The sequence below is a fragment of the Cynocephalus volans genome, chromosome X, assembly GCF_027409185.1.
Source record: "Cynocephalus volans isolate mCynVol1 chromosome X, mCynVol1.pri, whole genome shotgun sequence".
Lineage (NCBI taxonomy): Eukaryota > Metazoa > Chordata > Mammalia > Dermoptera > Cynocephalidae > Cynocephalus > Cynocephalus volans.
The window spans coordinates 132,762,014-132,834,102 of NC_084478.1; the positions used below are offsets into that span (position 1 = coordinate 132,762,014).

The following is a 72,089-nucleotide window of genomic DNA, read 5'->3' on the forward strand; positions in this document are numbered from 1 at the left end:
CTCTCTCTGTACATGGGTATTTCAAAAAGATCATGGAAAAATAGAATTAAAAGATAATATGAATCTTTCCATGAACTTTTGAAGTACCCTTATACAAATTTTTCCATAAACTTTTTGAGGATTCTGTGTGTGTGTGTGTGTAAATATTATATATATATACTTTTTTTCTGCTATAACAATACCAGAGTATGGATAATTTATAAAAAATAGAAATTTATTGCTCATAGTTCTGGAGGTTGGGAAGTCCAAGAGCAAGGTATTGGCATTTGGTCTGATGAGGGCCTTCTTACTGCATTTTCACACAGCACCAGGCAGAAGGGAAGCTGACCAAATGCTGCATGAAGCCTCTTTTATGAGCACCTTAATGCATTAAAAAGGGAGCAGCTTTCACAGTCTAATCACCTCTTAAAGGCCCAACTCTCTCTCTCTATATATAACCTCATCTCCACTGTTCATTACCCCTCTCTCCAACTCCTGGTCTACTTTATGTCTTTGTACATTTGCCTCTTCTGGACGCATCATAAGAATGATACCATACAACATGTGGCATTTTGTGTTTGGCTTATTTCATTTAGCATAATGTTTTGAAGTTCATCCATACTGTAGCCTAAAATCAGTATTTTATTCCTTTTATGGCTGAATAATATACCACACTTTGTTTATCCATTCATCAGTTGACAGACATTTTGGTTATTTCTGCTCTTGGTTATTATGAATATTGCTGCTATGAACATTTGTATACATGTTTTTGTGTAGAAATATATTTTTAATTATCTTTGATGTATATCTAGTAGTGAAATTGCTGAATCCTGCAATAAATCTATGTTTAACCTTTTGAAGAACTGCCAAACTGTTATTTTAAAGTGGCTTCACCATTTTACATTCCCTCTGGCAGTATATGAGAGTTCTACATCCTCAACAACACTTGTTGTTATTCCTTTCTAAAAAATTATAGCCATCATAGTAGGTGTGAAATGGTTTCTTTTTTCCAGGTTTATTGAGGTGCGATTGACAAATAAAAATTATATATATTTAGGGTGTACAATGTGATGTTTTGATATATGTATACATTGTGAAATGATTAGCACAATCAAGGTAATCAACATATCCATTACTTCACGTAATTACCTGTCTGAGTGTGTGTGTGTGTGGTGAGAACATCTGAGATCTAATCTCTTAGCAAATTTCAAGTATGCAATACATTATTATTAACTATAGTCACCATGCTGTACATTAGACCTCCAATACTAATAATCTTGCATAACTCAATAGTTTTGTATAACTGAAGTATGGTATCTCCCATTCTCCTCCATGCCCCAGCCCCTGATAACTACCATTTTACTCTCTGTTACTATAAGTGCACCTTTTTTTAGATTCCACATATAACTGAGATCATGCAGTATTAGTCTTTCTGTGTCTGACTTATTTTGCTTAGCTTAATGTCCTCAAGGTTCATCCATGTTGTTGCAAATGGCAGGATTTCCTTCTTTGAAAGGCTGGATAATATTCCATTGTATGTATATACCACATTTTCTTAATCCATTCATCTGTTGATGGACACTTGGGTTGTTTCTATATCTTGGCTATTGTGAATATTGCTGCAAAGAACATGAAAGTGCACATACCTCTTAGAGATAGTAATTTTATTTTCTTTGAAAATATATACTCAGAAGTAGAATTGTTGGATCATATGGTGGTTTTATTTTTAATTTTTTGAGGAACTTCTATGCTCTTCCATAATGGTTGTACCAATTTACATTCCCACCAACCATTTACAAGGATTCTCCTTTCTCCACATCATCACCAACATTTATCTTTCTATTTTTTCAGTAGAAAAAAAATCAAATTGTGTATGTAATCACAAAAGACCCCCAATAGCTAAAGCAGTCTTTAGCAAAAAGAATAAAGCTGGAGGCATCATACTTCCTGATTTCAAACTATATTATACAATGCTATAGTAATCAAAACAGTATGGTTACTGGCATAAAAACAGACACATAGACCAATGGAACAGAATAGAAAGCCCAGAAATAAACCCATGCATGCATGGTCAACTAATTTTTGACAAAGTAACCAAGAATACACAATGGGGGAAGGATAGACTCTTCAATAAATGGTGTTAGGTAAACTTGATATCCTCATGCAAAAAAAAAAATGAAATTGGACCATTCTCTTACATTATACACAAAAATCATTTTAAAATAAAACTCTAAAATGTAAGACCTTATTGTGATTTTAAGTGGTACTTCCATAATGAATAATAATGCTGAGCATCATTTCACATGCTTACCGTCCATTTGTATATATCTTCTTTGGAAAAATACCTATTTAAATTCTTCATGGGAGTTCTGGTCAAGAGGGCAGAGCAGTTGGTTCCTGGTGTTGCTTGCTCCCACAGAATGACCAACTTGCAACTATTAAGAAGTAACGACAGAAGGCCCAAATCCGTGCCAGAACAGGCAGGAACTACTCGCCACAGGACTTCAGTCCAGCTTGCTCCCCACCACTTAGAGAGAGTTTGGAGCTTCTGGGCCCCCACGCCCTGAGCCATCCATGCCATAAAAGGCAGGTGGTGCAGGACTGCCAGCTCAGGCTGGTCCCTGCCACTGGGAGAGACTTAAGAGCCTCAGGGCCCCCATGCCCTGAGCCAGCCATACTGGAGAAGGCAGATGGGGTGGAACCTCCAGCCTAGGCCTGTCCCCACCCCCAGGAGAGACTTAAAAGCCTCTGGGCCCCCATGCCCTGAGCCAGCTGTCCCAGAAGAGGCAGGCGCTGTGGGAACCCCAGCCCAGGCTAGTTCCTGTTGCCCAGAATCAGCAGTCCCTTCAGGATCCAAGCCAGAAAAAAGGGTGAAACGAGTGGACTATGATACCCACTGCTACAATGACAAACACCAAAGGAAAGATACCAGAAATATGAAAAAGCAAGAAAGTACATCACCGCCAAAGGAAAATAATAACTCTCAAGTGCTAGTCCTATAGATCAGAAAGTCTTTGAAATGACTGACAAGGAATTTAGATTAACAATTCTAAGGAAACTAAATGATATACAAGAAAACTCAGACAAAACAATGAAATGAGAAAAAATATACAGGATCTGAAAGAAGAAAAGTACAAAGAAATCAATGCCCGGAAAATGAATGTAGCAGAGCTTGTGGACCTGAAGGATTCATTCAACGAAATAAAAACACAAAAGAGAGTTTAACCAGCAGAGTAGAACAAGCAGAAGAGAGAATTTCTGACCTCGAATACAGGCTGTTTGAATTAACACAGGCAGACCGGAAAAAAGAAAAAAATTTAAAAAGTTGAAGAAAATCTAAGAGAGATAACAGACAACCTTAAGCACTTGAATATCCGAATCATGGGTATTCCAGAAGGGGGGGAAAAAGGAAATTCTTCTCATTCTTCTCATCAGCACAGGAACATTCTTCAGGATAGACCACATGTTAGGATGCAAAGCAAGTCTCAACAAATTCAAAAAACTTGGAATTATTCCATGTATTTTTTTCAGATCACAATGGATTTAAATTAGAAATCAACAACAAATGAAACTCTGGAAACTATACAAACACATGGAAATTAAACAACATTCTACTTAATAACGTACGGGTCCAAGAAGAAATTAAACAGGAAATCAAAAAATTTCTTGAAACTAATGAAAATAACGACACATCATACCAAAACCTGTGGGATACTGCAAAAGCAGTATTATGGGGGAAATTTATCACATTAAATGCTTACTTCAGAAGAAAGGAAAGATGGCAAATAAGCAACCTAACACTTCACCTTAAAGATCTAGGAAAACAAGAACAATCCAAACCCAAAGTTAGTAGATGGAAAGAAATATTTAAGATCAGAGCAGAACTAAATGAAATAGAAACCTGAAAAACAATACAAAAGATTGATGAAACAAAAAGTTTGTTTTTTGGAAAGTTAAATAAAATCAATAAGCTTTTAGCAAGGTTAACTAAGAAAAGAAGAGAGAAGACCCAAATAAGAAAAGTTAGACATGAAAAAAGTGATATTACAATTGACACCTCAGAAGTACAAGGAATCATTAGTGACTACTATAAACAACTATACGCCAACAAATTTGAAAATTTGGAGGAAATGGATAAATTTCTGGACACATACTAACTACCAAAACTGAGGCAAGAAGATATAGAAAACCTGAACAGACTAATAACAATAAAAGAGATTGAAGCTGTTATCAGAAGGCTCCCAACAAAGAAAAGCCCAGGACTGGATGGGTTCACTGCAGAGTACTACCAAACCTTCAAAGAGGAACTGATACCAATTCTTTACAAATTGTTCTGTAAGATTGAAATAGAGGCCATTCTCCCAAACGCATTCTATGAGACAAGCATCACCCTGATACCAAAACCAGACAAAGATGCATCAGAAACAAAAAACAACAGGCCAATATCCTTGATGAATATAGATGCAAAAATCCTCAATAAAATACGAGCTAACAAAATACAGCAACACATACACAAAATTATACATCACGATGAAGTGGGATTCATCGCAGGGATGCAAGGTTGGTTCATCATAAGCAAATCAATAAATGTGATACACCACATCAATAAAAGCAAACACAAAGACCATATGATCATCTCTATAGATGCTGAAAAAGCATTTGACAAAATTCAACATTCTTTCTTGATGAAGATTATCTACAAGTTAGGCATAGACAGAAAGTATCTCAACATAATTAAAGGCATATATGATAAGCCCATTGCCAGTATCATCCTGAATGGGGAATAGCTATGCTTTCCCTCAAGAACAGGAACTAGACAAAGATGCGCACTCACAGGACTCCTACTCAACATAGTGTTGGAAGTACTAGCCAGAGCAATCAGAGAAGAGAAGGAAATAAAGAGCATTCAGATTGGAAAGGGTGAAGTCAAACTGTCCCTGTTTGCAGATGATATGATCCTATATATTGAACAGCCTAAAGCCTCTATAAAAAAACTCCTAGAGTTGATAAATGATTTCAGCAAAGTTGCAGGATACAAAATCAATACACAAAAATCAGTAGCATTTCTTTCCTCCAACAGTGAACATGCAGAAAAACAAATCAAGAAAGCTAGCCCATTTACAGTAGTCACCAAAAAAATAAAATTCTTGGGAATAAAGCTAACCAAGGATGTGAAAAATCTCTATGAAGAGAACTACAAACCACTGTTGAGAGAAATTAAAGAGGACACAAGAAGATGGAAAGATATCCCATGATCTGGGATTGGAAGAATTAAAATTGTGAAAATGTCCATATTACCCAAAGTGATCTACAGATTCAATGCAATCCCCATCAAAATTCCAATGACATTTTTCTCAGAAGTGGAAAAAGCTATCCAGATATTTATATGGAATAACAAAAGACCATGCATAGCCAAAGCAATCCTGAGCCAAAAAAATAAAGCTGGCATAAAACTTCCTGACTTTAAACTATATTGCAAAGCTATAATAACCAAAACAGCATGGTACTGGCATAAGAACAGACACATGGATCAATGGAATAGAATAGAGAATGCAGAAATTAACCCATATGCCGACGGCCATCTGAGCTTTGACAAAGGCAGCAAGTCTACATATTGGGGAAGAGACTGCCTTTTCAACAGATGGTGCTGGGAAAACTGTATAGTCATATGTAGGAGGATGAAACTAGACCTGTACCTTTCACCATATACCAAAATCAACTCAGAATGGATTAAAGAATTAAATATACATCCTGAAACAATAGAACTCCTTAAAGAAAATATAGGGGAAACACTCCAGGAAGTAGGAGTGGGTACAGACTTTATGAATAGGACCACAAAGGCATAGGCAACTAAGGGAAAAATAAACAAACGGGATTATATCAAACTAAAAAGCTTCTGCAGAGCAAAAGAAACAATCAACAGAGTAAATACACAACCAACAGATTGGGAGAAAATATTTGCAAAATATACATCTGACAAAGGATTAATATCCAGAATATACAAAGAACTCAAAAACTTTACAGCAAAAAAACAAATAACCGAATTAAAAAATGGGCAAAGGAGCTGAATAGGCATTTCTCAAAGGAAGATATATGAATGGCCAACAGACACATGAAACAATGCTCAACCTCACTCATCTTCCAAGAAATGCAAATCAAGACCACTTTGCGATACTATCTCACTCCAGTTAGGATGGCTAATATCCAAAAGGCTGGAAATGATAAGTGCTGGAGAGGTTGTGGAGAAAAAGGAACTCTCATACACTGTTGGTAGGGCTGCAAAATGGTGCAGCCTTTATGGAAAATGGTATGGAGGTTCCTCAAACAATTACATATAGATCTACCATATGACCCAGCTATTCCACTGTTGGGAATATACCCAGAGGAATGGAAATCATCATGCCGAAGGGATATCTGTACTCCAATGTTTATTGCAGCACTATTTACAATAGCCAAGAGCTGGAACCAGCCCAAATGTCCATCATCAGATGAGTGGATGTGGGAAATGTGGTATATCTACACAATGGAGTACTACTCTGCTATAAAAAAGAATGAAATACTACCATTCAGATGGACTTACAGAAAATTATATTAAGTGAAACAAGTCAGGCACAGAAAGAGAAATACCACATGTTCTCATTTATTTGTGGGAGCTAGAAATAAATAAATAAATACAGAAACAAATAAGGTGGGTGGGAGAAGACACAACAGTAGCAAAAATTCCTTGAACTTTTTAAGTCAAGTGAACAGATATGATGGGGACGGGGAGGGGAGGTGGTGGAGAGGAACAGGTAAAGGGGCATGAAAATCAACTACAATGTATATTGAGAAGTAAAATAAAATTTAAAAATAAATAAATAAATAAAAATTCTTTGCATATCTTTTATTGGGTTCTTTGCCTTCTTATTGTTGAGCTGTAAGGATTATATATATGTGTGTGTGTGTGTGTGTGTGTGTGTGTGTGTGTGTGTGAGTATAATACATATATATTCTGGGTACTAGTCCCTTATCAGATATATAATTTGCAAATATTTTCTCCCATTTTGTGGTTTGTATTTTCGCTTTCTTGATAGAGTCCTTTGAAGCACAAGAGTTTAATTTTGATGAAGTTTGATTTATCTACTTTTCTTCTGTCATTTGTGCTTTTGGTGTCATATTTAAGAAAGCATTGTTTAATCCAAGGTCACAAAAATTTATGTCTTTTTTTCCCTAAGAGTTTTATAGTTTTATAAACACTTACATTTAGATCTTTTATACATTGTGGATTAATTTTTGTATATGATATGAGGTAGGGGTCCAAATTCATTCTTTTGCACAGTCATTGTCCCAGAACCATTTGTTGAAGAGACTATTCTTTGACCATTGAATGGCCTTAGCACTTTTTCAAAAATCAATTTGCCAGAGATGTATGAGTTTATTTCTTGACTCTCACATTTCATTGATCTATATGTCTATCCCTATGACAGGAACACAGCGGGTTAATTACTCTATCTTTATAGTAAGTTTTTAAACTGGAAATTATGAGTCTTCTGGCTTTGTTCTCTTTTTTTCAAGATTGTTTTGGCTATTCTGAGTCCCTTCCATTTCCATTTGAATTTTATGTTCACCTTTTCAATTCCTGGGGTGCGGAAAGGCAGTTGGAATTTTGAAAGGATTGTGGTGAATCTGTAGAGCAATTTGGTGAGTAATGCCATTTTAACAATATTAATATTGTAATCCATGAATACAGTGTCTTGCCATTTATTTAGTTCTTTAACCTATATCAACAATAGTATGTAGTTTTCGGTGGATAAGTCTTGCATTTCTTTTGTTAATCTTTTCCTAAGTATTTTATTCTTTTTATGCTATTTAAAATGGAATTGTTTTGTTAATTTCACTTTTTAATTGTGCATTGCTAGTGTATGGAAAGACAACTGATTTTTGTGTACTGATATTTTATCTTGCAACCTTGGTGAACTTGTTCTTTAGCTCCAATAGTCTTTTAGTATATTCCTTAGGATTTACTGTATAGAAGTTGGTGTCTTCAGTTGCAGGACTGGAAAGGAGGGTAAGAATGTCATCCTCATCCTGCTTCTCATTTATGAACATGTTTGTTCCTGATGGAAGTCAGGAACTCTTCTGGTTCAAGTTAACTGTTTTTATGAAGGTCATACCATTTTCTTCTGAAAAGAGCATGTTTTATGCAAGCTAGACTTCTAATGCGGAATTGAGTTGTAGAATTTTCTTTGATAAAGACAAAGCAGAATAAATCAAGGAGACTTTCTCTCTCTCTCTCTCTCTCTCTCTCTCTCTCTCGTTCTCGCTCTTGCTCTTTTTCTCCACTGCCTCCTTCTTCTGAGGAAAAAGTGTTGACAAGACACTGGGGGAGCGGGTAAAAGGACTATTTCTTGGAGGTCTTAATGTTAACAGTATGGAAATGTTTTAAGGTTCAGATGTAACCATAAGTAGGTATAGAATTTGACAGGACACTATTTGACAAAATGTAGTGAGCATCTGTTCTATCTGCCACTTGATATGCATTCACCCTCTTCGGTAGTATCACCCACCAGTGTTCCTCAGGGGGACCATCTCTCCCTGACTTTCAGTCCAGGCAGTCTGAGTGGTGTTGGTATCTCTCTAAGTTTCAAGGATGGGCATGTGACTGAACCCTGTCCAATAAGAGAAGTTTTTCCAGTGGTCACAGAGATTGATTCAAGGGTTGGCACAGGATCCAATTCAAGCCAATGGGAGACCCAGAATTTTTATTTTTTATTTGAACTTTCAGGGAAGAGCAGCTATGTTTTCAAGTGGACATTAGCTCTTAAGGATGTAGGCCTGAGGGGCTGGCCTGTGGCTCACTTGGGAGAGCGTGGTGCTGACAACACCAAGTCAAGAGTTAAGATCCCCTTACTAGTCATCTTTTATTTTTTTTAAAAAAGGATATAGCCCTGGCAATATTGACAGCCATCTTGCCGATCTTGATTTGTGAAGCCTGAGAATAAAGGCAGCGTGATGGAGAGAAGAATAGAGAGTTGGAGAGGGACTGGTTTCTAATGACATCTTTGAGCTCCTGGATCTGATTATACTTGAAGCGAAACTATACCTGGACTTTAGGCTAATTGCAAGTTAGAAGGGAGGAAGGGTTCAATTATGTGATTCAGTAAGTTCTATTTTGTCCTTCAGTCAATTTGAATTTTTTGTTCATTTGTTTGTTTTGTCACATGCAAGCAAAACTATTCCTCCAGCAAGATCAATCTAGAATTTAGTGGGTGAGAAAACATTTATGAGAAATTATCAACTTGTTCTGAGGTACATTGTTTAACATTTAAATTAATTATAATTAGTTTTAACAGTTTTAATTGTAAAATCTATAAGCATACAGAACACACACACACACGAGTTCTAAATGATGTACCAAAGGATACCAGATTAGGAAAGTATGAAGGAGAAAATCTGAAAAAGAAATGAATGCTAAACAATAGAGAAAAAAGTTTCTATAATGGGAAAGCCTAACGCCTTTGACCCCACAGCCACAGAGCAGAGTATGTGTGAAGATCAAATTGATCCAGTCACTGGAGTTGGTTCAGTAGATGGCTCCAGCACTGTAGCAGGTTCCAAGGGGTCTGCTCACAGAACCTCCACTTGCCAGTGATGCTAGATATCTTCTGTTTGCCCCTCCAGATGTCCTCTCCACCCTTCTCTACCCTGCTTTCTTCCTTGGGAGGCTGACCTGTATGGACCACATCAATAGGCTTTTTTTCCCCTATGGCTTTTGGTTGGGTTCGACCAATGAGAATTACCAGCAGATCAGAGAGATGGAAGAAAATTAAGTCGCAGTATTTATTCTCCTGTTCTTCTCCCTGAAAGGTCATCTTGGTCTAGCTTACTGTTTCAACAAGGTCACCACTCTTCTCAAGGCAGTCAGCTGTACATGACTCACTCCTGGGTTCTGGTAACCACTTCCTGCTCCTGTATCCTAGGGTCTGGGGATGGTAAGAGTTCAGTTTCTACTAGGCTGGGTTACTGTGCTATTTGTGGTTCCCTACATCTATGTCCTTATAAGTAATCTCTCTGTAAATAAACCCTCTTCCAATTATCCTATTTTGTCAAGTGTGCTATTTCTTGTTGGGACCCTGACTGATGTTATGGCCATCTAGGAACCTGCAAGGAAGTACATTCTGGACAGTAAGCTGCCGGACTGAGCGCCTATCATATCCTTCTTAAACCTTTTGGATCCACCTATCAGCCTGCAACTAAAGAACTTAGTGAAGTACTCTTTCAACTCCTCTTTCCTTGCTCTTTGCCTCTATCTATCCTATTCACCCTGTTTCCCCCCAACACACACACACACACACACACACACACACACACACACACACACACACACACACACACACACACACACACACACCCAAGCCTCCATTTTCTGAATGGATAAAAGCAGAGTGTAATTCTGTATGATTTGGTTAAATTAATTTATTTTGTACGAACATTTTCAGAGGAAGTCGGTAAAAAAAAATGACTCTAATGAAAAACTTAGATGGGGGAAATATATTGGAATCATGAACTCCACCCCACCCCCCAACCCCACCAATTCAAACCATGTCAGCATAGGAGACCTTAGGTCAGGGCAGCTTCCTGCTACAGCTTAGCTTCTAAGTTGAATAAGGCACTGTGAATATTTCTCTTTAATTGCAATTGCCACTAGAGATTTGCTTTGGGAGAAATTTTGTGGTTAGATGTGTACTGAAGTCACTTAGCCAGGCTTTCATCAAGCATTTACAAAGTTTTTGTTTGGATTTCATTCTGTCCCCCCACCTCAAAGTTTCTCTTAGTGTTCCTCTCCTACACAAACAGAACAATTTATACCAGAACTCAACCTTGATGAAGAATGGAAAGCTGCTGTGACAAAGCAGGCTTCTGAGAAACCGGCACATGGAGACTGCAAAAGGATACATGACCAGAAATGAAAAACCTTTTAATTTCACCCTCCTGTGGCTAAACCTCAAGAGTCAAAAAAAAAAAAAAAAAAAAAAAAAGTGGGGGTGGGGGGCGGGAGAGAAGAAGGAAAACAGTCTTCAACTAATAGGTTGTCAATTGTCAAGTTTTCCACCCACACGGCTGCCCAATATTCTTGTGGGAAAATCAGTGATATGATCTAGAAAGAGGAAATCATACATTTCTTTTTTATTTCGATTTATTGTTGTCAACAACTCCCCAAGACAATATAAACGTTTTCTACATGAAGATGCCCAGCAAATAGATGCCTAAGAAAGGTTAACGTAGGATAATGATTTCAGAGGGTGGAGGGTGCAAAATTATAACCGAAGGTCTTAGCAAGGACAAAACCATGAAGGCATTTGGAAGTAGTATTTCTCATGGAAAATCAAGTAAAACCAAGTGCATTGCCACAGATGGTATACAAATCAAATCCTGGTACAGCACAGTATGAGGGACTTTTAAAATTAATCCACCAGAAGTTTACTGAACAGTTAGAATCTAACTTTAATGAATATATGATCATATCTAGTTCTGTATAATAAAGCTATTTTTTCATGTCCCAGCTGACAACCCGAACTGTCTCAGCACTCTTCAGTAATTCTTTGTAATTGTGGACACAATGGGTCCCACTGAATGAGAAATAGTGCAAGACAAAAGATTCGTAACTCCTTGTCTGTTTAACAGTCAACGTATTTAACAGGATAATGTATTATGTATAAAATATAGCACCAGTAGTTGAATTCCTGTGAAATGTTAACTATTTTAACTGAACTTTGACATATGTTTCAAAATGTTTGGGATATCATATGTTGATTTTTAAAAAGATGGTACTTCCCGACAAGCAGCAGCTCAGAGTAGAAAGAGCACTGGACCTGGAGTCAGATGCAATGTGGGTTGTTTTCTCTAAACGTTCTATAATATCCTTTCCAGATCTAATGTTCGATTATTTTTCACTACTAAATCTTGAGAGTATGACTGAGGTAATTTTAAATGGTTTTAAAGTTGTTGTCTTTTTTATTTTGTTCTTTTTTTAAAGGTTAGTTTTGAAAATTGAGTTTGTTAAGGAAATGGGTTGGGAGGAGATGGTTTTATTGGTTTTTGTATATTCCTGATATTTTCTATCACTTGGTAATTGCGGCCAGCCCCCCCTACTCTGTCGGTAAGACTTGGAAGATGTCTGGGAAGGAGGTTCCAAAGAGCAACAGCAGTTTTTCTGCCACAAAGCCAAGAGAAAAACACTATGTTAGAGACTAGATTGGTGTAGTGTGTTTACATAACTGGGTTAAATTTCCAAGATTACATAGTTTACAATTTCTTAAGCGAGTTCACTTAGCCAAATGTTGCTTTTGTTCTCAACTTTCCTTCTCCCCAAACCTACATGTGTTTACATCTCCACATCAATGTCCGGCCAGTAGAAATCACAAGCCTAAAATGTCCAAAATTGATCTCAATATCTTTCCCTTCAAGCTTGCTTCTCTCTTGTATTCCCAGTCTTGATCGACAATGTCACCTCTCACCGGTTCTAGCCAAGCTCAAAACCTTGGAGTTATTTTTGACTCCTTTTTCTCCCTCTTTCCCAATTCCCCAGTCTTGTCCCTTTCCAATCTACCCTTCACTTTGTGGTAGCCAAAGTGCTCTTTCTTTTCTTTTCTTTTCTTTTCTTTTCTTTTCTTTTCTTTTTTTTTTTTTTGTCTTTTTTGTGACTGGTAAGGGGATCGCAAACCTTGGGTTGGTGTCGTCCACACTGAGCTCAGCCAGTGAGCGCACCGGCCATCCCTATGTAGGATCCAAACCTGCATGGCGGGAGCGCCGCTGCACTCGCAGTCCCGCACTCTCCCGAGTGTGCCACGCGGTCGGCCCCAAAGTGCTCTTTCTAAAATGCAGATTTGACCACAGAGATTCCCTGAATAAAATGCTTTAACTTCTTTTCACCTACTGGATAAAACCCAGAGTCTTCTTTTGCTCCCTGAATACCTTTCTAGCCCAGTCTCCAGTCACTCCCTGCCATGCCTTTGAGCCCATTACACTCCAGTTAAATGAACTGATGATAGTTAATCAAATACATCATGGTCTTTTCATGATCATGGCTTTGCATGTGAAATTTCTTCTGCTACTTTCTCAGGTTGAGATAGTTATTTTTCTTGATGTTCCCATAGCATTTCCACATTCTAGTTTTATAATTCTTGTCACACTATATTGTAGTTAGTTCTCCACTTGTTTGTCTTCACTACCAAACTGCCAGTTTCCTATTTGGGGAGAAAGTAAACATTGTAGAGGAGATTCAGACTCTGGATGCTTCTAGGTGGCATATAAGCTTGCTTTGGACCCTGAGACACTATGATAATCTTCGATGCCTGCCTTCTGTTTTTGTCCCAGCCCTCCCCCTGGTGGAGGTGTAAAGAAGCAGTAGAATGGTCACATGGCCAAAGATAAGGCAAAGTGACCTGGCTGATCCACAACCTGGTTAAACATCTGCCTCATGTCATTTTCAAAGTAAATACAAAACTGACTAATGAGCCTTGGCTTTAGGATGACCTGGGAGGAGCTTTCTGTCTTGCCATGTATTAGTTGGCAGACCCTGATTTCAATCCCCAAAGCTGTAGCTGGGGATCAACACACCCATTCCTGATGGTGTCAAACAGCATCACATGACTGTCAAATAGCCCAGGAAGAATTAGCTGGTGGAGATCCTCTTCTACGTATTCTCCTCTGCCTGAAGCTAACACAAACCTATTTGCAGGAATGTTTTCCTTTGGATGATTACACCATAGGGCAAGGAATCAAACACCAGTCACATTCACATGCTAAGTGTTCTCCCTAATTGCAGTGGACCCCACCTCCCAAAAAAGTCACAGGGAAGGTCTTCATCTCTATCTCAGAACAATATCCAGTTAGCACTGCTTTCTGTCCCAGTTGAAGATAACCTAGACTTTGAATTAGTATTTAGTTGCCTGTGGGAGGCAGCCAGTGTCTGAAGCACCCCTGGATATGGAGTTCCATAGGTATAGTGGCCTCAGGTGTAGTCTGGGTTGGTTTGAGAGATGTTTCCCAAGGAAGGACCTTGCCAGATGGGTTTTAAAAAAAAGGGGATAGATTATCAGCCTGGTTGGGAGGAATCTCAATTCTAAAACCAACAAAATTTTAGAAAATGTTATGAAGTTATAATCATCATAGAAATTCTCCATCATGGCTATGGTGAATTTTATCAAATACTATGTTTACAATACAGGGAGACTTCTAGCAGCAAGAATGGGTTTTAGTTTTAAGTGTAGGGAAAGGAAATTAATAGAATCTATTTGTCTTCAGGAGAGACTACCTTTAAAAAATCAGCTCCCACAATGTCATTTTATACACATGTCAAAGGCAAGGAAAGATGATCTGCTGTCTTAGGCATCCATCTGGCTGTGTCCTCATTAAAGAAGAAGAATTCAGGTGCTACCAAGGATAACATGAAATAAAACAGAAACAGAACTGGTGGGCGTGGCCCCCTTAAGTTCTTAGGTTTCTTTGTTCAGGGTAACGATTACCCTACCCACAAAACGATCACTGATGACATCATTTGTGATGCCTTTGCCCTTCAGTTGGCACTGCACAGGCACTGCCTGGTTCTTCACCACATCTGTAAAGTGCATTGCAACCAGTGGGGAAGTGTAGTTAACCTGTAGGTGGAAGAACAATGGATTCTAAGTGGAGGGAGGTAGTAGGAGGGAAGTGATGATCAGATATTCAGTGCAGGATGGGATGAGCTCCACAGAAGGAACTGAGTAAATCCCGTGATGCCAAGTCACAAATGGCCAAAGCAACTGACATGCTCTCCCTGCCTTGGGAAAGTGTGGGGAAATTACACATTTTTCTCATAAGTCATTGTCAGATAACAGATTGTCCTCTGGGGGGAACCAATTCTGACCTGGTGTAAAAAGATTTTCTGGATATCAGACCATGAATCAAACCACAACTCATATCCATCAAGTTCCCATACTAGAGATGAAGCCTTCACTGTCCCAAGGCTTCAAATGAGAGAAACAGGGAAGTGTGATTATTAGGGCATGATTGAGAGCAGTGGCAGTAATGTGTTCGCTCCTGGCTCTGCCACTAATTAGCTATGTGACCTCGGGCAAGTCACTTTCTCTCTCTAGACCCCAATTTCATCATCTGTAAACCGAAAGGGTTATACCAGACCAGGTATGAAATTCTTTCAGATATGGAAAGGAGTGTAGTTGTGATAAGAATTGGTAAAGGGAGCCCCTGGCTATGGCCAGCAGCTGTTCACTGCTCTGTTACTACCTGCTACTCCCTGATTCTCATAGATCCTGGCCAGTCCTTGCTTTGTCTCTGAGCCCTTTCTGCCAGCAAAGACTGAAGGGGATACAGCTTACGTGAGTCAGTTTGCCGTAGTAAGGGTAGTAGCGAAGGTCAAAAGAAGCCGACTCTGGGTAGTAATTGATGGATCGGATGTCGTTTTCATCACCTGTCTGTAAGCAAAAGCAAGTATATGTGGGGTGCTGGGTTATACAGTGGGTTGGGGTCTGAGCTGAAGGGATTTGTGCCCCAGGTGAAGTCACTGTGTGACTTACAACCATCCATCCCAGGAAGACCACGAAAGTGGAATGGGGCAGAGCTCAGCTCTAACCTATCCCCAGAGGAGCATTTCCAGGGAGTGCTGTGCCTTGGCTTTTCAGTTCAAAGAATACTGAGTAGGAGGTCTGGGCTGAGGAGGTCAAAAGTGCTCAGTATGACTCTGTGCTGGTTTCTATGGGACCAGACAGAAGGGTTCTAAAGGGCTTGCAGTACCTCGTGCTGCTGTGGAAATAGGGCTTACTACTCCAGTCCCTCTCCAAAGAATCATATTGGACCTGGCACCCAATCCTGGACTTTGGAGCTGAGGCAGGTATAAGTTAGAAAACATTTAGTAAATCCACTCCACAACTTGCACACTGTAGGCTTGGTTCTATCGGAAGTCAGAGCAGGTGCCCAGGGACCTGATGCATTGGCATACTGCCTACAGTTGGCTCACCTAAACTCATGTCTCTGACTACATTCTCTGTGGTACTTAATTACAATAGGTGGAGTCAGCAGGACAAGCAAGAAGGAGCCAGGTAATGGAAATGATTAAAGTAAACAGGTCTATTCTCATCACATCAGGTCAGGTAGGGGGCTGCCTATTCTGCCTATGCAATGGGCTTGCCCTAAATAGCAGGGTCTGGGGGCTAATAAGGACAAATAACTCAGCACTACTTCCAAATTACTGGGGTCATGTGAAACTATGAAAAGCTTCCATTAGGAAACTACAAGCAGAATTCAGCCCACTTAATATGCTAGTTTCAGTCTGAGTTGATGTTTATGATTTATTTATATATTCTTTTAAAGAGCAGTGAAATTTATTTTTTGTGAATAGTCTGTGGAATCAATTCTGCTAGTTTGTAATCTCACCTCACATTTGTGAATATTTACACATACACATGTACATGTGAGCAGAATGAATGTCCTTCCTACCTTGTTCACCTGGCAAATACCGCCTGACCTTTCAAAGCTCATCTTCAGTGTCACCACCTCCCACGTGGAACTGACCTTTCTTTCTTTAATGTTCCCATTGCACCTTACATAGCACCTGTAATACTTGATTGACCTGATTTCAGAGATAGAGTCATACTTATCTCAGCAATCTCAACACCTAGCAAAATACCTGGTGTATAACAAATGATCCATAAATGTTTGCTGAATGTGGAATATTGGCTGAATAAATGCTGCCTTTTGCTGTTTTCTGATCTTCCACCATGAAGATTGGACTTCGGAGCTGCAATTCTAGTACTGAGAATAGGATTACCTGGCCTCACACATTTGCAGGACAACTGTCCAGGGCTGGGGTGCAGTTAATGTCATTGAATAGAAGGGAGCTACTGCCTGTTTATGAAGCAAACCCAAAAGATATAGGGCTTTTTCCTACAAAGGAGCTAATTGGTGCAGATGAGATAAGAGTTAATGGTCCCTCAAAGGACAGTTAATTAGCATATTAATGGAGTTCTGTTTATACTTCCCTTGTAGTCATTTGTTATTGCAACACCCAGTGCCACTGGTCATTGCTGCAAAACGTGAAATTCAGTTTTAAAATCTGGGATTAATGACTCTAACGAAAGCTGTTTGTTTAGTTCAAAGAAAAGAAGTAATTAGAGCTAAAAGCAAAAGTGTAAACAGAATCTCAGTTAATGACTTGGCACATTGTTGTTCCCTGCTGTGGCCCCTAGCTGAGGTTCAGTCTTTGGCTTTCAGGAGTATGAATCATGACACACACACACACACACACACACACACACACACACACACACACACACACACACACACACACACACACACACACACACACACACACACACACACACACACACACACACACACACACACACGGATAAAATGCTTTCTGGAAATAGGAAGGCCTGAAGGCACTAAAGTTCGGAAGTGTAGTTATGGAAAGATTAACCCTTTCCCTAACCTATCCATGTGTAGGTCCTTGGAAAGGATAAACTACCTTTCTGTATGAAACAGATGTGCTAACAATGCTTATTCAAAAGGGCACTTTACCTGAACTTTGCAGGAAACCTTCACAGGATCTCCAAGCTCAGGACGAAAGCCTACAATCTATCAAAAGAAAACCAGTGTTTTTTCTTTTCTTTTTTTTTTTTTTCTGAAAAGATTTGAGAGTAGGAATGGGACTTTTGTAAACCCCTTTTAAGTCATCATTCCTCAGGCATAAGCTAAATCTATTTTGCCCTCTCAGAAGTGTTATAAACAGCAGAAAATGCAAAACACCTTTAGAGTCGTGCAGCTCAGCTTACTCCTTATTGTATTTGTGTCTGACACTCATACGCAGGAAAAACCACAGCAAGATAATCCTAAAGATGTAAAGAACTTTCTAAGTTCAAGGGGAATACGCCAGGTAAGGCTCTGTCACACCTAAGGCATGGCAGGAGAGAAGAAAAATGCATATTTTATGATATAAGAACTGTCCCCCATCGCACCCCCATGTGTTCCAAACAGCTCAGGAGCCTATTCTTGACAGAGCCATCAAAGGGTGGGGGAGAAGAATGGCAACACAAAGTGGCCAGGAAGAAAAATAAGTTGATAGGTTTGTCTGGTTGTTTGTGTTTCTGATGCAGTTGGTAAAAATGGCCAAGCCTGCAATGCGTGAAGACAGAGCCCAAGAGAAACAGAGTGGCCAGAGCCCTTGTACCCAGCTTATCCACTCATCACCACAAGATACAAGAGCCAGTATACCCGGTTCATCTTGAGAAGGATGCAGGGCTGTCCGGTGGAGTATCCAAAAGGGTCCTCCAGACCAGAACAGTTCTTCAGGGAGGAGCGCTTGAACTGGCAGGCCTTCTTGTCCACATCCTCATCGCCGTCTTGGATGAAGTACTGACCCGGTGGACAATCTACATTCATTTCCTCTTGAAGACTGTCATTGTAACCTGAAGCATGTGTGGGTGGCAAAGGGTCATGTTAGACAGGTGCCACGCGGGAAGGCCTTGTTTTCCGTAGTGCTCGCTCCCTCGCTTCCTTTCTCCAGCTTTCTTGTACTCCTCTGGAAGCTGACTCAGTCTACCCTAAGCCCTGTGACCTGGCATCAGGTGCCCGAGGGCCTTCATCGACAACATCCTTCTAGGAAGTCTTCCTGGCTAGTCACCTCAGCCCACTTTGAATGTCCACCCCCTGCTTCTCATTTCCTTAGAACTTCTGGATATCCATCTCTGGGTCATACATTGGTCACGTTAAAACTTTCTTCTATTTTCCATGATCTCTTTTCAGATATGGTAAATGGTAAACTTAGAGGACTGCCCCTTCTACTTCTGGGAGAGGAATAGGCGCATGGTTGGTAGACTTTGGAAGAGGGACTGAATCATGTCAGGGCATGGTGTATGTAAGGAGGCTAATTTTCTGGGTTAAATCTCCTTAGGGTCAGCTTAGGAGACATCTCCCCTTGAGGCCCATGAAGGAGAGGCACCTGATGGAAGACAGTGAGAAGTATGTGCTGTGGGACAGAAGGAAAGCGGAAGGAGAGGAAGAGGAGAAGGAGGGAACAAATCAGTCTTCATCCTTTACAGAGGGCAGTCAGCGCTTCAAAGAAGCAGCCGAGGTTGAGAGACACAAACCAACGATAACCACAGGGTTTCCACCGAGAGGCTGAGGGGGTGAAATCCTGTCTACTGAGACCTGAGGCACTCAGGGTTAATGCTCCTTTGCACTGGATGGAATGTAACACGTGTCCAAGGTACACACATCAGGGAAAGAGCTGAATGGGGCTATCTGTAAGCTGACTCTGGACTACCAGATGCCATAAAACCAGGCTTGGGGAATTACTCCATTCTTACCAATTTGGTTCTAAATGATAGAGCCCCATTAGTTCTATTAGACTCCATGTAATTATGTTTGAAGTAGCTCTGTTTTTCAGAAGAGATTGTGCACCTATGATCCACCAGAAGTAAAACTTAAAATGTACTGCTGGATCCTATCTAGACAGGTTGTGACCTGGGTTTGATATTATTAAGAAGCCACTGGGAATTTAAAATCCATTCCAATCATGGCTATGCTTTTATTTTTCCTTTCACAAAGCCACATTTAATTCAAGGCTTTGTTTTCATCTTTTAATTTTTTTAGAACAAGAACAACTATGCTCAAATAATAACTTTCTAAATGGAAGCTGCAATCACGTGCTCATTGTTTCTCTTGAGGTAGTTCCATTAAAAATAACGTGACATGGACATGACCCTTATTGCAAAATCCCAGTCCTCATGGAAATGAAACTGATACCCTGGGATGTCTATTTCAGAGATGTGCTACTTTTTAGCAGGGCATATTATCTACTCTTAGGAACTAAAAACTCAGTGCTTTTCCTAATGTTCCCGGCCTTATCATCAAATCAGATCAGAACTGGTATTTCTCCATCTACTAGCTCCTTGGAGGGATTTACTCAGCAGAGAATCTGGAAATATATGAAGAATCTTCAAAAAGTTCATGGAAATATTTGTATTATCTTTGAATTCTATTTTTCCACAAACTTTTTGAAGTACCCTCATATTTGCAATAGCTCACAAGCATTTTGAAAGAAAAGTAGGTATTGTTCTGGTTATGATGCCTAAAATATTCTTGTGGCCAACAAAGGAACTAGATGGACTCAGAAAGAAGCCAGTCACCCCTCATTTTACATATGAGGCATCTGAAGCTTAGACTAACCAAAAATAATACTGAACATTACTGATATAAATCTGAGTTTCCAATTCATGGTCATATGGCAGCAATACAGAGTTATGAAAAACCGCACTTCTTAAACTTTAAAGTTCATACAAATCAACTGTGGATTTTGTTAAAATGCAGATTGTGATTCAACGGGTCTGAGGTGGGGCCCGAGATTCTAACAAACTCCCTAGTGTTACCTGTGCCGCTGGTCCCTGGACAACATTTTGAGTAGTAGCAAGGGCGTGAAGAACATTGATGTGGGTTCAAACACCAGTTCTGCTGCTGGGAGACTTGGATCAAGTTACTTCCCCTTTCTGAGCCTCAGTTCCCTCATTTGTAAAATAGGAATGATAGACTCTACTATACAGGGTTAAAGTTAAATGACAAAATTTATGCATTTAGATAACACTTCCTGGCACACAATAAGAAATTGTTCTCCTAATTCAGTGCATATTCTACTAACTACCCCCCCTGTCCCCCCCCACCACTTCAGCCAGGCCAAGACAACCAAACCAGTCTGACTGCCCTCCCCTCTGCAAAGATTAGGTGCAGAGATGCAAACCCCACTGGGGCTCCTCTTTGATAGTTGGATAAATACAGAACCTGCATGTTCTGTGTTTAACCTTAACAAAGCTGCTACCTCAGCTTTTACCACGTGGAAGGGCCTCCCACAAAGCCATTCATTTGTCCCCGAAAATTTAGCTGATGATGCTATAGAGACAGACATCTTGAAAGCATTTGGGATCAAAACATTGGAGTGACTGCCATCCAGAGATTCTTCCTCTAACTCCTTTCTGGAATGCTTTTAAGTAAAGACACTTTATCTCTCTTCAAGAAAGCCCATCTCCGAGAAATGAATTCTCTTACCTTGAGAAAGTATAGGAGGCAGGAATCTTTCCAGCTCTGGAGAACATTCTCCTTTTCTCACCACTATCTCCCTTCAGAGTTATCTTTTATAAATTATCATTATTGAGCCACTTGGATGTGCTCAGGACTTAACTAGGTGCTGTAGGGTGTTCAAGAAGAGAAAACAAGTTCTCTGCCTCAAAGAACTTATCATCTTGCTGGAGGGTTGGTGTGTATGCTTTCAGGGCAACATACAATCATACACTAGAGCAATTTTGATTGTATCTACAGGTGTTGAGGGGGATGGACGGTAAGGAGAGACCATGATGGGTTGGAATTAGTAAGACTGGGATTTCTGGGCCAGGTGAATTTTGAATTCCCACCCATCACCTTTCAAAAAGAGCTTTCCACCATTCAGAAGAACTTACCCTGGAGAAAGCCATTTAGGCTGATCACATAATGCTGCCAAGTGTCAGGTTCAGAAACGCTGAAGTTGAAGTTAAGGCTAGGGGCGAAGGGTCTGATCATAACTCCTGGCAATGAAAACAGGTCTTGGATATATTAAATATTTACTACTATAACTCCATACTGTCTGCTACAATCACATAATAACCTGTGGTGCCACTTTTCCTATGTGGAAAATGGAAGGAGTCCTGTTTAGGAATCAGGCAGTCTGGGTTCTTGTCCCAACTCTATCATTATCTCTGTAAATTTGAACAAGTCACAAAACCCACTGTATTTTATTCTGTCACTTACGAAATCATGACAGCAATATTCTGCCTCATGTGCACAAAGCTGTTCTAGAAGTCAAATAAAATCAGGCATGTTTCAAATTATCAGAAAAGTATAAATAGATTAAGATGGTATAAAAACGTATGGAACCATTTTGTGCATTAGTTTGTGGAAATTGGTGTGTTCTATTCATAATTATACTCTCCACTCCTCTCTCGCGGGCTAGCCCATCCCATTTTTTCTTTCTTCCCAAGGAAAGAGTAAAAAAAATAAAATGGAGAGGAATATTTTTAAAGTGAGAAGATGGGATATTTGAAGATAGTAAAAAGAAAAAGTTCACAGGTTGGCTCTGTTAATGACACATCGTGTTTGTGTTTATAAAGATGGTCTATTTCTTAAAGATATACATTCATATTTGTATATATCATATTTATATATTTAATACTCCAATATTTATATATTTAAATATTTACTGATGATATGATGAGAGGTCTGGATTTGCTTCAGAATAATCCACTGGTAGAGGCAGGTGGGTTGGAGAATGGGTGAGGGTATTGATGAAATAAGATTGGCTATGAATGTCAATTATTGAAACTGGGTGATGGGTAAATAGGGGTTCACCTCTGATCTGAACCCGCGGCAGGAGCGCCACTGCGCTCCCAGCGCCGCACTCTCCCGAGTGAGCCACAGGGTCGGCCCCATTTTCAGTAGTTTTTTTTTTTTTTTTTTGAACAGGGTTACAAATTCCAATGCTGACAGGGCCAACAGGTAACAGAAATGAGGGAAGCAGGCAGGGTGGGGACTAGGGCTACTGGGAAAGAACATGTCTCCTCCAAAGACGATGGCCAGTACTCAACTGCAGGTGAGTGCTGCTGGGTGGGAATATGGGTCCTGTGGTGGAAGATTTTCCAGTTCTTTACAATTGGTCCCAAGTAAAAATGTTTATACGAAACCTCACATTCTATAAACTAAGTGAAATATGTTTTCTCGATGTTGTGTTGGCCATCTAAAATAGGTGTGTGGAACAGATTCAGCCTGCAGCCGCCAATTTGCAACTTCCGTCTAAGAAGCTAATTTTGAGCAATTTTCAAAACTCTGGAGAAATGGAAGGCGTCAAAGCCAACAACACTAGAATGCCATCATACTTCTCTCTTTTTTCTCATTATAAGTCCTGATCCAACATATGCTTTGCTCCTCTGCCCTCTACTGCATTTGCATAGGAAATATTTTGAATGCTTTGTAAGTATTCCGCCCTTCCCATTTAGATTTTTCTTTTAATTCAGTAGCGATTTAGAAAAGATATATACTTTGTTTTGAGACATTCTTATATAACAACGTGTACTCTATACACATAGACGCACTCAGCATGCCATATTATATAATGTGTACACACACACACCTACGTACACCCCCCCCCACCTCCGAGCACACGAAAGTCGAGCAGAACTGTGTTGTTGATACATCTGCTCAGTGAACTGTTTTCTGTGGCCCACTGTCCTTCTTCCTAGGTATTAGAAGTTTGAGTCTGAGAAGGGAAGTGGTGTCCTGTTCAACTTCAACGTGGGGAGCCTCATGGGGAACTAGAACAAGGTAGGAAACCGGTTTCCCTACAGGGTTATTTACACTGACACACACATCCCTATCCATAGTCCACCCTAGGCTCAGGAAGGGCTTTGTGGTCGTACCGGGAACTGTTTCTAAAGTTTCCACAGCTTAGGCGGGTTGGGTGGGGGCGGTTCCGGGAAGCCCAGGCAACTGAGACCTTCCAACGCTAGGGAGAACGCCTCCTATTATGGCGGCTTCAGTGGCTCTGGTGTATTGCTCTGCGGACCCAGAAAGAGGCCTCGGGTTCCAGGGATAAGCCTGACAGGTCGTCTAAGAGCACCAAGCTCAGCAAAGCTACCGGCTCGTGACGGGACCGCTGCTTTCATTCATACTCTTTCTTTGGTCTGGAGGCCGGAATAACCATGGTCACCAGCTGTGGGGATTCAGCCCAGGCTCCTGAAACCAGCCGTACCGCTCCTGTTTGCAGTCTCCCTCATTAGAGCTGAACTCTGTGCCCTGTTACTTCTGCCTCCCTGTCCGTTTATTACAAGGGTTATTCCCACCCCTGCAGGAGCAGCAAGCCATGGCCTAGCCTCCTGGAAAAGAAAGGGAGGAAGGCCTGTGGCAAACATAAGTGAGATGCACACAGCTTACCTCGCACGAGTCCGCTTGTCTTTATAGTAGGCGGCGTGTCTTATTTCTGAGTGTTAGCATTTTCTTTGCCTCCCTTTTGCCCATTTTCACCCTTTTCCTCAATCCACCTTCAGCAAACCCTTATCGGTTTTTTTTCTGCTCTTAAATTCTCACTCGTTCTTGGGTCCTTTCATGCTAAGCCCTGGTCTTCCTCAACCCCCTTCCATCTCCTGGCCTGAAGCAGACATAGCCAATCATCTCAGACTTACAAAATTGTAGAATTTACTTGCTTAGTGTTACCATTTGTGAGCATTTTCAAAATTCACCAGTAGCCTGAGCTCATGAACGGTGAAGCTCTATTTTATTCACCACAGAATTTGCAGTGCCCAGCACCACTTATTTCACAAACAAGTATAAATAAATGAAATCATTTCCAAATGTAAGCCAGTTTCTGTCACATATTGCAGAAGATGAGATGTGCAATTAGGAGCTATGTCATGCATGTGCTTGATGGGATGTACTTAGCCTCCCAGGCTGCATTTCTGGCATGGCTGACAACACAAGAATGCCATCATCCTGCCCTGTCTTTCTTCATTATAAGTTCTGATCCAATATATGCTTTGTTCCTTTACCCTCCCACTCCCACTCCTACCTAGGAGCTTCTGGACTTTAACTTTCCTCCTTATTTCCTAGTTCTGATCTTAAACACCTGACCACTCAAAACCAAGACATCATGAACGTCCAAGACAGGAGGCCTCAGGGTAAAAAAAAAAAAAAAAAATCAGTGTTTAGGTCTGTGGGGAAAATAGGACAATTTAGTCAAGCTCCCTTGGCTCAGGTCTGGTTGGGGGTCATGCAGCACATTCTTAATTCTTTGTAAACAAGTTGTGTGTGGGTGGAGTTAGTGCACATGTGCACCAATGTATCTTTTTAGTTTTGTTGCTAATGTGTGTTCTTCAGTTTGTAAAGCAGAGCTGGCCAACAGAGCTCACATCTAAAGATAGAGCATGTTTACTCTGATGGCAGCTGCTCAGTTTTTCCTTGGACTTTGCCAGTAGCAGTTGAGTTTTGAGTTTCTCTCTGTACTGCCTAGCTCCTAGATGTGTGTGTGCTGAATAAAGACTATTTCTTCTTCAACCAAGGCTCCAAGGACCCTTTTGCCAGTTACTTAGCTCATAGACCTGCGTGTGAAGGGCTTGTGAACAGGCTCAAGGGGTCTGTGAGCTCCAGACCCAGCCCTAGCTCTACAAAGCCCCACTTCACATGGCACCTTTTTCAGGTCATTTCAATAAGCCGACATTTTGGTAGAGCCTTAAGAAGTATTATGTTTCAACAGGCAAGGTAACAGGCTTGGAAGGGCAGGGTACCCTAGAGAATGAAAAGGGGATTTTTATGAAACTGATTTCTTGTGATCAAGAAATGATTTTCTGAAGTTCAGAAGTTTCCAATCTCCTTTGTTTCTTTTTTTTTCTGTTAAATAGAAGTAAAATTTAAATTTAATGCTTTTTATTTTTGAAAAGCATATGTGGCATGATTCCAGTGTTATTAAATTCTCTCTCTGCATCCATGCATACATTCACCCATCCTCTTCACCTTTGTGTGTAGTGATGTCTGTGGGAAGATTCACCAGTGTCAACCCTCATCATTTCCTCCCCAGGAGAGATTAGTAGATTTGTTTTTTTCTGCTTTGGAATTTTATGAATTGCATGAACTTTTCTACTGGCAAGCTATACTTTTTATGGCTACAATAACATAGTAACTTTAAAAAATTAATAGAAATTTAAACCTTAGAAAAGTATCATTTTTTCCACTTGATTGATTTTGAAAAACTGAAAATAGCGTTGCTTTACAAGGTAAAATACATGACCTATAGTTATACTTGAATTTGAGATAAACAACCAATAATGTTTTTAGTATTGCATGATAAATCATTATCCAAAAATCTATTTGTGTTTTATCTGCAATCCACATTTTATTCAGCATCCTCTCCTTTTATTTGCTGAATCTTGCAGCCATAAAATAAACACATAGCCATTTGCGTAGGAAATACTCTGAATACTTTGTGTCCTTTTTTCTGCCCATCCCATTTAGATTTTTCTTTTAATAGAGGAGAGATTCAGAAGAAAAACATACTTCTACTTGAGCCATTCCTATATTATATAACAGTTTGTATTAATACACAAATTTGTATTATATACACGCTTTTACTAGATTATGCCTACCTGTTTGTATGAGCCTCTTTCAAGGAGGGAAATTCGTTGTTAATTTTCCCGACATCATCGTTGGTCTTGGGGTGTGATGGATACTACACAAGGCAACTCTACGTTCATTTGTGTCAAAACATTAGCATTTTAAGCTCATTTTGCCTGTCCCCCAGTTCCAATGTTGTTGAGGCTTGCTGGTTCACGGAGAGGGTCTTCTGCTGGGAGAAAATGGAATCATCCTGAGCTGCCCATCCCAGAGCAGGGAGAAGACTGAAGCTGGAGATGGGCTGTGGGTGAGGGTCTTAGGGCCCAAAACCTTAGAAAATTGCCTCTCTACAACTCTGAGAAGTTCAAATTCTGTCAGCCAAATCTTGACTGACTTCTTTTCCTCTGCCCAAACTTTACTTTCTTCCACTCCTTTGCTTGTGCCCACCTGGGAGAGCATGGAACCCAAACATGAAGGCGTGCTGCCCCATAGCTCCTTGCCACCACACCATACCACTCTGAGGAAAGTCTCCCTCACCAATTGCAGGCCTGCACACATTGTGGATCCTCAGGGAGACAGATCTGCAGGGCTAATTGGGCATGCCCCGCCCAGGTCGCCTGGGATTGTCTAGGTTGCTTTGGGCTGGACAGACCTCCAGGGAAGGGCAGGAAAGAAAGGTACCTGACTTGCCCTGCATGTGAGAAATGGGGAGGCGACTTTAGGTCAGGAATATTGTGCCAGCTAGAGAGCATTGCTCTGGAGACCGCTGCAGGTAGCTTCTTCCTGAATTGAGAAAAGATAGTGGAGAGACATCTTGGCAGGAGTGGTATAATTTAGAGCAAGTTGGAAGAGATAAAGTTTGGGCCTGTTCTTAAGACTTTCACTCCCTGGGCATCAAATTTTATTCTTTCCCATCTGCTCCTTTCAGTCATTTTCATTCCCTTTCAGATCTTCTCTTTTCTTCTCCTTTCATTCTTACTGCACACCTTATCACACCGTTCCTTAGTCATCTTCATATTATTTCCCCTTCTGTCCCCTCCTTTCCTTCCTCCTCCTTTGCCAAAGCCTAGCAAGGCTAATGGGCCTCTGCAGTGAAACCTGGCTAAGTGTTGACATTTTCTTCTTCTCAAATGAACTCAGTCAGTCAGCACATAATTTTGAGTACCTGCAACATGCCCAGGTGCCTGATGCTGGGGATAAGAAACACTGAATAAGACAGTGTACTTGCAATCTATTTGAAAAGATAAAGCATGCTCACATGAAAAGATAACAAGCAGCCCAAAGCAGGGAATGGACAAGTTCTTCCTGACTTGATACAGGAGGCAAATTTAAATTTATGCAAGGTCTAAGCAAGTGTGGCCACGTTAAGTCTCTTTAAATAAAAAGCAACCAACACTGCCTTGAGGATGGGGAGGAGGCAGTAGGAGCCCAGGGCCATGCCCAAGCTGGGGTCCATCCTCCAACACTAAAGGCCATGAACACTGAGTACTGTGCTGGTCAGTCCCAGCCAGACAGATTCTTGAGAGTCCTGATGTCACAAAGACCTCTTAGAACATTTTAGCCACCCTCGAGCATGTGAGGTCTACCACACAGTTGAGTTCCTCATTGACTAATGCACTGCAAAGAACCAAAATACTGTAGCAAAGCTCTTCCTCTCATAGCCGAGTACCTGATGATGATGGCTTTGGCTCTCTTTTCTAGTTCAGGTCCACAGTAATTACCGTAGTGGGCTACTCTTACAGGTACTGGCTGAAAACTCTAGAGTTGCTGTAGGGACCTGGCCAACCACACCTCACATATCAAGTTCTTTGAGGTAAGACCAGAGGGTGGGCTGGTAGGGGCAGAGCTGTTTACCGGCATTTAGCAATATAGCATATTAGTCCAAGAAGGAAAATCTATCTGCTGAATTTGGGTCTTGGATCCATTTTTGAGTTAGTTTTCATATGTTGCGTTAGGTAAGGGTCCAACTTCACTCTTTTGCAAAAGATTGCCCTTTTTCCCACTGAATGGCCCTGGCATCCTAGTCAAAAGTCATTTGACCAGTTACGGGAGGGATTATTTCTCAACTCTCTATTCTTTTTCATTGGTTTATATGTCTTTATGCCAGTACCACTCTGTTTTCATTACTGTAGCTTTGTGGTAAGTTTTGAAATCAGGAAGTGTGAGTCCTACAGCTTTGTACTTCTTTTCGAAGATTGTTTTGGCAATTTAGTGTCCCATGAGATTCCATATGAATGTTAGAATGGGTTTAAATGAACAACAACAACAACAAAATGCTACAGAGAGCATCAACAGCACACTTGAACAAGCAGAAGAAAGAATTTGTGAATGTGAGAACAGGTCATTTGAAAATATCCAGGGAGAAACTAAGCAAGCTACAAAATGAAGAGTAAAAAAGAATCTATAAAAGTTATGAGACACCATCAAGAGAGCTAACTTTCACATCACAAGGCTGCAAAAAGGAAAAGAAAAAAAGAAAGAGGCAGATCTTCCATATGATCCAGCAATCTCCCTTCTGGGTATAGACCCAGAGGAATGGAAATCATCATGTCGAAGGGATACCTGCACTCCCATGTTCATTACAGCTCTGTTTACAATAGCCAAGACATGGAACCAACCTGAATGTCCATTGATGGATGACTGGATAAGGAAACTGTGGTATATATACACAATGGGATAGTACTCTGCCATAAAAAAGAATGAAATACTCCCATTTGCAACAACATGGATGAACCTGGAGAAACTTATGTTGAGTGAAACAAACAAAGCACAGAGGGATAAATACCGCATGTGCTCACTCATATGTGGGAGCTAAGAGAGAAAGAAGGAAGGAAAGAAAGACCACAGTAGCGCATTGGTCTTGCAGAGGGAGAGAATATTCCTTGGGTTACAAAGTGCAGTGGGGAGGGGGAAGGAGGAGGGGGAGGGAGTCTGAGGATGGTTGGGTGGGGGACACAGGGTACAAATGCAATTTCTGTTAATGGGTATGCTGCTGGCGTGAAGTTGGCCCTCACATCAGGGGCATGAGGGGTGACACTTAGCTTTGTATCTCATTAATATTCATAATAAATAAATAAATAAATTAATTAATTAATTAATTTTTAAAAGGGGCAGAAAGCTTACTTAAAGAAACAATGGCTGAAAATATCCCAAATATGGGGAGAGATATGGACATTCACGTGCATGAAGCATAAAAGTCTCCAATCACATAGGTTCAACCAATGAAAACTTTACCAATATAAATTATAATGAAACTGACAAAATCAAAGATAGAGAAAATTTTGAAAGCAGCAAGGGAAAAGAGGTTCCACACTTAAAGGAAGCCCCCATAAGGCTGTCAGCAGATTTCTCAACAGAAACTTTGCAGGCCAGGAGAAAGTGGGATGACATATATGAAGTGTGAAAAGTAAAATCTGCCAACCAAGAATACTTCATTTGACAAGGCCACCCTTCAAAAATGAAGGGGAGATAAAGATTTTCCCACACAAACAAAAGCTGAGGTAGTTCATTACCACCAGGCCTGCGTTACAAGAAATACTAAAGGGAGTTCTTCAAGCTGAAATGAGGAAATGATAATTAGCAACATGAAAACATATGAAAGTATAAAACTCACTGGCACAAGTAAGTACATAATCAAATTCAGATAACTAGTACTGAAAGGGTGATGTTTAAATCACTTTAACTCTAGTATAAAGGTTAAAAGACAAGAACATTAACAATAACTGTAGTTACAATAACTTGGTAAAGGATACACAATATAAAAATATGTAAATTGTGATATCAAAAACATTAAATGTGGGGGAAGGAGTAAAAGGGTGTAGAGTTTTTATATGCAATTGAAATTAACTTGTTATCAGCTTAAAATAGCCTGTCATAGCTATGAGATGTTTTATGTAAGCCTTAGGGTAACCGCAAAGCAAAAACCTATAATAGGTGCACAAAGATAAAAAGAAAGGAATCAAAGCACATCACTGCAGAAAAATCATCAAATTACAAAGTAAAACAGCAAGAGAGGACAAAGGAACAAAAGATCTATAAAACGGCCAGAAAACAATTGACACAATGGCAACAGTAAGTCCTTACCTATCTATAATTACTTTGAATGACACTGGATTATATTCTCCAATATATAGTGGCTGAATGAATTTTTTAAAAAACAACAGGATGCGACTATATGCTGCCTACAAGAGGCTTGCAACTGGTGGACTGGTCGGTTGGCTCAGTTGGTTAGAGCGTGGTGCTGCTTACATCAAGGTCAAGAGTTCAGATCCCCATAACAGCCAGCTGCCAGAAGAAAAAAAAAAAAGACACACAGACTGAAAGTGAAGGAACAGAGAGGTTATTTTTCTGTGCGAATGGAAATGAAAAGAGAGCAGGGGAAGCAATGCTTATATCACACAAAATAGACTTCAAGTCAAAAACTGTCACATACAAAAAGTCATATAACAATAAAGAGGTCAATTTACCAGGAGGACATAACACTCATATTCAACATTGGAGCAGATAAATATAAAAAAAAAATATTAATAGATCTAAAGGGAGAAACAGACATTAGACATCAATACAATAACAGTAGGAGACTACTCCACTTTCAGCAATGGATAGTTCATCCAGACAGAAAATAAATAAGGAAACAATGGACTTGAACAACACTACACTGCAAATGGACCTTGTATACCTATACCTATACAGACATTCTATCCAACAGCAACAGAATACATATTCTTTTCAAGTGCACATGGCACATTCTCCAAGATAGGTCATCTGTTAGCCCAGAAAACAAGTCTTAACAAATTTAAGAAGACTAAAACATTTCAAGTATCTTTTCTAAGCACAATTATTCCAAACCTGAAATCAAAAACAGGAGGAAAGCTGAAAACTTCACAAATATGTGGAATTAAACTATATACTCCTGAACAAGCAATGGTTCAAAGAAGAAATCAAAAAAGAAATTAAAAGATATCTTGAGGCATAGGAAAATGGGAACACAATATACCAAAACTTACAGGATGCAGTAAAAGCAGTACTAAGAGGGAAGCTGACAGTGATAAATGCCCACATGAAGAAAAAAGAAATATCTCAAATAACCTAACTTTACAGTTTAAGGAACTAAAAAGCAAAGGACCAACTAAGCCCAAAGTTAGTCAAAGGAAGGATATAATAAATACCAGAGCAGCAATAAATAAAATAGAATCTAGGAAAACAATGTAAAAGATCAGTAAAACTAAGAGTTAGTTTTTGAAAAGATAAACAAAATTGACAAACATTTAGCTAGACTAACTAAAAAAAAAAAGAGAAATAGAGAGAAGATGAAAATGAATAAAATCAGAATGAATGAGGAGACATTACAACTGATACCACAGAAATACAAAAGGTCATAAGAGAATATTATGAATAATTACAGTAGTCTTCCCCTATCCGTGGAAGATATGGTCCAAGACCCCCAGTGGGTGGCTAAAACCTCAGATAGTACCTAACACTATATACACTATGCTTTTTCCTACACGTATATACTTATGATAAAGTTTAATTTGTAAATCAGGCATAGTGAGAGATTAACAACAATAACTAAAATAATAAAATAGGGCAATTATAACAGTATGCCAGCATCACTACTCGTGTGCTTTGGAGCCATTATTTTGTAAAATAACAATTACTCAAACATAAGCACTATGATACTGTGACAATCCATCTGATTACCTACATGGCTAAGTGGCTAACAGGTGGTAGCATACACACTGTGGATATGCCAGACGAAGGGATGATTCACATCCCAGGTGACATGGAACAGGACGGTGTGAGATTTTGCCAAACTACTCAGAATGGCACGCAATTTGAAACTTGTGAATTGTTTATTTCTGGAATATTCCATTTAATATTTTCCAACCACGGTTGACCTCAGGTAACTGAAACTATGTAAAGCAAAACTGCAGATAAGAAGGGACTTCTTACTGTATGTGCCAACAAACTGGATAACCTAGAGGAAATGGATAGAAACATTCAACCCACTGTAGAGCTAGAGCTGGGGTCTGTAGCTCACAGACCCCTGGAGCCCGTTCACAAACCCTTCACACACAGGTCTATGAGCTAGGTAACTGGCAAAAAGGTCCTTGGAGCCTTGGTTAAAGTACGAATAGTCTTTTTTTTTTTTTTTCTGACCAGTAAGGGGATCGCAACCCTCCGCACGGTGTTGTCTGCACCATGCTCAGCCAGTGAGTGGACCAGCCATCCCTATATAGGATCCGAACCCACTGCCTTGGTGCTACCAGTGCTGCACTCTCCCAAGTGAGCCATAGGGTCGGCCCAAAGTAGGAATAGTCTTTATTCAGCACACACACGTCTCAGAGCTAGGCAATACCAAGAGAAACTTAGAATTCAACTGCTACCCGCAAAGTCCAAAGAAAAACTGAGCAGCTGCCAGCAGAGTAAACATGTTCTATTTTTAGAAACGAGCTCTCTGCAGGCCAGCCTCCTTCACAAACTGCAGAACACCCAATAGCAACAAAACTAAGATACATTGGTGCACATGTACACTAACTCCACCCACACAACTTGTTTACAAAGCACTAAGAATGTGCTGCTTGACCCCCAACCAGACCTGAGCCAAGGGAGCCTGACTAAATTATCCAATTTTCCCCACACCCACCAAATCTTTTTTTCTTAACACTTTAGAGTTTAATATTTGAAAATATATATACCTTTTTAAAAATAATACATACATTCTAAGATGTTGCTGGGGGGAGGGGGCAGGTGGTGGGGTTGGCCCACAGCTGGCTCCCTGGCTGGCCTGATTGCTGTAGCTGGTCGGTGGGCCAAGGCCCCCCAGCCCACTGCCTCAGGATCTTGGGGACTTCTGGGTCTGGCTTTGGTTTCAGCTTCAGTTCTGGCCATCAGGCTGGGGAGCTGGGCTGGCTGTGCCACGGACAGGTGGCCAGCCTCAAGGAGTGAGAATGGGCGAGGAAGTGACATCCTGGGCTCCCTTGTGCTCAGCTGGCAGAGGAGGCCTCAACCTAACAGAGCAGCAAAAATAGGAAAACATGTGGATTCAGGTCCAGTTGCTTGGTAACTGCATGCATCAGATACTGCCTCGTCCTGAGAATTTTCCCATTCAGGCTCAGTTTTAGAGCACGGACACTGAAATAGGAGGGGGTGTTGCACAGCGCCTAATCAGAGTTATACACAGCCAAGCCATGGAAAGCATTCTCTCTGTGGAAGCCAATCACTTTTTGATGGTGATCCTCCAGGCTCTGTGCAACTTGGATATGGAAGCGGATAAACACCAGGCAGATGCAGTGGGCCATGCAGACAGGCAGTAGGAACCAGATCTTGGATGGTGGGGTGACCTTGTTCTAGACAAGGTTGATGATCTGCTTTGCTCTGGTGCTCATTGCACTACCACTTGACCCACTCGTGCAGCCAGACCTTCTCATGGGTGCCCTTGAAGACGGCAAAGAGCTCTATGTTGCCATGGAAGCAAGCCTCGGCCAGCACCGCCAGGTAGCCAAGCATGCAGTTCCACTGGCCTCTGCTGACCCAGTCGGTGTAGAGGCCTTGGTAGAGGCATTGTGGGCAGCTGTTGGCCTCCACCAGCAGGCACAGCGGGGTCTGCAGGGGCCACCATCTCGTTACAGCCCTTTCCCAAGCACCACATCCCTCCCCCCACCGCTCCTTGGCTTCCTCTGCCCAGTTCCTGCCTGGCGCCGGAGGCGGTGGGTCAACCCCCCAAGACTTAATCATGAAGAAATAGAAGGTCTGAACAGACCAAAAATGGTTAAGTAGATTGAATCAATAATCAAAAATCTCCCATCAAAGAAAAGCCCAGGACCTGATGGCTTTATGGGTGAGCACTACCAAACATTTATATAGAATGAATGCCAATTCTATTTAAACTCTTCCATAAAAAAAATTGAAGAGGAGGGGACACTTCCACACTTATTTAATGAGGCCAGAATTACCCTGATGCCAAAACCTAACAAGGACACTACAAGAAAAGAAAATTGCGAGCCAATATCCGTGATGAACACGGATGCAGTCAGGAAAGAGGACTTCCCACTTACTTGTGGAAAGATCGGCCTTTTGTTCTATTGAGGCCTTCACTTGAGTGGATGAAGCCCACCCACATTACAGAGGGCAATCTGCTTTACAGTTTACTAGTTCTAATAAAACTAGATTCTACATTCAAATGTTAATCTCATCCAAATTCACCCTCTCACACACACCCAGTATAATGTTTGAACAATTTCTGGGCATCCTGTGGCCCAGTAAAATTCATACAAAAAAGAAAAAAAAAAATCAGCCATCGTACACGGTTTACTTAACAAAACAAAAAGGAATGTCAGGATTTAGACAGGATTTCAGCACTTACAGCCATCAGCCTTGCTAAGTGTGGGCAGAAAGGAGAAAAGAAGAGGGGTTAGGAGGAGGTAGAGGAAAAGGAGTAAAGAAGGAAGATAAGGAAAGGGGTCTTAGAGTGGACAAAATGGTAGAAAGTGGGGAGAGGGAAGGAACTAAGAGAAAATAAAAATAACAAAAGGGCAAAGGTGGAAGGGATGTAATTTGAGACCAACGGTGCTGAGCTCCAAAGAGAGAGGCCCCAATTATAGCTCAATCCCTTTTCCCTCACCTCACAGAGAGCACTACCTAGGGGCCTCTCAGGGCAATTTTCCTGAATTCAGAAAGAAGCTAACAGAGAACAGACCTGCAGACATCTTCAAAGCAATTCTCTCTAGGGAGGACAATATCCCTGATATAAAGTCCCCTCCCCAGTTCCCCTACGAGGGGAGAATGAGGTTCCTGCCCTCTCTCTTCCCTAGAGGTCTGTCCAGATCTATGTACCCTAGGTAAACCCAGGTGTGCAGGGCAAGTACAGCCCTGTATGTTTGTCTTCCTGCGAACCCGCACACGCTCACCTTAAATGGGCCTGCCTTGATGACGGAGGCTTCCCAAAGCTTGGTGTGGAATGGTGGCAACACATCTTGGTGCAGGGCAACGTGTGTTGAAAAGTGGACAGAGGCTTGGCTGAGAGAGGAGGTCAGGTTTTGGCTCGCACCAATTTATATTCCTGCTGCAAAGGAGACTTTCTGATCCTCCAGGGCATACTCAGGACTCTCCCTTCCCTGAATGAATGGTGCCTGTGAGTAATCTTATCATAAACTTTCTACCTGTCTCGATCCTCTGGGCAATTAAGAATACCCCTCACACCTTCCATGGGATGTCACAACATAGTACCTCTCTTTAGGGGCTCCATGGATTCCTAGAAGAGACCTTGCTTCTTTTGCCCTCAAAACTTTGAATCAAAGATACCTGGAGCTGTCCCTGCCCTTTTGCACTGAAGCTACTGTGGAGCTGTGTGTTTCCAGCTCCCATTCCACGAGAAGCACTGTCCCCTCTCCTCCATTCCCCACCCCCACCCCCATATAGGGAACCTACAAAGAGAGCAGGGCTGTGGTTCAGGGCCTGGCGAGGCATTGCAAGTTGCTGATTACTACGGTTTCATGGGTTTTATGGGAGTCACACCAGTGAACAGAACTGAAGCCAATCATCATCAATAGTATCTGGAGCTTGTAGCCTACGTGCTTGACAATGATGGTGTCTACATGAGTCTCCTTCTGCTTGGCTGCTTGGCAACCTGTCCCAACAGTGTCCCAGGGAAGTGGCAGGCTCTTTCTGATTCTCCTACTCTTTGATTCTGTCCATTGTGGCTAGACTCTTAATCACCATCACTGAGATAACTAACGTTTATTGAACACTTGCATTGTGCCTGTCCTTGTTCTGAGTCCTCCATACGAATCACCTCATTTCATCTTCTCATCAACTCTGTAAAGTGACATGAGGCTTGGAGAGGTGAAAAGACCTGCCTGAAGTCACAATGTCAGTATGTGGTAGAACTGGGATTTGAAACCCTCTGTCTAGATTCAGAGCCTGTTTTCTTCCTACTAAGCCATACTTCCTCCCACACTTCTTTCGCATCCCCATTCCTCGACCTCACCACTCTATCTCAGCATGCTCTTTCTGTGTCTATGTTCTTGATGTATGTGGTGCCTTTCAGCAGCAAGCCCAGCACTTCTTTCTGGACAAATAGGACACATAGCAAAACACTTTCCTCTCCCTGCATTAATTGAGACCAATTTTCTCAAGGTGAAAAAAAAAATCCTTAGTGGTTAAGAGCAAGGTTACTTGAGCTTAGGAAGTTCATGGACAAATAAAAATAAAATAAAACTAGGTGCTCATATGGGGTAGGTAGTTCTTTTATTTAACCAGTTAAGACTATATCAAAGAATATCACTTATAACACTACTACCATTAATAGTAGCACTAAAAATAATAGCTAAACCTTACAGAGAGAGGCTATAATTTACCATTTTCAGTGTAAGATGTTCTAGATCTTTACATGAATGCTCTTATTCAATCTTTATAAAAACCATATTCAGTACGCATTATTACTATCCCCATTTTATAAAAAAAGGAAGCTGAGAAAGAAAAAATGTTCATTGCTCCTGAGTCTGTACTGATAACCATTAAAATATACTCCCTCACATCTTTGTTTCATAAAAGACGTCTTTGAAAACAGATAATCAAGCACGTAAAAGAAGCCAGATTTCAGAACTTGGGAGTCACTTAGTAAAAGCATAGACGCTGAAGTCAGACAGCTCTGGGTTTGACTCTTGGGCAGATTACTTAACACTCCCCGTGCCTCAGTTCGCTCAAGAGTAATGTGAAAAGGCTAATGTTTACCTCATAGAGCTATTGTGAGTAGATGACTTGACACACAGTGATGACTTAACCCAGTGACTGGCACATAAAAATGGGGCTCCATACATAACAGCTGAGGAACGTGTCAGGAGTATTCCTCCCGGCACAGCCCTATGAGGTCATCTCCTGCTGGGATGAAACCGAGTGTGGAAACCACAGGCTGGTTCTGTTACTGAGGTCAGACACTTTCTGTGACTGTCTATACCCCTCCTTCCCTCACAGTGTCCCACTTGCCCTACCTTGACCGAACTGAAACAGCCAGGAACATCTGGGCTTTACTTCCCGTTGTTGGAAATTGATGTTGCCCTGGCAGCACTCATGGATATCATCCCAGAGAACCCTGGGGAACAGCTGCTTAAAGACTCCTTCTGAGTTTCCCCAGTTGCCACTGCTATTGCTCCAAACAAGGAGTTGTTCACTCATTCCGCGAGCAGGGTTTCTTAGGGGTGGGGAGTCCACAAACAGGACCGGAGGGGTTCTCCCCCATTATAACCCAGACCCCAGAAGAATTCACCAGGCCCAGGCTCTTCCCACCCATTCTGCTTGTCTGTCCTCTTTATTAGGAAGATAAGGAGAGGAAAAGAACTAGCAGAGGCGCAGAGAGAGGGATGCCCAAGACTGATTTGTTCCCTCATGTATGTGAGGATAAAATTCCAACAACTTCCCTCTTCTGCTGGAGCACAGGTCTCCATAAGGAAATTCTAAAGTAGGTCCTTTCGTGGATAAAGACCCAGCCTCATCTGCTCGGTGTTAGAGGCTACAGATATTTGGTTCCAAGTCAATTCTTCAAGATCCAGTACTGTATACCAAAAGCCATGTCATCGAATGACACAGGTGAAAAGGAGGCCATTCTCAGAAGGATCAAGTTGCTTTATGGCTAATTCACCAAAGCCTACCAAAATCACCAGTTTACCAAAAACTTTGTTGTTGTCTTGTGTTTAAACACAGAGTTTACTGCAATTTTCTTTGGGCAAATTGGCACAGCCAAAGGTCTGGGGAGAGTCAGTTCTACAAGGTTCTGTGTCTCCAGACATCATCACATGCCCTGCCTTCAGTTTCTCCCCAGTCCGGAATGGGCAGCCCAGATAGATTCTGTTTCCTCCCACCAGATGACTCTCTCTCCCACCCCCATCCACCAGCTACAGAAACAGAGAACTTGGCTGGGGCCATCCAGCTGACGCTTGAGGATATTCACCTTCCTGGTCTGAGGGCAAGGCTTCTACTCAGGGCCTTTGAGCTGGACAAGGGGTCACTGCTGAGGTGGGAGAAGGGGGCTCTCTCACGAGCCTGGGAAGTTCTCCGGTGCCTGGGCTCCTGAAACCCACTCCCACATAACAGCCCCAAACCTGAGGAAACCTTGATACATTTCCAGTACGTTGACAAAGCCTTTCCCTGCACCTAGCGCCTAGGGTGTATTCTGGGTAGGGTGTGTATATCCTTCTAAATAAGCCTGTAGGGGAAATGGTTTTCTTCCTCCTTCCAGTTCTGCTTGAGCCTCCCCAAGTCTAAGCTGAACAGGAGACCACCTCCCTTCCTAGCCTCAAACTTGAAATACCTGAAAAATAGGACAGGCCACAATACGCATTTTAGAGAGCGGCTGTATGAACAACATAGTTAATTCGGCTTGTGTTTCAGGTGCCCCATGTTTGTACGCATAATATGTAGTAATGGCTCAAAGTACATTTACATTTCTGAAATTCTTCTTAATTAAAAGAAAAATCTCTATGGTATCGGAAGAAAAGGGGAAAAGTATTAAATGTATCTTCAAAAGAACTGAAAATATATTTATTTTACGATTGTAAGTTTTAGCAAATAAAAATAGAAGACACCAAGTAAAATTCGAAATACAGATAAACAACAAATACATTTTTGATAAGTATTTCCCATGCACTATTTCAGACATACTTATACTAAAAACATTATTTTTTGCCTGTATTTCAAATTTGCCTGTGTCCTGCGTTTTTCTTGTAGTGCAATGCTGTTTCCTATTTTTATAAATCAGCGTAATAGAAACAATATCCTTTTTTAAAGTTTAAATTTCTGTCCATTGGTCTTTTTAGGTACTACATTATTGTATCCATACAAAGTATAATTTATCAATACAAAATTTAAGCAATTCATAAAAATCCAAAGCAGACAGAAGACATCTTATCCACATCTTAGGAGGAAGAAATAATCAAGGTTGACATTGGCAAGCACTCACAGACATCTCTGTGTTGAGAAGGAAGGGTGAATGGATGCACAAATGCAGAGAGAGAATTTAATAAGACTGGAATCATACTACATATGCTTTTAAAAAATAAAAAGTATTAAATTTAAAATTTCTACCTAGAAGAAAAAGAAAGGAAGGAGATTGAAAGAACTGCGGAACTTCAGAAAAAAATGTTTCTTAATCACAGGAAATATTGGTTTCTTAAAATATCCTTCTGTTCCAGTAGGATGTGCTGACCTTCCTAGCCTGTTACTTTGCCTTCAGAGGTGTTTTTGAAGACTTTCCCCAGCCACCTGCTTATCAGTAAACAAAGATGAGCTGCAAAAGATTCCCGAAAGACACATCAGGTCATGTGTGGCCTAAAGCCTGATTTCTTACCGTGAGGCCTCCCCATCTTGGACACACTTGATTTGTTGGTGCTCAGTTGTCAGGTTTTTTGAGATCAGAACTAGATAAAAATAGTAAAGGATAAAGTTAGAGAAAATTGCAGTCAGGAGCAGAGGATGGAGAACAAAACATACATTGCACCAGGACTTATAATGAGGAGGAACAGGGCAGAATGATGCCATTCTACGATTGTCAGCTTTGGGAAGGGCTTTCCGTTACTGTTTCATAGTAGCCTAAAATTAGCATCTCGGAAACTAGTTGTAAATAGGCCACTGCCAGCTGAATCTGGCCTGCAGACCTGTTTTAGATAGCCAGCATGTTTTGGGGTAAAAAATTTGAATTAGTCAACAACACTTAAAGAATGGAAATATTCTTAAAATTATTTCTATTTCTGGCCAGTCTTGAAAAACTGGAAGGTATTTTAGCCCTGGACCCACAATCTGACCCAGCAGCACTGAGCTGGAGCTGGGTATTGGCCATCTACTTTGTGAAGGAGACATTTTCTTTCCCAGACCACCACACTCCCCACCCCGCTTGCTTCTCTTATTTATGTTACCTGCTTTGTCCTGTTGGCATTTGATTTTGAGACCCTTAATCGTTTTTTTAAATTATGGAAAATGACAAACACATACAAGAGCAGAGAGAATCAGAAGATGAACACCCATGTACCCATCAACCAGTTTCAACAATTATCATTCTTAGTCAGTCTACTTCAATCAACATCCCAAAGTAATCTCCAGCACCCCTGCACCTACACATGGATTATTTTGAGGTAAATCCACAAATCACATCATTTCATCAGTAAATATTTCCATGAGTATCTTTAAAAGATAAACCCTTTTTTGTTTGTTTGTTTGTTTGTTTGTTTTGACCGGTAAGGGGATTGCATAGGATCTGAACCGGCGGCCTTGGTGCACTAGCGCCGCACTCTCCCGAGTGAGCCACGGGGCCGGCCCAAAGATAAACCTTTTTTAATAAGTATAACCATAGTATCATTAACATAGCTAAAACATGAATGATTCTTTTTTTTTCTACTCTTTTTTATTGTATAAATTTGAGGTGTACAACATGATGTTTTGATATACATATACACATTGAAGTTCCACCATGATTGCTTTAAAAAATACCTCTTCATGTAATTCTCCTCATCTGATCTCCTTTTTTTTTTTTTTTTCTTTGTGGATAAAGGAGAAAGGGGAAGGGTTGGTCTGGGAAAGTAGAGTGAGGAGTAGAAATATGAATAGGACCATCTGATCTCCGGAAAATAATGCATGGAATGATCCTTGTGTTTGTATAACACCTTTATTTCTTTATATTTTTCTGATTTTTTGAAACATTCATGAATGTATTTGACCCTTAGAATAAATCTATATATACAAGGTGCAGTTTATTGCTCTCATGATTCTATCAATAGGACAGCAGAGATACAGTGGTAAAATGGCTTGCACTAAGTTACAGAGATAGTAATAAAGATGGTATGGATATACTAGTGGTAATATAAAGCTGCAATGAGAACTCAGACCATCTGACGTCTATTATGCTTCTTTCCATTATCCCGCATAGCAAAGGTAGGTAAGTCAGGTTATAATGTGATGATAGGAGACAGTATGGTCTAATAACAAATATTTCTGAATGCTTAATCTGTGGCTAGTCATTGTGCCAGGTACCTCAACTACGTTATGTCATTTTTTCCTTTTATCAGTTATATGAGATTGGTATTGCCATCATTTCCATCTTTCCAAGAAGAACAGTTAAGCCATAAAGGTTAAATAAGTTCCTCCAGGATATACAAGTGAGACACAGCAGAGATGGAGTTGGAAACCTGATCACTCTAATGCTAGTGTCCGCATTCATGATTACTGTATTAAACTTGACAAAGTATGGAATCTAGATGTACACACACCTGACTTTGAATTCTGGATTTCTCATTACCTGTGTGGCAGTGGAAAACATTTCACTTATCTTTTCATGAAGAACTAACTCTTAGGATTGATCTGAGGATCAAATAAGATCATCTGTGTAAATTATTTAGCACATTGATTGGCACAGATTAAAGGGTTAATAGATGTCAGGTAACATAAAATGGAAGGGGGAAGGTAGTAACAGCACTGTCTTCACCAATATGCCCCAGCAAACTGAAATTGTAACCTTCCCTTCCCCTTAAATGTGTTTCATATATGCTTCCTCCATAATAAGCAGTTCAAGATAATTTCCTATTCATTTTATATGGGGTTTACGGGAATGATCATTGTAACTATAATTCTTTTTTCTTTTTTTTTGACCGGTAAGGGGATTGCAACCCTCGGCATGGTGTTGTCCGCACCACACACAGCCAGTGAGCACATAGGCCATCCCTATATAGGATCCGAAACCGTGGCCTCAGCACTACCAGTGCTGCACTCTCCCGAGTGAGCCACGGGGCTGGCCCGTAACTATAATTCTAATGATATTAATTGTTGAAGGCACAATAAGTTTAATGTAGAAATTATGAATCCAGCCTGTCAGAATTTAGATGGCCTCTGGGTTTTTCGTCCTAAGGGGTAATTTATCAGACACATGAAAACTAATGCCAAGTGATTATGGGAAATCTCCTTTTCTGGGATATAAGGGAATGATGTGTGCTTGAAAAGGTCTTTTGATGGTGTGAAAATTTTATGAATCTAATCACCATGGGGAGGGATAATAGGAGTATGATTTCAAGCTCACCCCCATTTTTTCTTTGAGCTCTTCTAAGTATCTACAGATATCTAAATGTTTTACTGATTGATGCAGAAAGTGGTACAAAATGTATAGAAGAAACAACTAATTTCTGTACTGAGTATATGTTCATCCCTGGGAATTTCTCTCAAAAGTTATCCAAAGAACAACATGATAGAACCAACAGAAAAAAAAGAAGGAAAAGGATTCTTTCTTAGTCAATGAGCCTTTCTGGGTGCATGAATGCATTACTAGTTTTTTTTTTTTTTTTTTTTTACTTCCAGCAGGGCATGGGGCCTCTGTGGTAGCTATAACCTACTTCTCTAGGCAGACATCCCACAAGTATGCGACTTCTTTGCTGATGTTTGACACTCACAAATGTGAAGGGAAGAAAGAAGAGAGGAATAAAAAGTAGTGGAAAACATTGCAAAAGGTGCTTGATTTCCTCAGAGAATAAAACCTCTCTTTATAATGGGAGTATATAAGTGCTATGAAACTGTCCCTCAGTTAACTCTCATGATTGGAAATTCTGGTGTAAACATGGCAATTTATCTGTAGCCATTGAAATCACTTCTTATATGACTATGGTTTTCTCAAGTAAGCACTTTTAATATAAAACTACCTTAAAAACTAGCCTTACATTGCTGGGGATTGCTCAAAACAAAGGTTCTATGGAGAACATAATGCTTTTAAAAAGTGGGCCTGGCTTCCTCCTCCCTCCATCCCCCATATGTTTTTGTGGTTTTCTACCCTTGCAGAAAATGAACAAGGCAAAAGTGTGATTGCTTCTTTTCAGTGAGTGATTATTCTAGAACATGCTGAGGAGACTACTTCCTTTTTGCTTTGAGTAGTACTAAACCAAAAGATTAAGATTTAGTATTTAATTAGTAGGAACCGTGGTGTTCTCAAGGATGCTGAAGGAGACAAACCACATTTGAAAGTGTGATTGTCACTTCTGAGCTTTGGAAGACACAATAACATGCTCTCCTGTGCTGGGAACGGGGGCGGGGAGAGGGAAGAAAGGAAAGATTCTCTTTTTTACCTTGATGGAGTCTTCTCTTGTGTTTCCTATGAAGCTTTGGGATGGGATGGTTCCTATTCCTCTAGCCTCTGAATAAAAGGGAGAACAGTGAACAGAATGTGGTGTGTAATGGATCAATGTTCAGTGGCCAACTTTCCATAAAGCCCTGTGGGTAGGTTCTTAAGAAGTTTCTCTTAGAGTCCAGGGTTGTGCCTGAACTCCATAGCATGAATGGAGATAGGCCCTGTCTTGAAACACACTGTTGTCTTACTGGGGACTTACTCTATCTTACTTTGCACATGTATGCCCAACAGGGCAGGGTGGGGGAGAGGATGGGGTAATGGGAAATAAGGGAGAAGAATGTGTGGGGCAGTGTAAACCTGCCATGGGTACTAGGAAAAACTTCTGTGATGTGCACAGCCTGTCGCTGGGTGACTCAGGGATGTCACCTCATGAAAGCAGGCCTCATAGCCACTCTGTTTCAATGCTTTCCTTAGCAATTCTTATGCATACACTACTAACCCCATGTGGCACCACAAACAAATATTCAGAGAATTTGCATCTTTATTGAAAATACAAAAACATGTCGGGGGGGGGGAGAAGAAAAAACAGGGACATGGCTTTGTTGGCTTATTTAATTAATTTAACAGGCTTTGCCGAACTGCAGTTAAGGATGTGCTATGTAGGATTAGAATCTGGCAGAAAAACATTTTGGAAAAATATCATAGAGACTATAAAGAATGAAAACTATAGAAGACTTTTGACAACAGGTGCTCATGTCTGGTCGAAAGAAGGAAAAGGTGGAGAAAGCAAGGGGGCATGAGATAAGGGCAGGATGAGCAATATGGATGGCCTGGGAGACAGTGGCACCATAATATTTCAGCCTCTAGTGTTGAAGAAATCTAAGACTAACTTGATCCAAATTCACTAAAATGCTCAAAAATCTCTGTCTAGCCGAGACTTGGTGAGGGGGTGGGGGAGGTATACCATGTTCCATTGTCAATTCTGCACATTCCAACCTGCTTTCACCTCTTAAACTTTCCTGAGCTCAGGACATTGTCTGCTCATTCAACTCTAGCTACAGTTCTAGGATCCTGCAAAAAAGCCACTTTTGCCTAGCACAGTGGGGCTTGGCCCTGCCAACTACATCCCTTAACCAGGAGATCCCAATCCCATCAAAATTCCTAAGGCAGGAAACTGAAAGTAGGCATTTTAGGAACATGGTTGATATGGTTTGAATGTTTGTCCCCTCCAAAATTCATGTTGAAGCTTTACCCCCAATATGGTATTTGAAAGGGGGGGCCTTTAAAAGGTGATTGGACCATGAGGGCTATGCCTCATGGCTTATGCCTAATGAATGAATTAATCCATTCAAACATTAATAGGCTAATGGATTAATGGGTTTTCATGGGAGCAGACTTATGGCTTTATAAGGAGAAGAAGAGAGCACGTTAGGATGCTCTTGCTACCTCACCATGTGATGCTCTGTAGTGCCTCAGGACTGTGTGAAGAGTCTTCACCAGAAAGAAGGCCCTCACCAGATGTGCTTTCTTGACCTTGGACTTCCCAGCCTCCAAAACTGTAAGAAATAAATTTCATTTTCTTATAAATTATCCAGTTTCAGGTATTCTGTTATAAGCAACAAAAAATGAACCTAATACAGTGGTCAACAACAATGTGGTTAAAGGGCCACAAAAAAGGCTCCACTCTAAATGCCTGCCAACTATTAAAAACCAAAAATAAAAACCTGTCAATTAGAGTTCACTATCCCCTCAGCATCCTGTTTAATGGAGTTGACATTGTATTTAATCCTTTTGGAAGTTCCCAAACTGCAAATTGTTAAACAACAGAAATGGCCTCCTCTTCCTGCCTGATGCCTCATTTTCACTGTTACACTTTAGGATTTGGAGTCTTTTCCCTAGGTGAATATATAGTCTGTAAAAAGGCCAGTAAAGTAGAGTTCAATTTAGGAAGTTTTAAACATATCAATGGTCATGTCTTCCTAAACATAACCAAAGCCAAAATGAGGCTGAGGTATGGGCCGATATTGGTCTCTCATTACTCTTTTATTCTACAAAAAATATTTTAATGTAGTGCCTTCATTTTACTCTCGAGGAATTAACATGAGAATATTAAATTTAGGTGGTAAAATTCAGGTTACAAATATAAGATAAATACAAAATAATATCATACTTCTGGTTTATTGGAAAACATAACAGTTGTAACAGTCATACTTAATACCTTGGTTAAGTAAAATGGGCAAGGGTGTCATAGAGATATGCAAAGATTTAACAGTTCAGATAATCCTTAGCCCTTCTGAGAAATTATGGATGGAAAATACGTTGTAAATTTTTCTCTAATATGGTGGTTTTAGTCCATTATAGTGATCATCATTTCATTCATGCATTCAAATAACTGCTGTTGCTTTTGATCACTGAAAACCAGATTCAAATAAGTCATTGCTCAACAATCTGATGGACTACGAATCCCTTACATTCAAAAATATAGTTTAAATCTGGAAAGTTTAAGGTAAAGCATAATTGTTATTCATAATTACTTTTAGATATAATTGAGACTACTATTATACACAGTAGTATTACTATGTATATATATAGCATATATACATATAATTGTATGTATAATATATATTATACATTATATAATACATTACATAGTATATAATATACATAGTCAGGTACACTATTGTGCATAGTTAATTCCAGTTACCATATTTTATGTTTATTGGAAATCAACAGCACAAATGTTATGCTCCAAAAGAAATATACCAAGAAAAGCCAGTTTTTCCTTAAATTTAGTTCCTCTGTGTGGAATATACTAAAAAGCATATGTACTTCACAGGGCCTGGTTTTTCAAAGTCTTGCAGTTTCAAATATTGACCTTGCGGAGGACTGGAAATTTTCCTCAGGCTATAAGTCTTTGGTGCAAGATAAGAATTGTGGCACAGCAGGTTGCTGGCTCAAAGACAGACTAGTTACTGATTGTTGTGTAAAGATACTGAGTAACTGCTAGGGGGAGAAGGAATGTTCATTGTTAAGATCAAAGCTTTTGTTGATAGCCTTACTGGAATATCATCTGGCTTGTTTCACTGAAAGTTACCAGCCTATATTGTTAAATTATAACCCTACCTTTGTTCTCTTCCTGTAACTTCCTGGTCTGGAAAATAAATGCAGGAAGAGAACCCCAATCCGGTGTTAATTTACCAAGGTAGGGATGCCTCTCGCTTGAGGGTTCTGTTGGGAGATGAACCACTTCGGGCCTTCTCACTGCTCAGAAGAGATGGGCTTTGAGTAATCCTTTGCATCTCCGTCACCCAGTGGTAGTGGGGTGACAAATTAGTGCGGGGCAAAGCAACACAAAGCAACACTCTGTTCTTAAAAGGTAATTAAATGTAGCTATTTGTTTAATTGGTCTATTTCTTTCAAAGTATAAAATTTGTTCCTTATTTTTATTACTAGTTTTATAAAACAGTTCAATTATACACAGAGTCTTCAAAAAATTCATGAAAAGGTTCACATTATCTTTTAATTCCATTCTTCCATGAACTTTTTGAAATACCCTCATACCTGCAAAAGTGAGGGGGGAAAGTGTGTACTAAAAGCTTCTAGAGGAAATTCATGCTGAAGAGTTTGGAAGTAGTGGAGAACATTATGTCTTTTTCCTTATTTGTTGCCTGTCGTCATTTTCCCTTCAGAATGCCACTGAGAGAATACCAGCTAAACCTGAGAAGAGGAAAAACAATTCACCAAAACCTAAGTTCTTTTCCCCAGAAGTTGCTCGCTGCCTGAGAAATCTCAAGGAAGACTAGTCCTCCCAACCTGTGGCCAGGCCTGACAGTTTGCCCAATCATTGGCTTTAGGATGCCAGCTCTCAGTGGCCTGCTTTGTTGGGCTGCTTTTCTGGACAATCCACCACCAGTTCTGCAGAGTGTTTCCATCATTGCACTCACACACGCACTTTGAAGCAAAGCCAGTAACATCATCCCGGGTTTTGTTTTCATTTTTGGCAATACTCTTTTGATGGAACTTGCAGTTTCCTATGGCCTCAAATAATCATCTTTTGATCCCATCTGATATGAATTAGTCACTACTGCCTGAGCAAATGAAAAAGTATTTCAAATTAATACATTAAGAATCTACCTGGAATCGACAGCCATTCCTCTACCAAACAGTTTCCACAAAACCCATCTCTTCTAATACAACCAACAAAAAGGAAAAAAAAAATTAGATGTTGGAAATTCCTCAAGAGAATGTTCACCTACGCATTTGGTTGTTTCATCTCATTGAATTTGTACATGATCCTCAACTCATACTTTGACTGTATATAATTCTTCTCTAATCTTTTCACCCTTCTTAAGTCAGTGGAACTTTATTTATTTTTTTTTTAGTTTGTTTCGTTTTTTAGGCACATTTCCAAAGTTTGTAAAATCTGCCCATCTCCACCAGAATGTGACTATTTTAGCAATGTTTCCAGGCTGATACATCAGACTACTCCAGAAAATTAAAATTTAGTGCTGCCAGAATCTACACCCTTTAGCTTTACCAAATACTTAAAAACAACAGCAGAAGGACCATGCATTTGGACTTTGAAGCACATAAGTCTCAGATTAACTGAACATTCGTTAGTTACTCATAGGGTGTGCTCTATGTGTGAGTTATTTCCTCACTCCAATGCCTAAATATTTATAAATTCACTCATTTAGCAAAGGCGCGATTTTAAATGTTTTAAATAATTTAGTACAGTTGAACCTGTATTAACCTAACTCATAGGTGTATTAATTTGCATACTCCCGGATCAGTCTATATGTGTGTGTGTGCGCATGTGCATGCATGTGTTACCCTCTAGTAATGGGCAATTCCATAAGTTGGAATTTACTTATCCCTTTTCACTCTCAGAGACCCCAAAGTTCAAAACTTATTTGCCAAATGTGGAAAAGGCAATAAAAGGAAACCAAATGGAGAATGTCCAGGGCAAAACTGTCCAACTTCTGAAGGGTATTTGAGAATAGCTGCAGTGACAAATTGTTTTTTGGGGTGGTTTACTGTCCTGCACTTGGCTTCATGTATCTTGCAAACTCCTTTCTGAGTAGAGAAAATTACAAATATTCAATATTTGGAGTTATGGATGAAATGAAATATGTGATTCATATTTCACGCTTGCTTTAAAATTTCTATCTCCCCCACAGTACACTATTCTATAATATCCAGCTTCATGTTAGCTTTAAATGCAGTTTTTTCTCAAGTACAAAATTTAAGATGATATAAAATCAGTAATCAAGATAAATTATATTTTAATGCAGTACTTAAAAATATCAAACCTAATACAAAAATAATGTATGACAAAATTATTTTAAAAACTTAGAAGCAGGATCCGACCCTGCACTTGCTGCACTGAGCTACATACTTCTCACTGTCATCCTGGCCCTCATTCTAATTGAACGTCATTTATAATAACAGGCCTCAGGCCAAAGTTTCCTAACTTGATTTATTTAAAACTGCCTGAAAATATTGAGAAATTGATATGCAGTCCACCAGTCAGGAGGACAATCAATTGACAAAATAATGTTGGTTGGGATTCAAAACTTGAAATGCCTCTTTATCAGTTTGGCATTGCATTGCTCTGTGCTGTATTCCACCCTATATCTTTTGTGATCTCACCGTGTGCCTCATTAACTGGCCAAGCAGTAGTGCCAGGATTTGAGTGAACTCATGCCATTGGAAATGGCTTGTGGGGTCAGAGGCACAAGGCTGCCTGGGGAAGGAAGTCAGCCTGGCAGCTTGGTTTCCCCGCAAGGCAGATGTGAAAACTGGTAATAAGACCCGTGGGCCTAAATAGTAAAAAAAGGGGAGGAGTGCATGCCTCAAGACTGAGGGTGGGCTACCCTTGACCTGATAATGGGCTACGGTGGGAGAAGCTTCCCATGGCCAGGCTGGTGGTTTGTGCTCTTCTGAGTAAAGAAGACATCCTCCTTCCCTGTGGATCTCTATGGCAGGCCAAGGCCAGGATCCTCAGCCCAATTGGGAGGGTCTCTACCACCATCACACTTGGATCTGCTATTGCAAATGGCATCATTCTAGCCTCTGCCCAGAGGGATATAGACATCCCAACCCTTGGCATGACCTGCCCAAAGTGTTGCTTGAAATGACTAAAGGCAAAGGAGTTGATATTCCGGTCTATCCCAGGACTCCAAAGGAGGTGACTGTCCTACTGAACAGGTGCTCCAAACCACCAGACATGCTGGGCCTCGCTTACAACTGCTTCTCAACAGGATGCTGCTTGGAGAGAAGGTAGGAGCTTAAAGTTCTGGGGGAGGCGAGAGATGAGTCAGAGGGGAGGACTCTGAGGAAGAGAACTGACGTGCTCTAGAGGAAAAGGTGACAAAACACTGACCAGCAGAGGTGGAAACCCTACCCAGCATCCTCATCACCATGCGGCCTCGGTACACACTGATCCCACTGACCTTGGCCCCTTAACTCCAGCATCGATTCACATTTACCGAGCCTTTACTTCTATTATTTCTGATTTTTGCTAAAATGCCCCCTGTTCATTGAGGCCTTTCCTGACCACCTCATCTAAAATTAGAACCCTCTCTCTTTCCAACTTTATTTTTTCCTTCAACTCTTATTGTTACCTAAGATACTAGATTTACTTATTTATCCTACAGTCTCTTTTCCACCACATCATATTGTCCATGAGGGCAGAGACTTTTGTTTCTCTGCTTTGTCCAGCCTTTAGCTCAACAAATATTATTTGAATACATGAGTATATCCATACCATTATTTCCTCACAGATGAAAGGCCAGGTCAGAGTTTCTGTCTTACCTTCTTCACAGGGCTGTTGTGAGGACAGAGATGATGAGAAACTAGAAGGTGACTGAAAAATCTAAAAGCCCGATGTAATTTATGACAAAGAACCACTCTGATCCCATCCCGCTAATGCAGTGAGCCCCAGAAATGAGGGCTACAAAGTGTGCTGTTCATTTCTTGTGAAAAGCTTCATCAAGCATATTGCTGATTTCCCACAGTCAAGCACACGTAAGGGAATGAATGGTCTAATACTAGCTGCCATTTACTGAGCATTGCTATGTGCCAAGCACTGCTAAGCACTGCACATGCATTATCTTATTTAATCCTTGCAACAAAACCTGTGTGTAGGTATGTCAGTGTGCACATCTTGCATATGAGGAATCTGAGGCTCAAAGAGGTTAAACAATTTGTCAAAAGTCTCTCCAATTCAGAAGAATAATAGGGTTTTTATGTCAGGTCTGTGTGACATACTCTTTCCACCACAGCCAGAACAGGTCATATGGGTGTTGTATGCTTAGTTTTTTTTTGTTTTGTTTTGTTTGTTTGTTTGTTTTAGAACTGCCAAACTATTTTCCAGAGTGGCTGTGCTTTCCCGCCAGCAAGTTATGAGTGATCCAATTTTTTTTTTTTTTACATCCTCACCTGCATTTGCTGTAGGAGCAATTATATTTTTAGCCGTTTGTTTAAAGGGTGCTGTGGTCTGAATGTGTCCCCCAAAATTCATGAGTTGAAACTTAGTGGCCAGTGTGATACTATTAAGAGGTGGGACCTTTAGGAGATAATGATCAAATCATGAGGGAAGAGCCATGATGGACAGGATTAGGGTCCTTATAAAAGGGCTTGAGGGAGTGGTTTGTTCTCTTCTGCTCTTCCACAATGTGAGGACACTGCAAGAAAGTCCTCACCAGACATACCTTGGTCTTGGACTTCCCAGCCTTGAGAACTGAGACAAACAAATTTCTATTGTTTCCAAATTACCCAGTCTGTGGTGTTCTGTTATAGCAGCACAAACAAAGACGAAGGGGTGTTGTTAAATCGTCTCTGGGGATCATTCCAACTCTACAGTTGGTAATTATATGATAGATTAAACAATTGAGCAGAAAAAATATACTGAGTAATATGAAACATTAAAGACATTCTCCAACAGAACATAGCATTGTATTAATATTTGTGTCCTGATATTTTAGAATTGCACTATGTTTATGTAAGGAACTGTTGTTCTTAAAATGAATAAAGTTAAATAAGGATAAAGGGGCATTGTGCCTGCAATTTACCCTTCAATAGGTCAGAAAAATATATTCTTCATATTTAGAGACAGAATGATAAAGCAAATGTTGTAGAACGTTAACGTTTGGGGAATCTGAGTGAAGGATATGTCGAAATTTTTTGTACTGCCTTTGCAAGTTTTCTTTAAGTCTAAAATGACTCCAAATCAAAGTTTAAAATATTCATCATCATCCATCCAGGGTGACCCATCCTATTAGTTGTGATAGGTGTTATGAGTGCTGCAGGGAACACTGCTACCACACTGCACATGACTCAGGACGCTCCCAACCCACCCTACTGTGCCTCTGCCTATGGAAGGTCCCCTCCCACTCCCAGAGAACCCCCCAGGGTTGGGAGCATTCTCAAATCCTTGCATTTTAACAACTGTGGACTTGGAATATACCAGAGAACATATTTTGAAATCCCCAAGTCTGTATTTCATGATGTTTGCGTCTAGCAATCCACACACCTTGGCTTATCGATCTGGCTCCTCCTTTACAGGACCCTGTTTCCAACTCATTGGAATAAGAAGATAATGCCAAGATCTTTCCATTTTGGGTAAATAAGATCACAGCTAAAATGAGTTACAGCCCCTATTCCTACCTTTCCTGAGCACCACATCATCACCAAAAGTATAAAATAGAACTGTAGCTCTGGTATTTCCAATATTTCTCGCTCAAACATGTATGTCAATTCCTCAGGAGTAGATTTTAAAAAGGTGTACAGATGTTTTGAGTTTATTTGTCTGTATGCATTCTTTATATTCATTGCATCAATTTCATAAAATTGCTGCCCAACTCTTGAGAAACCAGACTACAAAGCCCTTTCCCCCTGCAAACCACCAGGTAATGAGCTAAGTGACGGGGATAGTTATGCTTTGTGAATTACTGAGAAACTTATCACGGTTTTGGATTTGAAGTTTCAAAATAGTTAAGGTGTTGAGTCTCCCCATATTTACCTCTAAGTTTAGTGGAATTCCTATGAACGTCCCAGCAGGATGCTCTGTAGATAGTAACAAATTGATTCTAAAATTTATATGAAAATGCAAAGGAATGAGAATAGCTCCAATGATTTTGAAAAAGAGAATGAAAGGGAAGGAATCTATCTACCTGTTTGTATTATTTGGGCTTCTCCAGAGAATCAGAACCAGCCGGAGATGTATGTGTACACATGAGTGGTCTTCCAAACGTTCATGGAAAGATTCATATTATGTTTCAATTCTATTTTTCCATGAATTTTTTGAAGTACCCTTGTATATACACAGACATACATATATATGAGGTATATGAGAGAGAGAGACAGAGAGACAGAGACATTATAAGGAATTGGCTATTGCAGTTATGCAGGCTTAGAAGTCCCAAGGTCTGCAGTTGGCAAGCTGGAGACTCAAAACTGTCGTTGGTGCAGTTTCAGTGTGACTCTTCATAATTTCTGTGCATATCTCAATGATCATTTATTACTTTTGCTACGGGGGATTGGGGGAGTATTTATTTTGACAAGGCCAATAACTCCCACCCACAGATTAATCTTAAATTCCCTCTATTCCATGTATTTCCAGATTAGTACTGAATGCAATTTCTACCTTCTTTGAACTCTTGTTAACATTCCTTTTTTCTTCACTTGTGGCATTTGCCTTGTTCCATGTTAACATTTGCCTTGTTTCATGGTATATACTAAAATTACTCATAGATTTTTCTCTCTCCATGCCTTGCTTATCTCATTGGCCCTTGTTCACAGTACTTGGACACGGAATTAGAATACACACACACACACACACACACACACACACACACGGTAGGGACGATAAGGGTGATAATAATGAAGAAGGAGATAGGAACAGGAGAGAAGAGACTTTGCAACTTGGAGAGGAATTCCAGGGGGACTCCACAGACAGCGCTTTAGCCAAAGAGGAGAGTGTGGTGCTGACCTAATTCTCTACCCACATCTAAGTCAACCAACTAAATGCCTATCACTTCCTCGGAAGACCTTTACATCCGCAGAGTTTGTCACTCAGGACAGCTGGATGTACTGAGAAGAATATGAGAGCATGGGGCCAACACTAGAATCGCTCAGTTACTAAAAGTCCCAAGCTCGTTGGCCTTGGACAAGGCCATCCACTCTTCACCCATATTTGCCAACCAGTCAACAAGTCCTTCTGAATGACAACTATGTATACAGCACCTCTTTGGGAAATACATACTAAGCAGTGTATAAAGTGCAAGACGATTACAATCTCATTGAGAAATCACAAAACACACACACACACATGCACACACACACATATATCTATGTATACATACATGGTACACTGACACATGTGCATGCATACACCTATGTATTCATACTTCCATAGATTTAAAAGTGACTTAAACCTGAGATAATGTGTAATAGGAATCCAATGACTTGATCCCATTGCAAGTACAGTAAGAGCTCAGAGGAGGAAAGTACTGGGGGCTGGGTGGGCTGGGAAGGCTTTTTACAAGATGTAGGGATTGGGCTAGAAGTTGAAACAGGTGAGAGTCAATGAAAGTCAGCACATTATATTTTTCTTTTACCTGGTGGTCTACTACTTGGTGGTAGACTCAAAGCTATTAACTTTTCCTGATCATAGCAAGGATCAAGAATGTTATGTAAGGTTCACCTCCAAAAGTCCCCTACAGAGAATGTAGCTCTCGAGAGCAGGCCTTTTGAAGCTTGAGGTAAGGGTGCCCTAGGTGGAGTAAAGATATCCTTAGGGGTGGTGTGTGGTTCATGTTTCTGTGCATGGACCTATGAACAGCACTGATTCTACAAGCTTTCTGGTCATAGTGGCTAAAGAAAAGTCACATAATTTTACTCTGACTCCTGGCTACAGCAAACAAACACCCCAAACCAAAAAAAGAAAACAACAACAACAACAAAACCTTGTCTCGGGCTCTGGGCTAGGATTTAGTGTGCAAAGTATTTGGTGTCCTAGAACAAACCTGAAGGGTTCATGATGTCCTAAGACAGGACAGTGAATGCAAAAAACAAAAAGAGAATCGCTTTTATTGGCACGTAAAACCTCCAGCATTGATAGATAATCTAGGGCCTATCTTTGACTTCCACCTCCCCATTCGAAGGCTAGGATTAAGCATGAAAATAGCTGCTACGAGGTTTCCTTTTATTTTGTCAGTGTGGACATAGCAAACTGAAGTTCTAAAGATACCAACTGTAAAAAGTCATGTTTGAGGCACTCAGGGAAGTCTGAGTACAGGCAAATGGGTGACCATATCAAGGGATTATCATTACCTTCAGGTGCCTGAACAGCACTGTGGTTATGTAGGCAAAATTTCTTAGAAAGTGCATGCACAGGAACATGTAGGGCTGAAAAGACATGCTGTCTTGAGTTTCTTTTAAATTGTCACAGAAGGAAGACAAGATTAAGTGGGGAGGGAAGAAGGCTAAAGGAAGGAAGAAGGGAGGGGAAGAGAAGAAGGAAGCAAAGAAAGAAAGAGGATAAAAGAAACAAGTTTGGCATAACCTGATATTTTGAATCTGGATGATGGTTTTTTTATGGGGATCCGTTACGATATTCTTGCCAATTTTTGTGTATGTTTCAATATGTTCTTGATAAAACATATTTTTTTTCAGTGATCGACTTTATTTAAAGAAATGCAATTTATATTTTAAAACATAGCAAACAAGTCAGAGATGATCTATTTAGAGGTAACTTAAACACAACTCAGAAGCTAAGTAGGTCCTTAAAATTACTGATGCCTATAAACTGCCTGAATTGCTTAAATCTTTGCTAATCGGTTTCACTCTTCAGTGCTATAAAGAAGCAACATCAGTCAGGAAGTCTGGCGCCTTACAGTCTGGACTGTGGAAGAGTGGTGGTCGCAGAGCAGGACAGCTGCCTGAGCAGGACAGCTACCTAAGAAGGACAAAATGAATTAAGGATCCTCTCTCTCCTAAAGACATAATACAGTACTATTATCCCTATCTCACACTTTATATAACTCTAAACAACGTTAAATAGCCTAATTACCTGGCCAGACTTCACATTTAAGATTAGCGTAAACACAAGTTATCGATGTGGGGGGAAAAAGTCACTTTGCATTTGCGTTATCCAACTTGAACACCTCCGGTATTCTCTGCCAACATCTCGCTTTCCTTATGAAGGATCTCCAGTCCCTTTTTATTCTCTTCATTTTGCTTCTCTGAGTTTGCCCCTTGGTCAGTGAAGGTTCTCCACTGTGTTAAAGGATCCTCTAATGACGAAAATACTTGCACAGCCCACTTAGGCAGTAACTGCACCTTCAAAGTTGGTTTCTAAATGAAAGTTCTCTCATGGGTCTATTTATTTACAATATGTAATTTTAAATCCTCTTATGACTATACTATTTAGAAAGGAAAGCAAGCAGACATTGACAGCCTGACAGGTTTTATTAATCAGGCATAATAAAAAGTCATCATGCAAAACTTTTTTACTAAGTTTTAACTTATTTTGACTTTTTTTACTGATAGTCTTTGCCACACTAACCAGTATCACAGCATCGATGGAAGTGACTTAAAAGATAAGAGTAACATTGCTGTGGACCATATATAAATATTATTGTAATTTGTTCTACTGAAGCTTTTAGGCCAGCTTGATTTTTCAAGTTGCCGTCTTGTGGACTCTACAAAGTGGATAATGCTATTTTACTGTTGTTCAAAAAGCCAGAAGCGTGTATCTGCATTGCCATGGGGTTGGAGAGGGATACAGGATTACACAGCTGTCTTCTTATATAAATCTGACCTACTTAGCCTTCTCTGGAGGTATTTTTCATGCTGACTCATGAACAACAGGAAAGTTATGGCCCATTAAGCAGCATTCATGTTTTGGAGAAAACTTGTTCCTCAGAGAAGATTCCTGCATCATTTGTGCTGTGTTTCCATTATTCTCCTTGTCGATAATAGGTATTGCACATAATATTAGAGCTGGAAAGCTGGAAAAATTTTGGAAATCATTTAATAGCCCAACTGCCTCATTTTACAGAAGAAGAAACTGAAGCTCGGAGAGCATGAAAAATATCCAAGTTATAGAGCTTCTTTTAGTGGCAGAGTTGTGGAGAGTATATATGAAATGATGTTAACTAAAAAAAATTGAATATAAACATGAATTAAGCCAATATGAAGATTATATACACAAGATTAAAGTATGGAATAGCCACTAAAGTGATATTTTAGTAGAGTATATTTACATTGGCATCTGTATAAGCTCAAATGTTTTTTTTTTAAACACACGTATAAATGGTTCAACCTATACTTATTTTTAAATGTGCTAGATATTGCCCATGTTTTTTACTTACTTTAGTCTTTCCTTTTTTAAAAAAATAAGTACAGATGATGAAAGCTAAGCAAGTCTATAAATGTGAGTTACACCTCAATACATCCTACATAAAATTGACAATGAAGTGTCCAGCCCCATTCACCTATTTCTAATCCAGAGAAGATTCAACACAGCAGGTCACAAGGTGGTTGTGAAAATTTAATGAGATAATTTATAGTAAAAATCTAGTATTAGGTGCTCAATAAATGCTTGAAATGCTATTATCATTTATTCACCTTGTAGGGGCATGCCAAACTTTCCATTAATATGGTAAATTTGATATTGATACTCAATTACTGGAATTACCCATTATCATTTATTATCCTATCATTTATTACTCAGACATGCTGGAAATGGGAATAATTAATGAAAATGTACATTTAACAGCTGTTTGCTGACCTATTTCATCATCCATTTTGGGCCTCACCCCAACGAAGACAACAAAACCAAGGGTTTCATTGCAGGGATCCAAGCCTCATCGTTGCCTATGAGGAAATGCCCAGAGGAGGTGGTTCTTGAGCAGGGCAGAAACCCAGTGATTATGGTCACGAATTCGTGATGCAAGCTGCCCCACTGACTCAAGAGGACTATTCTTACTATAACTTTATTCCATCTCGTCTCATGAAGCCTCGATTAGGTGCACTGGATAAGGATTCTGTCCTTTCTCAAACTACTGTTCTGTGTTAAGTAATTGTCCTTTTCCATTATGGAACTATGAAGCAATCTGGGGGGAGTGGCAGTATTCACAGTTAAAAATACCCACCTTTCTCTATGTTTTTTCTAAAACTCATAAAATTGTACAATAAAAAGTAAAGTTTACTGTATAAATTAAAATTAAATTGATTAAAATTTTAAATTAAAGAAATAACTTTTTTAAAAAGTTATAATTAAAGTTATATTAAAAAAATTAAAGACAAGAACATTTTTAAAAGGAGGCTAGATTGTGGTTTATATAGGATGCCTTGGTTGTGGTCCTGCTCAATGTTTAAATATGATTAAATGAATGATATATAAATGAAAAGAAACACTCACCTTCCCAGCCTCCTTTGCACCTTGGCATGGCTATTTGGCCTAGTTCTGGTTAATGACATATAAGCAGATGTCTACTGGATTGGCTTCAAGGAAAGCTATTGTTTCCCTGATGAAAAGGAGTAGACTCAGCTTGCATGGGTCTTTTGCTCTGTGTCCTTCCTCCTGCTGGAACACAGATGTGATGCCCAGAGGTTTGGTAGCCATCAAGCAAGCCTGGTGAAGAAAGCTACATGCTGCGGATGGTGAATAAGAAAGGCAGAAAAAGTCTGGATCCTTGGTGGAATTATGGGATTGCAGACTACCTTTAGACCTCCTGTTTTGTAAGCAACCCCTTCTTGCTATGTTTTGTAAATAACTTCTCAGTATGTTTCTTACCATGGTCAAATTTTCTGTTACTTGTAGCCAAAAACAATCCCAAGTGACAGAAAGAAAAAAGTCAACCAAAATAAAAATGAAAGTAAACAATGATCATTAACAATAACCAGTCTCAAGGCTGGCCAGTTAGCTCAATTGGTTAGAACACGGTGGTGATCACAGCAAGGTCAAGGGTTCAGATCCCCATACTGGCCAGCTGCCAGAAAAAAACCCAAAACCATAAACAGTCTCAGAGGTATCAAAATAATGTTCATATAACAAGAGACAAATAGAAAATTAGTACTTAGTTTATTTTACAAATGGAAATAAAACAACTATTATGCATCATTTTATATCAAGTTAGCAAAATAAGTCAAAGTAACAAAAATAAATATCAATTAGATATTTGCAGAAAAACAGTGCTTATCACTAAGTAAACTAGTTTATTCTCCAAAGGACAATCTGCTACCACCAGGGCCTCACCTTAAGTTCATGTGAATGGCACTGCTGGCATGTGCCCCATACAGTTCTGGGTACCATCTGTGATCATTTTCCCCTGCCTCCTCAATCTGCTTTGTAGGCTCTTCCTCCTAGGCCCAACTTCGGAAAGTAAGAGTACCTCATGGCTTGGTCCTGGACACTCTGTATACTTCCTCTCTTTGGATGAACTCATCCAGCCCTGTATCCTTATATATTATCTATAAATTGATGAGTCCCAAATTATAATTTTAGCCCTGGCCTGAAGTTCTGTACTCATATATCCAACTGCCTAATTGCCATCTCCACCGGAATGTCTAAATAAGTATCTCAAACCTAACATGTCCAAAACTCTTGATTCCACCTATCCAAATCTGTTTCATACCCAGTCTTCCTAACTTCAAGTCAATGGTACCACCATCCACCTAGTTGTTCAAGCGCAAAGTGTAAGGAGTCATATTTAATTCCTCTTTCCTTTACAACCTCTAAATCTATCCATAAGTCCTACGGAGCCCACCTCCAGAGCATTTCCCATATCTATCCTTTGCTTCTCGACCACTACCCTGATCTAAGCACCTCATCCCTCACATAGACACCTACCATTGCCTTCTTTCTACTTATTTCTCTTCTTCCACTCTCGCCACTTACATCTTAATTGTACAACATCCAAAACGATCTTTTAAAAATAGAATTCAGATTATGTATAAAACCCTCCTGTGGTTTCCTGTACAATCAGAATAAAATCCAAACTGCTATCCAGACCCTACAAGGAACTGTGAGATCTGGCCCCTGCCCACCTTTCTGATTGCACCTTCTACCAGGGGCCTTTGCACTTGCTGTTTTCTCCACCTGGAGATCTCTTTGTCCTGACTGTCACACATCTGGCTCCTTCTCATCATTTACGCAGGACTGCCACGTTTGGTTGTTCATGGAGTGGCCAAGGAGGAGGGGCTGAAACCCAGCTCTCTAGATTCACCAAGCTGGGTCCTGGCTTGAGGTTGCCTGGAGCAAGAGGAGCCTTCTGATTCCACAAAAGCACTGACTGATTACCAAACCATGTGCCCGTGATACTGTGTCCCCCCACAGGGGGTGCCTCTTTCTAATCAAAATATTATTTTTTATGTCTAAGAAGAAGAGAGAACTAACAGTCATTGGACATTCACTTTACATGCATGTCTTATGTAAACCTCACAAAAACCTGATGGGATTAGTATTATTATCCTTACTTTACATGTTAGAAACTAAGATTGAGAGGGGTAGGTAGCTAATCCAGAGTTAAATTTGACCTCTAACTCCATTACACCATACTGTCTCTAAAGACAAAGAAGCAAGAACACACTTGGAAACTTTTATTTTTTTTAACTGTTTTAATTTTTTTTTTTGTTTTAGGATGCTTATAGGAAGGTTAGGAAAATCTATGAGGGCCCAGCTCAAGTCATTAAGAATAAATTATTATTGCTACACATAGCTACAAAATATATGCCACCTATATACTCTCCAGGTGATAAATTAAGGGCAATGTAAAATCCAGTAAAATCTACCATTTTTCTTTTGAGTCTCCACACTTTTCAACATACAGACCTTGTACCTCAGTAGATTTTTGTACATACTAGCTTATAGTGTATTGGGAAAGTTATCTGTGTAAACCTCTAAGGTAGTGACTGCATTAACTTATTGAATGGTTTGTACTCATTGTTGAAATCTTCTACTTGGGGATTCAAAACACAGACCGGGGAGCAGAATTTATTTTTGTTCTCTTTGTTTTCTCTATTTTTTTTCTCTTTGTTGCTGGGAAGGATATAGAAGTAGATCAGAATACTGGCAAGAATTGCAGTTCTGTAAAATGAGTCAATTTCTTGGTAGATGATCTTGGAAAAACTGTTTTTTAAGGTCCCACTTAAGCTATAAAACAAGGCCCAGCCCTAGTCTGGGAAGTAGAACTAAGTACTTTTTCAGCTCCCTCACCATTTAAATTATTTCTTTGTAACTTAGCTGCTGCTTCTTGAAATAATTATAGAAACCCCCATATAGTGTTTATGGTATACCAAGCTCTGTCCTAAGTGCTTTGCAAGTATTAAGTCATTTTGTCAACTGTAAAACTCAACAACCCCATGAGATGTGGATATTATTATCCCTCTTTTACAGATGGGGAAATTGAGACACAGTTTCATAGTCTGTTTGGGCTGCTATAACAAAACACCATAGGCTGGGTAGTTTTTAAATGACAGAAATTTATTTCTCTCAATTCTGGAGGCTGAGAAATCCAAGATTAAGGCAGATTCATTATCTGGTGACAGCCCATTTCCTGGTTCATTATGATACCTATTTGCTGTGTCCTCACAAGGTAGAAAAGACAAGGCAGCTCTCTGAATCCTCTTTCCTAAGGGCACTAACACCATTCATGAGGTACTTATACAGATAAGTAAGGTATAACTACCCAAGGTCATGAACGAGTACAAAGCTGGAATTCAAACCCAGGCAGTCTAGCTCCGAAATACATGCTTTTGGCCACCAGGGCAATACAGCCTTTATACCCTTGAGTGAATGGGAGGTTCGTGCTGACCACTGTTGTAATAGTGATCATTTGAAATGTATGCTATTGTAAACACTAAATAAAAGCCATATGGCACCACAAAAACTAACAAATTGTTTTCAAGAGGGTAAAACAATTTTTTACCAACTTCTGGTTATTGAATGTTTCATGGTTCCAGAGACAATGTTATGCTCAGTAGTGGAAACAGGAAATTTCTCTCTAGGTGAAGTAATCTTAATACATGAATTAAGTCATATGAACCCATGTTGTTGTAGAAGCTCCCCAGTCTAATACCGTATATCAATTTCCACAACTAGATAGGATCCTACTAGTAGTAGTTCAATAATATTTATCTGACTTACCCATCTGAACAATCTAACTGCAGTTTTTGAAAATATGCTTCATGACCTTGAACAAGGCACTTCACTTCCATGTACCTTATTTCTTGCCTCACATAAGAAAGCCATAAATGACATGACCTCTAACGTCCTTTCCATATCTAACATTCAGTGATTTTTCTGTCCTGACCAGATAGCTTGAAAGCAGGAATCCTGAACAATTTTATTCATCATCTCTTGATGCTTCAAAATCCACTGAGTAAAGCATTTCACAGCTTCCTGGATCTACATGCTTTCAAATTACAATAATGTTAAGTTTGGCACTTAAAGCTCAAATAAAAAGTTGCCAGGTCAGCAGCAGGGAGCCAGATACTATGAAGAAGGAATGTTAAAGGAGGATGTGTTCTTTCCTTTGGTGTATACCTGCTAGATTAGTCCATTTCTGTTGCTTATAACAGAAATACCTGAACTGGGTAATTTATAAGAAAACAAAATATATCACTTACCGTTTCTGAGGCTGGGAAGTCCAAAGTCCAGTGAACACATCTGGTGAGAGTCTTTTTTGGTGGTGGCTTTACAGCAATGCAGTGGTCTCACATGGCACAAAATGGCAGAGCAGAGAGAGAGCGAACTTCTCATGTGCTTCTTTTAAAGCCTCAGAACTATGTCCCTGACCACCAGTATTAACCCATTCACTACTGCCTGGTCCTACAATCTAATCACCTCTTCAAGGCCCCACCTTTCAATTACCATAATAGGATTTCCCACCCTCAACAGCTGCAGTGGGGATTTAAGCTTCAATGAGCTTGTGGGGGAGGAAGGAGGGGCAGGCGGGGAGGGGCAGGCGGAGAGGGACATCCAATCTGCAGCACTTGAACTGCCAGTCTAAGGCCACTCAGCAAATTTTACAGTTGGCAGAATCCAGTGTCCTATCTGTGAAGCCTTGGACAGTATACATAACCTCTCTATGCCTTAGTTTCTTATCTGTAAAATGGGAATAATAATAATAATAGACTACCTCATAGGTTGTGGCAGAAAAATGAGTCAGTATATGTGAGCCTGTAGAAGAGTGCCTGGCACATAGTAAGTGCTATATAATGTATTGTTTTTGTTGATGTTTACTGTATTAAGAATAACAAAGTGAGAGTTTGAAGAAGGCACACCCTACGAGTTTGAATGGGCACTGCAGAAAAAGAACTTAGGTGCCCATAAAATGCTTCCACCAAGTCAACTTTAATGCCAGGCCAATGTGGAACTACTGCCCCCATATTGTGAACATGCCATTTCAGTTCTTCCATTTAGACCCATTGAAATTGCAGGCTCCCAAGAAAACACAGGGCTTCCTTACTTTTCCTCCAATTGCAAAATGAAACTGATCACCAATTGAAAACAGAATATCTTGGGTAAGCTCTGATCTGTTCATCCTCCTGTAATCTCCCTTCCTTTTCAAGAACTAACAATAATAGGAGCAAACACTTACATAGGCAGAGGTTAAGTAACTTCCCAAGATCACAGAGCTAAGTGGTGGAACCAGGACTCAAACCCGGGCAGCCTGGCTCCAGAGTGTGGGCTTCTGTACTAGTCACCACGAAGTTTTGCTGCAACAGGCTAAATTCAGCATGTGTGTGTGTCTGAAGAAGAGAACAAACATACACCCTAAATGATTTAAGAGGAATGCCTGCCAGATTATTGAAAAGGACACTCTCACAGTGTACAGAATATGATATCCGACTCCACATCCCTCTAAACGCAGACCTCCCTATACACCTCCCTCAGGTAAGAAACTGCAGAACACGGTCAGGAGGGCCTCCAGCAGCATGGAAAATTAGTTCCATGTGACTCACGATCCTTGTACTCAGGCTGGCCATGGCAGACACACAGAGAGCAGAACCTGTCAGCTCAGGAAGAGAAACCATGCAGGAGGATAATAGGATGTGTGGAGCACAACCTGAGGCAAGTCAACTGCCAACAATAGCTTGGAGGTAGCAGCAGGAAGCATTCCAAACTGAAGCGCAGCTACCAGAGGCGTGAAGACTCTGTGGGAGCAAAGGGGCAGAATCACAAACAGCAGGTGTGTGACCCTCACACAGTGGCTGCCGCTACTGCTGCCAGAGGGCTGGAGGGAAAGGCTCCAGCATCACCCAGCAGCTCTTCTCAGACATCTGAATCCCCAGAAAGTAGTGAGAAGTGCAAGATGTAGGAGAAAAAACACTGGTTTAGGACTCTGGGGACTTAGATTCCAGTCCTAGCTGGCTATGTGCCCTCGTCCGCCTCCGTAGGTCCTTGTTTCCTCTGTGAGCACATGAGACTGGAAGGTGGGTGATAGATGACTTGGACAGGTGAAGACTGAAGGCTGGTGAATTGGTCGAAAGACTTTGGCAATCATCTGTGTGTGAGGAAATAAGTATCTAGACCAGAGAGGTGGCAGCGATGTTATTAAATGGCCATCAGGGGGTTTCTATGTGTAGAACAGTTCTGAATCTGCCCAATAGACTTGAAGGAAATTCCCACTCCCTATGGAAATTATTTTTGCTATATGTTGAAGATGACCTCAGTCCTCAAATTTTATATTGATAGTTCAGCCTCACTTAGAAGTGCAAATTAAGACAACTGCAGTATCATTTTGTAATGATTAAATTAACAACAAAAAAAGTAAATCATTACAAAACCCAGTATTGGGAAGGATTCAAAGAAGCCCACTTTTACAGCACCAAGGACAGGATGGGTTGGTGCCGATTCTTGAAAGTAGTCTGAATACAGAATAAGAGCCATAGAAATCTATGCCCTTTGACATAGTAATATTCTTGGGAATTTATTTTGAGAAAATAATTTTAAATGAAAGATATTTTACAGGATATTTATGGCAATGCTACTTGTAATAGATCCAAACTGGAAACACCCCAAATAAATCCACTAACAAGGAAACGGCAAAGAATATGATGATAGCTTCAGTGAAATACTACTCAATACAAATATATATTAAGGGGTTTTAAAATAGCATAAGGAGGAAAACATAGAAGGGAATGTTACATACACACGTGAGGTTGGAGCAGAAGGGACTGCTGGGCAATAAACTTGGGAAAGAGTGGAGGAGAGTGTTTCCATTTGGGCAGAATGTGGTGTTCAGGAAGGAGGAAGGTAGACATAGCTCTGCTTGGAAGGGCTGTGAGTGCCAGGCTCAACACAGACAAGGTGTGTTGATTGAAACATAAGCCAAAAGCCAAAAAAAAAAAAAAAAAAACTTGGGAGGTCATTGTCATAAGCAATTAATTAGTTTATGCATTTTCTATCAAACAATCTTAAATTTTAAACTGAAAGAGGAAAAAATGTGTATGTTAAGTTTAGTAGGATACAAACTGGAAGACTAGAGTGGGTTAACGAAGAGAAGGTGGGTGAGGGGTTGGCATTGGTGACATGGATGGAAAGAGAGATCAATAACTGGAGTGTTTTCTGCTCTCCCAATGAGTAGATCACCAAAATCATCTGTGATGATTGCCAGGATGCTGGCACACAGCTCACCGCCTGGAAAGGAGGTCTTTTCCAATCTCTTGGTGAAAACTGGTTATCGGGAAACAGGGCAAGATGGAGGGGAGCCCACATTTAAGATTATAAAGTGACTCATTCAACTGATAGAGACACAAACAGTCTGACTATGATAGTCTCATAGGAGTAGAAGTCCAGGATTTCAAATGCTATATAAACAGTTGCAAAATCTCTGCAATTACTCTAAAAATGAACCCCTAGCACAGATGACAGATAAGGAATAATCACGCATTTTCTGTTCTGTGCTAACCCATATTGACGACCTGAATTTACAGTCAATGTGTTTCTTATCTGAAATAAGTGTATAGATTAACAAACAAACACAGCTAAAACTCGTCTTCATTTTTGTGATTATTGAGGACTGGAAGTGAAAGAGGAGAGAAAAGAGACTAAGAAGCAACCTGGCAATGGGAACATCATGTAGATAAGCAGGAGGTTGATTGAATCTCCTCAGAAGTCCTCAGCCCCATAGTGTCTGAGGACCCCCTAAATTGGTGACCACATTGACATCATTTCATACCAATAATCTCACCTGACAAGGTCTCCATTGTTTCTTCATGTGGTGAACATTTAGACATTCCTTTTTTTTAAAAAAAAATTTTTTTAATTGACAAATAAAAATTATACTTATATTTATTGTGTACAACATGTTTTGAAACATGTATACATTGTGGAATGGCTAAATTGTGCTAATTAACATATACGTACCTCACATACTTATTTTTTGCAGTGATAACACAAAATCTACTCTTAGCCATTTTCCTAAATACAAAGGCCATTCCTTTCCATCCAACTCTTCCTCATTAGATCCTAAGTTATAGCCACATATGCAAGCACAGGGACAGGGAGGAATTTAATACTTTGTGATAAATTGGCTAATGCCAGAGGGCGAATTGCCCGAGCAAATACTCAAACTTTATAGAAAAGGGTTCTGTATATTTTCAAATTCAATCTCATTACATATGGAAGAATGCTAGTATAAAGATGGCTTGGCCTGGTTTCCCCCAAATTTACTAGCTAGTGCTAGCTAATAAATAAATAGTCTGGCTAAGTGCGCAATTACCCCAAACTATTTCGAAGGTGGTCAGGGATAATAGAGACCTTACTCCACCAGTCTCCATGAGACCTGGCTTCCAGGATCAGCTCACGGTCAACCAGCTGAGTGACTTCAGCAAGCCACTGAAGCTCTTCACGTCTCTAGGTCTTTAACAGCAAAATGGAGAAGTTGAAAGACTTTCATGCACATTTCTAGGTTAATTTTCTTTCATCTTGCTAATTGAAAATGAAAACGATAATGTCTGAAGTGGGAGTGTATATTATCAAAGTAAAAGAATTCTATCCTTATATAATTTTTAAAAGGTGTTAATTATGTCTACTAGGGAGAGGCAACACGTAAGATTATGATAGGAAAAAATAGTTCAAGTCTATGTAAGTATATAGGTGTTCTCAATTCCTGAAAAGTCACATTATGAATGATGGTTTTAAAACTGCATAAGAGTAAAAGTGGATTCTTCTTAAATATCAAGACATAAGTGTTAATATTAAAAGCCCCTCTTGAGAAATGTTCTCTGTTTCTATTTATTCTATTGCAGCAGATATTGTGGTCAGCATTTTGCTGTTAAAGTCACTAACTATAAGCAATTGGACTCAGAACTGAGTCCCAAGCCAGAACACTGGAACTCTCTGGAAGGAAGGAGGTCTGCTCTAGCTGGATGTGAGGTGAGAGTATTTTACCAACCCTTTGTAGAAGAGCTGGAGAAATTTCTCCTGTGTAACTTTGATGGGTGGTGGTGGTTGGTGGTAGTATAAGTGGCATACAGGAACCGACACAATTTTAAATAAAGAGGCCAAGATAGATGTCATTAAAGAGATGACATTTGAGCAGGAGTTAACCATGTAGCTATCTGGGGGAAGAACATTCCAGGCAGAGCCCAGCCAAGGTCCTGTGGCAGGAGTGTGCCTGTGAGAGGCCAGAGTAGTTGCAGTAGTGTGAGGGGAGAGTACAGGAGATGAGTCAGCGCCTCAGAGGCCACTGTGGCTACTTTGACTTTTACTCTGCAATAAGATGGGGAGTCACAGAAGGGTTTTAAGCAGTGACATGATCTGATGTACATTTCATCAGGATCCCATTGGCTGCAGTGTTGAAAGTAGATGTATGAGGGCGAGGATGAAACAGAGAGACAGGTTTGGAAAGTAATGTAGTAATCCAAGCTAGAAATTATAGCGACTTGGACCAGTCGTTAGCAGTGTAGGGGCTGAGAGGTAGTCAGATCCCACATATATTTTAAAAGTAGAGTCAACACGATTTCCCAACAGAGATTGGATGGGAGGTATGAAGGGGGGGAAAAAGGAGCCAAGAATGACTCCGAGGTTTTGGCCTGAGCAACTAGAAGAGTGGAGTTGCCATCAACTGAGATGGTAATAAAATGAAATATCCAACTCACCCACAAATCTGTATTTTTCCTTGTTTTAGAAAGTGATAAATTTGCTAAAATGTCCACTGTGTCATTCCAGTTATCATTGTGACCTGTACACAAGCTTGTCCTTCTGTGCTCACCCCATTCTCCCTGCTGTAGTAATCCACCTCCCCTTCTCTCCCCATCCATTTGAATCTTGCCCATCCCTAAAGGATTAGTTCAAATTCCACATGCCCCTGGAAGCCTACCCTAACCTTATCCCCAGCAAAATACCTGCACTTTAACGTAATTTCTATGATGATTTATTTTAATCAAATTAGATTATTCACGAGAACACTATTGCGTTTGATCCCTCAAAAACTATTTCTCCATAAATTCTTACATTTTTCAACTTCTAATTCTTTTACTCATCTTCTTCACCAAGAATTCATTCAAAAATAGTTATTGCTACCTGAATTACCACAGACTTTGCCTCTGTCATGTTCCAGGCCTGTGCTGTGCCTTCAAGCCCTACCTCTATCACCGTGCCTATGGTTCCCAGCCTTTGGTCAGAAACTGCTTAGACTGCTCGCCATCACAAAATCTTCAGACATTTCAAGACAGGTTACAATGAAAAGAATTTTGAAGCTCATCGCTTTGATGCTCTGATTCAAGCTTTTCCCTCTTTGTTGGGCTGGCTCCTGCACCTGGGGCTTCGTGTGCAGATGTTTCAAGAGCTGCTGATAAACTCCTGGAAGAGCTGACTCCATGCAAGTGCTTGCATTACCTGAAACCACACAGCTGTGAACTCCCAGAGGAGCACTCCAAAATCTGAAAGTGCTAGCTCATCTCCTACAGTGTGTCATTTCTACTTACCAGGACCTGTTGTTGGTTTTAAGGTAATTTTTATAAAAGAGAGAAACACATTGAACTTTTAAAAAGATGAGAGGGAATCTCAATTTCTGCTGGGCCTCAAGGGTTTCTCTTCTTTCTCCATGTGATCCCTCTAGGTTTCTTGGAGAATCAAATGGCTCCAACTACTATACCTCAAGCTCTCTCTGGTCTGGACTTCCCCTCTGGGCTTCATATTACCCATTGTGTACATAATGGCTCCCCTGGAAATGTGTAGGCTCCTCAAAGTCAAAATCTTCAACATTGAATGAATAATCTCTCCTTCCCCCTACCTGCTTTTCTTCTTGTATTTCCTATCTTGGTTTCTTGCACAACCCTCAAATCCAAACTAGAAACTTGATGTCATCTTCAACTCCTTCCATTCTCTTAATCCTAGTAGTGCTACTCTGAATTTTCTCTTAAATATCTATCCCTCTACTCCCTACTCATGAAAGGACTGATGATTGTTGCTCATAACCTCCCTTTACTCCAGTCTGTCTCAATGCTGCTGCCAGGGATCCCTCTAAAACACACATTTGTTCTCATTACTTCCCTCCTTTAAAACTTTGAATAGGTTCCTGTTGCCTACAGAATGAAGTTCAAATTATTAGCAGAGCCTTCAAGGCCCTCCACCCCAATTCTTGGCCATACTCTAGCATTCCTTTATTTCAATCCCTCTTTCCCAGTCACCCCAAACTCCAGGAATGAATGGTATTCCCTGAAAACCCCACTGGATTTCCCAACTCCATGTTTTTGCCATACTGTCCTCTCTCCGCACATACGTAGTACCTTATTTATTTCTTTCCTATGCATTTCTACTTATCTTTCAAGACAAAAGATGTCAACTTATTCTTTCAAAAATAATTATAGCAATAATTACTCTATGCCAAGTAGTACATTAAGCTACCCTAAACTATGTAACAGGCAATCCCTACCCTCAAAGAGCAGCAGAGTGGCAAAGCCAGCTCTATAAGTACATTTTACAATTATACAATATGTAAGTGCTATGAGGCTCTGTCCTTACTTGAAGCCTTCCACAACTCTCTCAAGTAGAGTAGATGACCTTCTTGTCTATGCTCCCCCAAGGTAGTCCTGCTTACTCACTTGTGTGTATTTCCCCAGGCAGAGCTGGTCACCCCTTCTTCTGTGTTTCCTTCAAGTAGACTTGATCATCCTTTTTTGATGTTACTCATCTTTGTACCCCCAGCACCTGGTACATCTTAGGTACTTGATACATGTTTCAGAACCAAGTGGTGCTACTCGGGAATACTGAGGTCAGAGACTACCTGTGTTCCTCCATTGGCCTCAATCCAAATGGCAGTGAGCACCAGGACTGGCAGCATTAAAGTTACCTCCTAGAGTCCTCGTGTAAATCTAGAATAAACATTACTTCTCTAGGTAACTTTCTAAAACATTTATATTGTGCCTTTCCCCCTCCTGAATCTGCAATGGCTTCCCGTGGACGATAACAGGAATATAACCGGGATACCAGGTCACTGACACCTCTGTTTCGAGCCTGATGGTGGAGAGAGAAGAATGTGACCAGAACTGACACAGAAGTGTTCCAACTCATTCCATCAATTAGATTCATTTAGGTTAATGAGACTTTTGGGAACACACATGTTCCCTGGGAGAAGGAAACCTATCAATCGTTCAGACTTAAGAGTATATAGTATTTTAATCAAGTAATTTGAAATATGTATTGAACTAAGTACTTGGTGACTATGGCTGAAATATGCATATGACAAGGTAATTGGGAATGGTTTTCCAACTCTGAGGAATTGGAAACTTTACTTGAATTGTGTTTTTAAAAGGGATAATTTTAGGACAAAGTGTAGTTTGGTGGAAGACAGATTTGGTTCAGGTGTGGCTGTGTCAGTATATAGAGCCAGGGACATTAGGAGGACTCTGAACAATTAGGATGGCCTTCATGAGGGGTAACAGGCATGTAGAAATGCAGGAAGGAGAGGACAAAATGTTATTGTTTTTTCTTTCTTTTCCTCTTCCTCCTCCTCTTTTTTCCTAGGATTCTGATGATATAACCTTCTTTACAAGTCATTTGTAAATCATTTGGAGTTGTCACAGCCTGGATGACATGGTCAAATTCAAACCTATTTGGGCTTTTGTCTTCTTCCCAACCTGGCTCACGTCCTCACCTCAGGTCAAAAGTTACTCTGACTCTAACTCGCTGTATTTGCTCCTGCTTCCACTTTTGAATTATTTTTCTTACCAGGGGCTACAATATTAGCTCTCTGAAACCAATCCATCCCCCATTCATTTATTCAGTCTACAAATATTCACTGAGGACCCACATTTGAGGAACCATGTTGGGAGGGGACACAAGCACCAGTAAGCACTAAGGTGGCATTGACATGAGCCTTGTTCTTAGGGTGCTTGGGTGCCTTTTCCTCCATGTAGCCTTCATTCACAGTTTGGGCAACATTTTCTGAACAAATAAGCAAAGCAACCACTTGACATGAGGTATGATAATGGCTCAGGATACTTGAAATCAGGTCTGCTCCAGAGAATGTAGTTTAACGTCCGCATTTTTGTACCATTCTGCTATACTGCTTCAACTGTGCAGAACTAAAGAAAATGTTTTTCTTCATTGGACTGCTGTTCTAAGATGAGACTAGCTAGATCTAAGGTGGCAGAAGGAAGGGCCAGTGGGGCTGAGAGTGAGAAAAATCATGGAGTTGGGGGGCAAGGGGTGGCGGCAAGGCTCAGCAGCCCTACTGGAACAGAATTCCTTCTCTCACTAGTGATTCTAATCTAGAAACCTATTCTTGTAACCCCTTGCTGAGTTTTGTTTTAAGTGGAGTTTACAGACAATACTACTAGATTGCAAAACTGAAGTGATATAAATAACTTTGGGTAGAGTTCAGAGAAGAATCACTGTGAGAACCAGCATGACTAAAGTGTGGGCAAAGGTATCTATTAACAGACAATGAAATTGAAATCACTTAGCGTGAGAGAGAGAAAGTTTAGGATCAACCTACTAGCGATCTTTAATGAATAAAAGGTCACAGAAGAGCAACGAAGTACTAAGAAAAAGACATAGTCCTTGACCCACTCTATTTTAGAATCTCTATTTTTAAAAAGGGGAGATAGAGTTACTCATAATTTTGTTAAAGCAAAGTTGAGAAGTGAAGGACTCCTAAATGCTATCTTCTGGATACAGCTTATATAAAAAAGTAAGAAGAAACCTCTGCACTGAGAGCAGTAAAAGGTTTTTAAAATACCCATAAATTGTACTTAATGCCACCTAGCTGTAAACCTAAAAATGGTCAAAATTATAAATTTTATGTTATACATATTTTAACTGCAAAAAATTATCCATAAAAGAAAGCTAGAGCTAACACATTTCTAATTGCTAAATGAAGTCACTTTTAAGAAAATTTGTATTTCACAGTACCCATAATATACTAACACACCTGTTTTTCTAAGACTCTGGTAATATCCTTAGTTTTCCTGCAAAAGTAAAGGGCTTTTAAAAGGAGACATGGAAACCCACACACTTACTCCATCTGATCTTTGACAAAGGCACCAAGCCTATTCACTGGGGAAGGGACGGCCTCCTCAGCAAATGGTGCTGGGATAACTGGACATCCATATGCAGGAGAATGAAACTAGATCCATACCTCTCCCTGTATACTAAAATCAACTCAAAATGGATTAAGGATTTAAATATATACCCTGAAACGATAAAACTTCTTAAAGAAAACATAGGAGAAACACTTCAGGAAATAGGACTGGACACAGACTTCATGAATACGACCCCAAAAGCACGGGCAACCAAAGGAAAAATAAACAAATGGGATTATATCAAACTAAAAAGCTTCTGCACAGCAAAAGAAACAATTAACAGAGTTAAAAGACAACCAACAGAGTGGGAGAAAAT

At 40.2% G+C, this 72,089-nt stretch overlaps 1 protein-coding gene across 1 annotated transcript; it reads right to left on the minus strand.

The window, feature by feature from the left end:
* Nucleotides 1-14,456: 14,456 nt before the first annotated feature.
* LOC134368415 (protein ATP1B4-like) lies at nt 14,457-26,623 on the minus strand. Its single transcript, XM_063084906.1, has 6 exons — nt 26,581-26,623; nt 21,462-21,566; nt 18,229-18,422; nt 17,536-17,592; nt 15,336-15,431; nt 14,457-14,618 (listed from the first exon to the last, which is right to left on the minus strand). Exons 1-6 carry the CDS (start codon nt 26,621-26,623, stop codon nt 14,457-14,459), a joined length of 657 nt encoding a protein of 218 aa, XP_062940976.1.
* Between the last annotated feature and the right edge of the window lie 45,466 nt (nt 26,624-72,089).

Excerpts from the sequence above, each read along its gene's own strand:
- LOC134368415 (XM_063084906.1), bottom strand. The coding sequence starts at position 26,623 with ATGGGGCAGCACGCCTTCATGTTTGGGTTCCATGCTCTCCCAG. Across the intron at positions 15,432-17,535 it reads AGGTTTCCTGCAAAGTTCAG|ACAGGTGATGAAAACGACAT; the intron begins GTAAAGTGCCCT and ends TTTTGCTTACAG. Across the intron at positions 14,619-15,335 it reads ACTACGGCAAACTGACTCAC|GTTAACTACACTTCCCCACT; the intron begins GTAAGCTGTATC and ends TTCCACCTACAG.